Source organism: Ambystoma mexicanum, chromosome 9 (genome assembly GCF_040938575.1).
Source record: "Ambystoma mexicanum isolate Mex_15411 chromosome 9, UKY_AmexF1_1, whole genome shotgun sequence".
Taxonomy (NCBI): domain Eukaryota; kingdom Metazoa; phylum Chordata; class Amphibia; order Caudata; family Ambystomatidae; genus Ambystoma; species Ambystoma mexicanum.
The window spans coordinates 628,226,021-628,298,109 of NC_090931.1; the positions used below are offsets into that span (position 1 = coordinate 628,226,021).

At 47.3% G+C, this 72,089-nt stretch overlaps 1 long non-coding RNA gene and 3 other non-coding genes across 6 annotated transcripts; all 4 read right to left on the minus strand.

Moving 5' to 3' along the window:
- Positions 1 to 40,019: 40,019 nt before the first annotated feature.
- On the minus strand, positions 40,020 to 49,026 carry LOC138488383 (uncharacterized). Of its 3 annotated transcripts, none has more exons than XR_011274651.1 (5): positions 49,004 to 49,026; positions 42,721 to 42,855; positions 42,261 to 42,354; positions 41,883 to 41,945; positions 40,020 to 40,290 (listed from the first exon to the last, which is right to left on the minus strand). It is a non-coding gene; the product is annotated as an uncharacterized lncRNA (long non-coding RNA). The 3 variants fall into 3 exon arrangements; XR_011274650.1 differs by lacking the exon at positions 49,004 to 49,026 and adding an exon at positions 46,261 to 46,284; XR_011274649.1 differs by lacking the exon at positions 49,004 to 49,026 and adding an exon at positions 43,518 to 43,624.
- LOC138490584 (small nucleolar RNA SNORD42) lies at positions 42,016 to 42,081 on the minus strand. The gene has a single exon (XR_011275527.1). It is a non-coding gene; the product is annotated as a small nucleolar RNA SNORD42 (small nucleolar RNA).
- On the minus strand, positions 42,435 to 42,504 carry LOC138490586 (small nucleolar RNA Z17). Its single transcript, XR_011275529.1, has one exon. It is a non-coding gene; the product is annotated as a small nucleolar RNA Z17 (small nucleolar RNA).
- Positions 42,963 to 43,136, minus strand: LOC138490601 (small Cajal body-specific RNA 16). The gene has a single exon (XR_011275542.1). It is a non-coding gene; the product is annotated as a small Cajal body-specific RNA 16 (non-coding RNA).
- Positions 49,027 to 72,089: the final 23,063 nt, after the last annotated feature.

Sequence of the window (72,089 nt, forward strand, 5' to 3'; positions counted from 1 at the left end):
TGAAACCAAAGAAGGATGATTCTATCAAGGGCAGTGGGGCCTTGGTGTGGGGGCTGGCTAAAGCCTGCCGGTACCCAGTTGGATGAGAACAGGCACACAGGAACCAATCACAGTGAAGGGGAGAAGAAAGCAGCTCTAACATACTGCCTTGAGCACAAGAAGAACAGGGCAGCCATCTTCAAATTGCCACAAGTATAACAAACAAAGCAGGCACAAAGTGAACCACGAAGACTTCCGGGCAAAGACAGCTTAGATTAAATCAGGAAGGACTCCAGGCTGCGCATTGGCGATGCATGGCAATTACTTTTAATGTACAAAGATGTAAAATTATTTTTTTCCAAACTTACGATTTTTAAAGAAAATTCTTATTTAAGCCCCTGAAGGTACAGCAGGTCGCCAAGTGCTCCTACCTCAAGGAGGGGTGGGGCAGCAGCAGCCCGGCACAGCCACAGATAAGGGTAGGTCAGATGTTTCAGTACCTTGTGCTCCAAGGATGATTCTATCAAAGGCAGTGAGGCCTTGGTGAGGGGGCCGGCTAAAGCCTGCCGGTCCCCACTTGGATAAGAAGAGGCACACAGGAACCAATCACAGTGACGGGGGGAAGAAGGCAGCTCTAACATGCTGCCTTGAGAACAACAAGAACAGGGTGGCCATCTTCAAAGTGCCGCAAGTATAACAAACAAAGCAGGCACAAAGTGAACCACGAGGACTTCCAGGCAAAGACAGCTTAGATTAAATCAGGAGACTCCAGCAAGCGTGTTGGCAATGCGTGGCAAGTACTGTTATTGAACAATGATTTTAAACGCTTTATTCCCAGATTTACAATTTTTGCAGAAAATTATTTTTTAAGCCCATGGAAGTACAGCAGGTCACCACAGTGCACCTATATCAAGGGGCCGGGCGCGGGGGGGGGTGGGGACAGCAGCAGCCCGGCACGGCCACAGATAAGGGAAGGTCAGATGTTGCAGGACCATGTGCTCCGTGATACCGAAGAAGGATGATTCTATCAAAGGCAGTGGGGCCTTGGTGAGGGAGCCGGCTAAAGCCTGCCGGTCCCCACTTGGATGAGAAGAGGCACACAGGAACCAATCATAGTGAAGGGGGGAAGAAGGCAGCTCTAACATGCTGCTTTGAGCACAACAAGAACAGGGTGGCCATCTTCAAAGTCCCGCAAGTATAACAAACAAAGCAGGCACAAAGTGAACCACGAGAACTTCCAGGCAAAGACAGCTTAGATTAAATCAGGAAAGACTCCAGCCAGCGTGTTGGCATTGCGTGGCAAGTACTGTTATTGAACAATGATTTTAAACGCTTTTTTCCCAGATTTACAATTTTTGCAGAAAATTCTTTTTTAAGCTCCTGGAAGTACAGCAGGTCACCACAGTGCACCTACCTCAAGAGGGCGCCAGCAGCAGCCCAGCACGGCCACAGATTATAAGGGAAGATGGCAAGGTCAGATGTTGCAGGACCTCTTGGTGCATGATACCAGAGAATAATGATTCTATCAAGGCAGTGGAGCATGGATAAGGGGGCCAGTTGAAGCCTGCCGGTCCCCAGTTGGATGAGAAGAGGTACACGGGAACCAATCACAGTGAAGGGGAGAAGAAGGCCGCTCAAACATAATGCCTTGAGCACAACAAGAACAGGGTGGCCATCTTCAAAGTTCCGCAAGTATAACAAACAAAGCAGGCACAAAGCGAACCACGAGGACTTCCAGGCAAAGGCAGCTTAGATTAAATCAGGAAAGACTCCAATCAGCGCGTTGGCAATTCACGGAAATTACTCTTATTGAACAATGATTTGGTATGCTTTTTCTCTCCAAATTTACGATTTTTGCAGAAAATTCTTCTTTAAGCCCCTGGAGGTACAGCAGGTCACCACAGTGCACCTACCTCAAGAGGGCGCCAGCAGCAGCCCAGCACGGCCACAGATTATAAGGGAAGATGACAAGGTCAGATGTTGCAGGACCTTGTGCTACGTGATACTGAAGAAGAATTATTCTATCAAAGGGATTGGGGTCTTGGTGAGGGGGGCCTGCTAAAGCCTGTCGGTCCCCAGTTGGATGAGAAGAGGCACACAGGAACCAATCACAGTAAAGGGGAGTGTCATGGCCACAGGACAAGGGCCACTATTTTTGTCATCTCAAGGGTCCAAATGGACCAGTCCTGGCGCCTTTGGTGCCAGGCTCATGAGAAAGTGTGCTCTGCAAACTTTGTGTCTGGGGCATGTGCGTCCAGGCCGGGCGTGGCCATTAGGAATCATTGGGGAGCACGTGCAGCAGTCTCTGGGAGTGGAAACGTGGAGCCACAAGGCAGGGCCAAAGGAGAGTGGCTGGGACCAGGCTATTTAAGCCAGCCCCACCCGCATGCAAGCGATTTGCGTTAGTCTGCCTTCTGCAGCGTAACGCTTACTGCCGCCTGAAGCACTGTTACCTGTTTCCAGCTCATCATCTTAACGCGCATCTCGCCAGGTTCCCGTACATCTTCTTCAGCGGGCACCTTACCTGACTCCAGCCACACCATCGCTTGAAGCGCAGCTTACCTGACTCTAACACTTCATCTTAGCGCGCACCTTACCTGCTTCTAGCAATACCATCGCCGGACGTGCATCTTACCTGTCTCCTGCAATCCCATCGCCTGCAGCGCATCGCATCTTACCTGATTCCCATTGTCATTGGAGTCGGGCCGCATCCTCACCTGTTCCGGACGTCTAGCTACGCGGGAGTCTTCTTCTCGCTCAGCATCCTCACGGATCCATCCATCCAGTAATCGCTGGCAGGTCTTCGGATAGCCGCTTTCCGTCTGACGCCGCCAGGCCATCTCTGCAAGAGAAAAGAACACATAAGGTTAGAAACTACATAAATTTCTCACGCTTGGCTGCGCAACATATAAGCCTTGCGTTCGACTCTGAAAACCAACTTATCTTCTAATTGGGAGTTTCACAATCCCCTCTGGCACCATTTGGACTCGCTCCCAACACGGCAACTCTGCGCAGCCAGCTGCACACCTGTTGGGGAGAGAAAAGACATTACAAGGGTTACGGACAATAATCACTGGAAAAAGACATTGCAAAAAAAGAATACGGACAATAATCATTGTTAAGAACACTTACCTTCAAAGTGGTAAGGTTCCAGCCGGTCTGGGCCGCCACACACACGGACCAGTGAAGCAACTAGGTCCATCTAAGTTGCCCCTGCTGATGAAAAGCAGGACGGAGAGCTCATCCTCACAAGAAAACAGGTGACACTATATGGGTAAACACATGCTTACCTCATTCTGGAACGAAGGGTTCGAGGGGAATCACAATCCAACCACAGCATTTTCACTGCTTCTCGTATTCTCTCAGGGGAAGTGACAGCCACTAGAGAAGCCCACACAACAGCAGCTGGGGAAGGAGTCTGATCCAGGGGACCCAAGAGGGCTCCAACCATAACCCAACGTCCCCGCAGAGACCAGATGAGCGTAACAGGGAGATGAAGGTAGCTCTAACATACTGCCTTGAGCACAACAAGAACAGGGCGAAGAACAGGGAGGCCATCTTCAAAGTGCCACAAGTATAACAAACAAAGCAGGCACAAAGTGAACCACGAGGACTTCCAGGCAGACAGCTTAGAATAAATCAGGAAAGACTCCAGCCAGCGCGTTGGCAGTTACTGTTATTGAACCATGATTTTATTTGCTTTTCTCTCCAAATTTACGATTTTTGCAGAAAATTCTTCTTTAAGCCCATGCAGGTACAGCAGGTCACCGCAGTGCACCTACCTCAATGGGGGGCTAGGGGGCAGAAGCAGCCCGGAACTGCCACAGATAAGGGAAGACGGCAAGGTCAGATGTTGCAGGACGTGGTACTCCATGATACTGACGAAGGATGATTCTATCAAAGGCAGTGGGACCTTGGTGAGGGGGCCGGCTAAAGCCTGCCGGTCCACAGTTGGATGAGAAAGGCACACGGGAACCAATCACAGTGAAGAAGAGAAGAAGGCAGCTCTAACATACAGCCTTGAGCACAAGAAGAAGATGGCAGCCATCTTCAAAGTGCCGCAAGTATAACAAACAAATCAGGCACCAAGTGAACCACAAGGACTTCCAGGCAAAGACAGCTTAGATTAAAATCAGGAAAGACTCCAGCCAGCGGGTTGGCAATGCGTGGCAATTACTGTTATTGAACAATGATTTTAAAAGTTTTTTTTCAAAATGTACGATTTTTGCAGAACATTCTTCTTTAAGCCCATGAAGGTACAGCAGGCCAACACAGTGCACCAACTTCAGGGGGGTGGGGGGCAGCAGTAGCCCGGCACAACCACAGATGCTAAGGAAATATGGCATGGTCAGATGTTGCCGGACCTCGTGTTCAGTTATAACGAAGAAGGATGATTCTATCAAACGCAGTGGGGCCTTGGTGAAGTGGCCGTCTACAGCCTCCCACCAGTTGGATGAGAAGAGGGACACAGGAACCAATCACAGTGAAGGGGAGAAGAATGCAGTTCTAACATACTGCTTTGACCACAACAAGAACAGGGTGGCCATCTTCAAAGTGCCGCAAGTATAACAAACAAAGCAGGCACAAAGTGAACCACGAGAACTTCCAGGCAAAGACAGCTTAGATTAAATCAGGAAAGACTCCAGCCAGCGTGTTGGCATTGCGTGGCAGGTACTGTTATTGAACAATGATTTTAAACGCTTTTTTCCCAGATTTGCAATTTTTGCAGAAAATTCTTTTTTAAGCCCCTGGAAGTACAGCAGGTCACCGCAGTGCACCTACTTCAAAAGGGCGGGGGGGAACAGCAGCAGACCAGCATGGCCACAGATAAGGGAAGATGGCAAGGTCAGATGTTGCAGGACCTCGTGGTGCATGATACCAGAGAAGAATGATTCTATCAAGGCAGTGGAGCCTGGGTAAGGGGGCCAGTTGAAGCCTGCCGGTCCCCAGTTGGATGAGAAGAGGTACACGGGAACCAATCACAGTGAAGGGGAGAAGAAGGCAGCTCAAACATAATGCCTTGAGCACAACAAGAACAGGGTGGCCATCTTCAAAGTTCCACAAGTATAACAAACAAAGCAGGCACAAAGCGAACCACGAGGACTTCCAGGCAAAGGCAGCTTAGATTAAATCAGGAAAGACTCCAATCAGCGCGTTGGCAATGCACGGAAATTACTCTTATTGAACAATGATTTGGTATGCTTTTTCTCTCCAAATTTACGATTTTTGCAGAAAATTCTTCTTTAAGCCCCTGGAGGTACAGCAGGTCACCACAGTGCACCTACCTCAAGAGGGCGCCAGCAGCAGCCCAGCACGGCCACAGATTATAAGGGAAGATGACAAGGTCAGATGTTGCAGGACCTCGTGCTACGTGATACTGAAGAAGAATGATTCTATCAAAGGGAGTGGGGTCTTGGTGAGGGGGGCCTGCTAAAGCCTGTCGGTCCCCAGTTGGATGAGAAGAGGCACACAGGAACCAATCACAGTAAAGGGGAGTGTCATGGCCACAGGACAAGGGCCACTATTTTTGTCATCTCAAGGGTCCAAATGGACCCAGTTTTGGCGCCTTTGGTGCCAGGCTCATGAGAAAGTGTGCTCTGCAAACTTTGTGTCTGGGGCATGTGCGTCCAGGCCGGGCGTGGCCATTAGGAATCATTGGGGAGCACGTGCAGCAGTCTCTGGGAGTGGAAAGGTGGAGCCACAAGGCGGGGCCAAAGGAGAGTGGCTGGGACCAGGCTATTTAAGCCAGCCCCACCCGCATGCAAGCGCTTTGCGTTAGTCTGCCTTCTGCAGCGTAACGCTTACTGCCGCCTGAAACACTGTTACCTGTTTCCAGCTCATCATCTTAACGCGCATCACGCCAGGTTCCCGTACATCTTCTTCAGCGGGCACCTTACCTGACTCCAGCCACACCATCGCTTGAAGCGCAGCTTACCTGACTCCAACACTTCATTTTAGCGCGCACCTTACCTGCTTCTAGCAATACCATCGTCGGACGTGCATCTTACCTGTCTCCTGCAATCCCATCGCCTGCAGCGCATCGCATCTTACCTGATTCCCATTGTCATTGGAGTCGGGACGCATCCTCACCTGTTCCGGACGTCTAGCTACGCAGGAGTCTTCTTCTCGCTCAGCATCCTCACGGATCCATCCATCCATCCATCCAGTAATCGCTGGCAGGTCTTCGGATAACCGCTTTCCGCCTGACGCCGCCAGGCCATCCGTGCAAGAGAAAAGAACACATAAGGTTAGAAACTACATAAATGTCTCACGCTTGGCCGCGCAACATATAAGCCCTTGCGTTCGACTCTGAAAACCAACTTATCTTCTAATTGGGAGTTTCACAATCCCCTTTCGCACCATTTGGACTTGCTCCCAACACCGCAACTCTGCGCGGCCATCTTCACACCTGTTGGGGAGAGAAAAGACATTACAAGGGTTACGGACAATAATCACTGGAAAAAGACATTGCAAAAAGAATACGGACAATAATCATTGTTAAGAACACTTACCTTCAAAGTGGTAAGATCCCAGCCGGTCTGGGCCGCCACACACACGGACCAGTGAAGCCACTAGGTCCATCTAAGTTGCCCCTGCTGATGAAAAGCAGGACGGAGAGCTCATCCTCACAAGAAAACAGGTGACACTATATGGGTAAACACATGCTCACCTCATTCTGGAACGAAGGGTTCGAGGGGAATCACAATCCAACCACAGCATTTTCACTGCTTCTCATATTCTCTCAGGGGCAGTGACAGCAACCAGACAAGCCCACACAACAGCAGCTGGGGAAGGAGTCTGATCCAGGGGACCCAAGTCCAGGGAGGGCTCCAACCATGACCCAACGTCCCCGCAGAGACCAGATGAGCGTAACAGGGAGATGAAGGTAGCTCTAACATACTGCATTGAGCACAACAAGAACAGGGCGAAGAACAGGGAGGCCATCTTCAAAGTGCCGCAAGTATAACAAACAAAGCAGGCACAAAGTGAACCATGAGGACTTCCAGGCAGACAGCTTAGAATAAATCAGGAAAGACTCCAGCCAGCGCGTTGGCCATGTGTGGCAATTACTGTTATTGAACAATGATTTTAAACACGTTTTTCCCAAATGTACAATTTTTGCAGAAAATTCTTCTTTAAGCCCCTGGAGGTACAGCAGGTCGCCACAGTGCACCTACCTCGGGCGGGCGGGGGGGGCGGTGGCAGCAGCCTGGCACAGCCACAGATGATAAGGGAAGATGGCAAAGTCAGATGTTGCAGGACCTTGTGCTGCCTAATACCAGAGAAGGATGATTCTATCAAGGCAGTGGAGCCTGGGTAAGGGGGACAGTTGAAGCCTGCCAGTCCCCAGTTGGATGAGAAGAGGCACATGGGAACCAATCACAGTGAAGGGGAGAAGAGGGCAGCTCAAACATAGTGCCTTGTGCACAACAAGAACAGGGTGGCCATTTGTATTTGTATTTTATTTATTTGTATAGCGCACTAGGCCCAAGGGCAACCAGGCGCATATCTTAAAGCACAGGTACAAAAAGTGGCATTGATACAGTTACAGGCAAGGATAAATTCACAGGTGAATATCTTAGGCACAACAGTGCAAAAGTGGCATAGATGCAGGTATAGTCAAAACATTTTAAATTCTCGAGCAAAGGAGCCACAAAGGCACAAGGTACAATGGCATTGATACAGTTACAGGCATAGATAAATTCACAGGTGCATATTTTAGGCACAGCGGTACAGAAGTGGCAAAGATACAGGTATAGTCAAAAAATTTTAAATTCTCGAGCAAAGGAGCCAGTAGTACGGGAGTGGAACAGGTGGCGTAGGCTGGTAGTGGGTAGGGTGTAGAGGATAGCCAAAGCTTAGCTTTGTGTTTGAAGAGCATGGCGGAAGGGAGGGTTCTAATGGCCAGTGGCAAGGAGTTCCAGAGCTTGGACGCGAGGACTGGGAAGCTGACGCCTCCGGCAGTCTGCAGGTTGTATTTCAGTATGGTAAGTGATTGAGCTTGGGCAGATCTTAGAGTCCGGGAGGGAATGTATTGAGAGAAGCGGGAAGTTAAGTAGGTGGGGGCCTGGTTGTTGACACATTTGTGAGTAAGTGTCAGTGATTTGAGCAAAATTCTTTGGGCCACATAGAGCCAGTGTATGCTCTTCCTGGTGTCAGAGATGTGCACCGACCTAGGAATGAAGAGGGCTGCTCTGATGGCATTGTTTTGGGCGACCTGTAGTTTGTTGAGGTTGCATTGGTTAGTGCCTTGATACAGTACGTTGCAATAATCAAGTTTGGACATAACCAACGTCCTGGCGAGAGTAATGCAGTTCTGGGTAGAGAGGAATGGGCGGAAGGCTGTAATCAGCTTACAAGTGTAGGCCGAGGCAGCAGCGACTGCATTCGTTTGTCGGTTGAGGGACAGTGTGGTATCAAGGTAAATACCTAAGGTTTTGGTCTCTTTAGCCACTTTGATGGGGTTACCATCAATGTTGAAGGTGCTGAAGGACGGGTCATGCTTGCTGAGTCTTTGTTGGATGCCAAGGATGAGGAGCTCTGTCTTGTCATCATTGAGACAGAGCTCGTGATGTGCCATCCATGCTTGGACGACTTAGTATACATTGTTCCAAGCTTTGGCGTCTGCGGGGTAATCACCAGTGATGGGGATGAGTATCTGGGTGTCATCCACGTAGTTGGTGTAGGTGACACGCAGATAGTCAAGCAAATCAAACAATGGTTTGGTGAAAACATTGTAGAGCGTAGGAGATATGCACGACCCTTGTGGAACCCCGCATGGGACCGGAGATGGGTCAGCAGTGAGTGAGAATACTCTCATGAGTCTATTGTCCAGGAAGGTCCTGATCCAGTTAGTGGCATTTTCGGAAAAGTGGGCAGCAGATTTCACGTGTTGGCATAGGATTTGGTGATTGAACAGATCGAACGCCGCCGAGAGGTCCAGCAGTAGCAGTAGAGCTAGTTTGCCATTTTCTTTTAAGTCTTCTATTTGAGTTTTCATGTCTAATAAGGCTGTTTCTGTCCCATGTTCAAAGTGCCGCAAGTATAACAAACAAAGCAGGCACAAAGTGAACTTCCAGGCAAAGACAGCTTAGATTATATCAGGAAAGACTCCAGCAAGCGTGTTGGCAATGCGTGGCAAGTACTGTTATTAAACAATGATTTTAAACGCTTTTTTCCCAGATTTACAATTTTTGCAGAAAATTATTTTTTAAGCCCCTGGAAGTACAGCAGGTCACCACAGTGCACCTACATCAAAGGGGCCGGGGGGGGGGAACAGCAGCAGCCCGGCACGGCCACAGATAAGGGAAGGTCAGATGTTGCAGGACCATGTGCTCCGTGATACCGAAGAAGGATGATTCTATCAAAGGCAGTGGGGCCTTGGTGAGGGGGCCGGCTAAAGCCTGCCGGTCCCCACTTAGATGAGAACAGGCACACAGGAACGAATCACAGTGAAGGGGAGAAGAAGGCAGCTCTAACATACTGCCTTGAGCACAAGAAGAACAGGGCAAAGAACAGGGCAGCCATCTCAAATTGCCACAAGTATAACAAACAAAGCAGGCACAAAGTGAACCACGAAGACTTCCGGGCAAAGACAGCTTAGATTAAATCAGGAAGGACTCCAGGCTGCGCATTGGCGATGCATGGCAATTACTTTTAATGTACAAAGATTTTAAAATGATTTTTTTCCAAACTTATGATTTTTAAAGAAAACTCTTATTTAAGCCCCTGGAGGTACAGCAGGTCGCCAAGTGCTTCTACCTCAAGGAGGGGTGGGGCAGCAGCAGCCCGGCACAGCCACAGATAAGGGTAGGTCAGATGTTGCAGGACCTTGTGCTCCGTGATAACAAAGAAGGATGATTCTATCAAAGGCAGTGAGGCCTTGGTGAGGGGGCCGGCTAAAGCCTGCCGGTCCCCACTTGGATGAGAAGAGGCACACAGGAACCAATCACAGTGAAGGGGGAAGAAGGCAGCTCTAACATGCTGCCTTGAGAACAACAAGAACAGGGTGGCCATCTTCAAAGTGCCGCAAGTATCACAAACAAAGCAGGCACAAAGTGAACCACGAGGACTTCCAGGCAAAGACAGCTTAGATTAAATCAGGAAAGACTCCAGCAAGCGTGTTGGCAATGCGTGCAAGTACTGTTATTGAACAATGATTTTAAACGCTTTTTTCCCAGATTTACAATTTGTGCAGAAAATTATTTTTTAAGCCCCTGGAAGTACAGCAGGTCACCGCAGTGCACCTACTTGAAAAGGGTGGGGGTGGCAGCAGCAGACCAGCATGGCCACAGATAAGGGAAGATGGCAAGGTCAGATGTTGCAGGACCTCGTGGTGCATGATACCAGAGAAGAATGATTCCATCAAGGCAGTGGAGCCTGGGTAAGGGGGCCAGTTGAAGCCTGCCAGTCCCCAGTTGGATGAGAAGAGGCACACAGGAACCAATCACAGTGAAGGGGAGAAGAAGGCAGCTCAAACATAATGCCTTGAGCACAACAAGAACAGGATGGCCATCTTCAAAGTTCCGCAAGTATAACAAACAAAGCAGGCACAAAGCGAACCACAAGGACTCCAGGCTGCGCATTGGCGATGCATGGCAATTACTTTTAATGTACAAAGATTTAAAATTATTTTTTCCAAACTTACGATTTTTAAAGAAAATTCTTATTTAATCCCCTGGAGGTACAGCAGGTCGCCAAGTGCTTCTACCTCAAGGAGGGGTGGGGCAGCAGCAGCCCGGCACAGCCACAGATAAGGGTAGGTCAGATGTTGCAGGACCTTGTGCTCCGTGATAACAAAGGATGATGATTCTATCAAAGGCAGTGAGGCCTTGGTGAGGGGGCCGGCTAAAGCCTGCCGGTCCCCACTTGGATGAGAAGAGGCACACAGGAACCAATCACAGTGAAGGGGGGAAGAAGGCAGCTCTAACATGCTGCCTTGAGAACAACAAGAACAGGGTGGCCATCTTCAAAGTGCCCCAAGTGAACAAACAAAGCAGGCACAAAGTGAACCACGAGGACTTCCAGGCAAAGACAGCTTAGATTAAATCAGGAAAGACTCCAGCAAGCGTGTTGGCAATGCGTGGCAAGTACGGTTATTGAACAATCATTTTAAAAGCTTTTTTTCCCAGATTTACAATTTTTGCAGAAAATTATTTTTTAAGCCCCTGGAAGTACAGCAGGTCACCACAGTGCACCTATATCAAAGGGGCCGGGGGGGACAGCAGCAGCCCGGCACGGTCACAGATAAGGGAAGGTCAGATGTTCCAGGACCATGTGCTACGTGATACGGAAGAAGGATGATTCTATCAAAGGCAGTGGGGCCTTGGTGAGGGAGCCGGCTAAAGCCTGCCGGTCCCCAGTTGGATGAGAAGAGGTACACGGGAACCAATCACAGTGAAGGGGAGAAGAAGGCAGCTCAAACATAATGCCTTGAGCACAACAAGAACAGCGTGGCCATCTTCAAAGTTCCGCAAGTATAACAAACAAAGCAGGCACAAAGTGAACCACGAGGACTTCCAGGCAAAATCAGCTTAGATTAAATCAGGAAAGACTCCAATCAGCGCATTGGCAATGCACGGAAATTACTCTTATTGAACAATGATTTGGTATGCTTTTTCTCTCCAAATTTACGATTTTTGCAGAAAATTCTTCTTTAAGCCCCTGGAGGTACAGCAGGTCACCACAGTGCACCTACCTCAAGTGGGCACCAGCAGCACCCCAGCACGGCCACAGTTTATAAGAGAAGATGACAAGGTCAGATGTTGCAGGACCTCGTGCTACGTGATACTGAAGAAGAATGATTCTATCAAAGGGAGTGGGGTCTTGGTGAGGGGGGCCTGCTAAAGCCTGTCGTTCCCCAGTTGGATGAGAAGAGGCACACAGGAACCAATCACAGTAAAGGGGAGTGTCATGGCCACAGGACAAGGGCCACTATTTTTGTCATCTCAAGGGTCCAAATGGACCCAGTCCTGGCGCCTTTGGTGCCAGGCTCATGAGAAAGTGTGCTCTGCAAACTTTGTGTCTCGGGCATGTGCGTCCAGGCCGGGCATGGCCATTAGAAATCATTGGGGAGCATGTGCAGCAGTCTCTGGGAGTGGAAAGGTGGAGCCACAAGGCGGGGCCAAAGGAGAGTGGCTGGGACCAGGCTATTTAAGCCAGCCCCACCCGCATGCAAGCGCTTTGCGTTAGTCTGCATTCTGCAGCGTAACGCTTACTGCCGCCTGAAGCACTGTTACCTGTTTCCAGCTCATCATCTTAACGCGCATCTCGCCAGGTTCCCGTACATCTTCTTCAGCGGGCACCTTACCTGACTCCAGCCACACCATCGCTTGAAGCGCAGTTTACCTGACTCCAATACTTCATCTTAGCGCGCACCTTACCTGCTTCTAGCAATACCATCGCCGGATGTGCATCTTACCTGTCTCCTGCAATCCCATCGCCTGCAGCGCATCGCATCTTACCTGATTCCCATGGTCATTGGAGTCGGGACGCATCCTCACCTGTTCCGGACGTCTAGCTACGCAGGAGTCTTCTTCTCGCTCAGCATCCTCACGGATCCATCCATCCAGTAATTGCTGGCAGGTCTTCGGATAGCCGCTTTCCGTCTGACGCCGCCAGGCCATCCCTGCAAGAGAAAAGAACACATAAGGTTAGAAACTACATAAATTTCTCGCGCTTGGCCGCGCAACATATAAGCCCTTGCGTTCGACTCTGAAAACCAACGTATCTTCTAATTGGGAGTTTCACAATCCCCTTTGGCACCATTTGGACTCGCTCCCAACACCGCAATTCTGCGCGGCCATCTTCACACCTGTTGGGGAGAGAAAAGACATTACAAGGGTTATGGACAATAATCACTGGAAAAAGATATTGCAAAAAGAATACGGACAATAATCATTGTTAAGAACACTTACCTTCAAAGTGGTAAGGTCCCAGCCGGTCTGGGCCGCCACACACACGGACCAGTGAAGCAACTAGGTCCATCTAAGTTGCCCCTGCTGATGAAAAGCAGGACGGAGAGCTCATCCTCACAAGAAATCAGGTGACACTATATGGGTAAACACTTGCTCACCTCATTCTGGAACGAAGGGTTCGAGGGGAATCACAATCCAACCACAGCATTTTCACTGCTTCTCGTATTCTCTCAGGGGCAGTGACAGCAACCAGACAAGCCCACACAACAGCAGCTGGGGAAGGAGTCTGATCCAGGGGATCCAAGTCCAGGGAGGGCTCCGACCATGACCCAACGTCCCCGCAGAGACCAGATGAGCGTAACAGGGAGATGAAGGTAGCTCTATCATACTGCCTTGAGCACAACAAGAACAGGGGGAAGAACAGGGAGGCCATCTTCAAAGTGCCGCAAGTATAACAAACAAAGCAGGCACAAAGTGAACCATGAGGACTTCCAGGCAGACAGCTTAGAATAAATCAGGAAAGACTCCAGCCAGCGCGTTGGCCATGTGTGGCAATTACTGTTATTGAACAATGATTTTAAACACGTTTTTCCCAAATGTACAATTTTTGCAGAAAATTCTTCTTTAAGCCCCTGGATGTACAGCAGGTCGCCACAGTGCACCTACCACGGGGGGGGTGGCAGCAGCCTGGCACAGCCACAGATGATAAGGGAAGATGCCAAAGTCAGATGTTGCAGGACCTCGTGCTGCCTGATACCAGAGAAGGAGGATTCTATCAAGGCAGTGGAGCCTGGGTAAGGGGGCCAGTTGAAGCCTGCCGGTCCCCAGTTGGATGAGAAGAGGCACACGGGAACCAATCAGAGTGAAGGGGAGAAGAAGGCAGCTCAAACATAGTGCCTTGTGCACAACAAGAACAGTGTGGCCATTTGTATTTGTATTTTATTTATTTGTATAGCGCACTAGGCCCAAGGGCAACCAGGCGCATATCTTAAAGCACAGGTCCAAAAAGTGGCATTGGTACAGTTACAGGCAAGGATAAATTCACAGGTGAATATCTTTGGCACAACAGTGCAAAAGTCGCATAGATGCAGGTATAGTCAAAACATTTTAAATTCTCGAGCAAAGGAGTCACAAAGGCACAAGGTACAATGGCAGTGATACAGTTACAGGCATAGATAAATTCACAGGTGCATATCTTAGGCACAGCGGTAAAGAAGTGGCAAAGATACAGGTATAGCCAAAACATTTTAAATTCTCGAGCAAAGGAGCCAGTAGTACGGGAGTGGAACATGTGGCGTAGGCTGGTAGTGAGTAGGGTGTAGAGGATAGCCAAAGCTTAGCTTTGTGTTTGAAGAGCATGGCGGAAGGGAGGGTTCTAATGGCCAGTGGCAAGGAGTTCCAGAGCTTGGACGCGAGGACTGGGAAGCTGACGCCTCCGGCAGTCTGCAGGTTGTATTTCAGTATGGTAAGTGATTGAGCTTGGGCAGATCTTAGAGTCCGGGAGGGAATGTATTGAGAGAAGCGGGAAGTTAAGTAGGTGGGGGCCTGGTTGTTGACACATTGCTGAGTAAGTGTCAGTGATTTGAGCAAAATTCTTTGGGCCACATAGAGCCAGTGTATGCTCTTCCTGGTGTCAGAGATGTGCACCGACCTAGAAATAAAGAGGGCTGCTCTGATGGCATTGTTTTGGGCGACCTGTAGTTTGTTGAGGTTGCATTGGTTAGTGCCTTGATACAGTACGTTGCAATAATCAAGTTTGGACATAACCAACGTCCTGGCGAGAGTAATGCAGTTCTGGGTAGAGAGGAATGGGCGGAAGGCTGTAATCAGCTTACAAGTGTAGGCCGAGGCAGCGGCGACTGCATTCGTTTGTCGGTGGAGGGACAGTGTGGTATCAAGGTAAATACCTAAGGTTTTGGTCTCTTTAGCCACTTTGATGGGGTTACCATCAATGTTGAAGGTGATGAAGGACGGGTCATGCTTGCTGAGTCTTTGTTGGATGCCAAGGATGAGGAGCTCTGTCTTGTCATCATTGAGACAGAGCTCGTGATGTGCCATCCATGCTTGGACGACTTAGTATACATTGTTCCAAGCTTTGGCGTCTGCGGGGTAATCACCAGTGATGGGGATGAGTATCTGGGTGTCATCCACGTAGTTGGTGTAGGTGACACGCAGATAGTCAAGCACATCAAACAATGATTTGGTGAAAACATTGTAGAGCGTAGGAGATATGCACAACCCTTGTGGAACCCCGCATGGGACCGGAGATGGGTCAGCAGTGAGTGAGAATACTCTCATGAGTCTATTGTCCAGGAAGGTCCTGATCCAGTTAGTGGCATTTTCGGAAAAGTGGGCAGCAGATTTCAAGTGTTGGCATAGGATTTGGTGATTGAACAGATCGAACGCCACCGAGAGGTCCAGGAGTAGCAGTAGAGCTAGTTTGCCATTTTCTTTTAAGTCTTCTATTTGAGTTTTCATGTCTAATAAGGCTGTTTCTGTCCCATGTTCAAAGTGCCGCAAGTATAACAAAAAAAGCAGGCACAAAGTGAACTTCCAGGCAAAGACAGCTTAGATTATATCAGGAAAGACTCCAGCAAGCGTGTTGGCAATGCGTGGCAAGTACTGTTATTAAACAATGATTTTAAACGCTTTTTTCCCAGATTTACAATTTTTGCAGAAAATTATTTTTTAAGCTCCTGGAAGTACAGCAGGTCACCACAGTGCACCTAGATCAAAGGGGCCGGGGGGGGGCAGCAGCAGCCCGGCACGGCCACAGATAAGGGAAGGTCAGATGTTGCAGGACCATGTGCTCCGTGATACCGAAGAAGGATGATTCTATCAAAGGCAGTGGGGCCTTGGTGAGGGGGCTGGCTAAAGCCTGCCGGTCCCCAGTTGGATGAGAACAGGCACACAGGAACGAATCACAGTGAAGGGGAGAAGAAGGCAGCTCTTACATACTGTCTTGAGCATAAGAAGAACAGGTTGGCCATCTTCAAAATGCTGCAAGTATAACAAACAAAGCAGCCACAAAGTGAATCACAGGACTTCCAGGCAAAGACAGCTTAGATTAAATCAGGAAAGACTCCAGCCAGCACGTTGGCAATGCGTGGCAATTACTATTATTGAACAATGATTTTAAAAGCTTTTTTTCAAAATGTATGATTTTTGCAGAACATTCTTCTTTAAGCCCATGGAGGTACAGCAGGTCAACACAGTACACCAACCTCAAGGGTGTGGGGGGCAGCAGCAGCCTGGCATGGCCACGGATGCTAAGGAAAGATGGCAAGGTCAGATGTTGCCGGACCGCGTGTTCAGTTATAACGAAGAAAGATGATTCTATTAAATGCAGTGGAGCCTTGGTGAAGTGGCCGTCTAAAGCCTCCCACCAGTTGGATGAGAAGAGGGACACAGGAACCAATCACAGTGAAGGGGAGAAGAAGGCAGCTGTAACATACTGCCTTGAGCACAACAAGAACAGGGCAGCCATCTTTAAAATGCTGCTAGTTTAACAAACAAAGCAGGCACAAAGTGAACCACGAGGACTTCCAGGCAAAGACAGCTTAGATTAAATCAGGAAAGACCCCAGCCTGCACGTTGGCAATGCGCGGCAATTACTCTTATTGAACAATGATTTTTACCACTTTTTTCCCCAAAATTACAATATTTGCAGAAAATTCTCCTTTAAGCCCATGGAGGTACAGCAGGTCACCACAGTGCACCTACCTCAATGAGAAGGGGGGGCAGCGGCAGCAGCAGCCCGGCACTGCCACAGATAAGGGAAGATGGCAAGGTCAGATGTTGCAGGGCCTCATGCTCCGTGATACCGAAGAAGGATGATTCTATCAAAGGCAGTGGGGCCTTGGTGAGAGGGCTGGCAAAAGCCTGTGGGTCCCAAGTGGGATGAGAAGAGGCAAACGGGAACCAATCACAGTGAACAGGAGAAAAAGGCAGCTCTAATATCATGCTTTGAGCAGAACAAGAACAGGTCAAAGAACAGGGCAGCCATCTTCAAAGTACCGCAAGTATAACAAACAAAGGAGGCACAAAAGGAACCACAAGGACTTCCAGGCAAAGACACTTTAGATTAAATTAGGAAAGACTCCAGTCACCGCGTTGGCAATTCACTACAATTACTGTTATTGAACAATTATTTAAATTGCTTTTTTTCCCACATTTATAATTTTTGTGGAAAATTCTCCTTTTAGCCCCTGGAGGAACAGCAGGTCCCACAGTGCACGTACCTCAAGGGGTGGGTGCGGGGGATCAGCAGTAGCCCGGCACGGCCACAGATGATAAGGAAAGATGGCAAAGTCAGATGTTGCAGGACCCCTGCTTCGTGATACCAAAGAAGGATGATTCTATCAAGGGCAGTGGAGCCTTGGTGTGGGGGCCGACTAAAGCCTGCCGGTACCCAGTTGGATGAGAACAGGCACACAGGAACCAATCACAGTGAAGGGGAGAAGAAAGCATCTCTAACATACTGCCTTGAGCCCAAGAAGAAGATGGCAGCCATCTTCAAAGTGCCGCAAGTATAACAAACAAATCAGGCACCAAGTGAACCACAAGGACTTCCAGGCAAAGACAGCTTAGATTAAAATCAGGAAAGACTCCAGCCAGCGGGTTGGCAATGCATGGCAATTACTTTTAATGTACAAAGATTTAAAATGCTTTTTTTCCAAACTTACGATTTTTGAAGAAAATTCTTATTTAAGCCCCTGGAGGTACAGCAGGTCGCCAAGTGCTCCTACCTCAAGGAGGGGTGGGGCAGCAGCAGCCCGGCACAGCCACATATAAGGGTAGGTCAGATGTTGCATGACCTTGTGCTCCGTGATACCAAAGAAGGATAATTCTATCAAAGGAAGTGGGGCCTTATTGAGGGGGGGGCGGCTAAAGCCTGCCGGTCCCCAGTTGGATGATAAGAGGCACAAGGGAACCAATCACAGTGAAGGGGAGAAAACGGCAGCTCAACATACTGCCTTCAGCACAAGAACAGGACCGGCATCTTCAAAGTGCTGCAAATATAACAAAAAAAGCAGGCACAAAGTGAATCACAATGACTTCCAGGCAAAGACAGATTAGATTAAATCAGGAAAGACTCCCTCCAGCGCATTGGCAATGCGCAGCAAGTACAGTTATTGAACAACGATTTTAAATGCTTTTTCCCCCAAATTTACTGTTTTTGCAGAAAATTCTTCTTTAAGTCCATGGAGGTACAGCAGGTCACCACATTGCACCTACCTCAAGGGGGGACCAGCAGCAAACTGGCACGGCCACAGATGAGGGAAGATGGCAAGGTCAGATGTTGCAGGACCTCGTGCTTCGTGATACCGAAAAAGGATGCTTCTATCAAAAGCAGTGGGACCTTGGTGAGAGGGGCGGCTAAAGCCTGCCAGTCCTCAGTTGGATGAGAAAAGGGAATGGGAACCAATCACAGTGGAGGGGGAAGAAGGCAACGCTAACATACTGCCATGAGCACAACACAAACAGGACAAAGAACAGGGCAGCGATCTTCAAATTGCCGCAAGTATAACAAACAAAGCAGGCACAAAGTGAACCACGAGGACTTCCAGGCAAAGACAGCTTAGATTAAATCAGGAAAGACTCCAGTCAGCGCGTTGGCAATGCACGGAAATTACTCTTATTGAACAATGATTTGGTATGCTTTTTCTCTCCAAATTTACGATTTTTGCAGAAAATACTTCTTTAAGCCCCTAGAGGTACAGCAGGTCACCACAGTGCACCTACCTGAAGAGGGGGGCCAGCAGCAGCCCAGCACGGCCACAGATAAGGGAAGATGGCAAGGTCAAATGTTGCATGACCTCGTGCTCCGTGATACCGAAGAAGGATCATTCTATCAAAGAAAGTGGGGCCTTATTGAGGGGGGCCGGCTAAAGCTACTGGACAAGGGCCACTATTTTGTCATCTCAAGGGTCCAAATGGACCCAGTCCTGGCGCCTTTGGTGCCAGGCTCATGAGAAAGTGTTCTCTGCAAACTTTGTGTCTGGGGCATGTGCATCCAGGCCGGGCGTGGCCATTAGGAATCATTGGGGAGCACGTGCAGCAGTCTCTGGGAGTGGAAAGGTGGAGCCACAAGGCGGGGCCAAAGGAGAGTGGCTGGGACCAGGCTATAAAAGCCAGCCCCACCCGCATGCAAGCGCTTTGCGTTAGTCTGCCTTCTGCAGCGTAACGCTTACCGCCGCCTGAAGCACTGTTACCTGTTTCCAGCTCATCATCTTAACGCGCATCTCGCCAGGTTCCCGTACATCTTCTTCAGCGGGCACCTTACCTGACTCCAGCCACACCATCGCTTGAAGCGCAGCTTACCTGACTCCAACACTTCATCTTAGCACGCACCTTACCTGCTTCTAGCAACACAATCGCCGGACGCGCATCTTACCTGTCTCCTGCAATCCCATCGCCTGCAGCGCATCTCATCGCATCTTACCTGATTCCCATTGTCATCGGAGTCGGGATACTTCCTCACCTGTACCGGACGTCTAGCTACACGGGAGTCTTCTCGCTCAGCATCCTCACGGATCCATCCATCCTGTAATCGCTGGCAGGTCTTTGGATAGCCGCTTTCCGTCTGACGCCGCCAGGCCATCCCTGCAAGAGAAAAGAACACATAAGGTTAGAAACTACATACATTTCTCACGCTTGGCCACGCAACATATAAGCCTTGCGTTCGACTCTGAAAACCAACTTTCCTTCTAATTGGGAGTTTCACAATCCCCTTTGGCACCATTTGGACTCGCTCCCAACACCGCAACTCTGCGCGGCCATCTTCACACCTGTTGGGGAGAGAAAAGACATTACAAGGGTTACGGACAATAATCACTGGAAAAAGACATTGCAAAAAGAATACGGACAATAATCATTGTTAAGAACACTTACCTTCAAAGTGGTAAGGTCCCAGCCGGTCTGGGCCGCCACACACACGGACCAGTGAAGCAACTAGGTCCATCTAAGTTGCCCCTGCTGATGAAAAGCAGGACGGAGAGCTCATCCTCACAAGAAAACAGGTGAGACTATATGGGTAAATGCATGCTCACCTCATTCTGGAACGAAGGGTTCAAGGGGAATCACAATCCAACCACAGCATTTTCACTGCTTCTCGTATTCTCTCAGGGGCAGTGACAGCAACCAGAGAAGCCCACACAACAGCAGCTGGGGAAGGAGTCTGATCCAGGGGACCCAAGTCCAGGGAGGGCTCCAGCCATGGCCCAACGTCCCCACAGAGACCAGATGAGCGTAACAGGGAGATGAAGGTAGCTCTAACATACTGCCTTGAGCACAACAAGAACAGGGCGAAGAACAGGGAGGCCATCTTCAAAGTGACGCAAGTATAACAAACAAGGCAGGCACAAAGTGAACCATGAGGACTTCCAGGCAAATACAGATTAGATTAAATCAGGAAAGACTCCATCCAGTGCATTGGCAATGCGCGGCAAGCACAGTTATTGAACAATGATTTTAAATTCTTTTTTCCCCAAATTTACATTTTTTACAGAAAATTCTTCTTTAAGCCCCTGGAGGTACAGCAGGTCACCACAGTGCACCTACCTCAAGGGGGGGACCTGCAGCAGCCTGGCACGACCACAGATGATGAGGGAAGATGGCATGCTCAGATGTTGCAGGACCTCGTGATACCGAAGAAGGATGATTCTATCAAATGCAGTGGGACCTTGGTGAGAGGGGTGGCTAAAGCCTGCCAGTCCTCAGTTGGATGAGAAAAGGGACATGGGAAACAATCACAGTGGAGGGAGAAGAAGGCAACGCTAACATACTGCCATGAGCACAACAGAAACAGGACAAAGAACAGGGCAGCCATCTTCAAATTGCCGCAAGTGTAACAAACAAAGCAGGCACAAAGTGAACCACGAGGACTTCCAGGCAAAGACAGCTTAGATTAAATCAGAAAAGACTCCAGCCAGTGCATTGGCAATGCGTGGCAATTACTGTTATTGCACAATTATTTTTAATGCTTTTTTTCCAAACTTACGATTTTCGCAGAAAATTCTTATTTAAGCCCCTGGAGGTACAACAGGTCGCCACAGTGCACCTACCACAGAGGGGGTGGCAGCAGCAGCCCGGCATATCCACAGATGATAAGGGATGATGGTAAGGTCCGATGTTACAGGACCTCGTGCTCCGTGATACCGAAGGATGATGATGATTCTATCAAAGGCAGTGGGGCCTTGGTGAGGGGGCCGGCTAAAGCCTGCCGGGCCCCTGTTGGATGAGAACAGGCACACAGGAACGAATCACAGTGAAGGGGAGAAGGCGGCAGCTCTAACATACTGCCTTGAGCACAAGAAGAACAGGGTGGCCATCTTCAAAGTGCTGCAAGTATAACAAACAAAGCAGGCACAAAGTGGATCACAGGACTTCCAGGCAAAGACAGTTTAGATTAAATGAGGAAAGACTCCAGCCAGCATGTTGGCAATATGCAGCAATTACTGCTATTGAACAATTTTAAATGCTTTTTCCCCCCAAATGTACGTTTTTTGCAGAAAAATCTTCTTTAAGCCCATGGAGGTACAGCAGGTCACGACAGTGCACCTACCTCAAGGGGGGACCAGCAGCAGCCTGGCATGGCCACAGATGAGGGAAGATGGCACGGTCCGATATTGAAGGTCCTCGTGCTTCGTGATACCGAAGAAGGATGATTCTATCAAAGGCAGTGGGACCTTGGTGAGAGGGGCGGCTAAAGCCTGCCAGTCTTCACTTGAATGAGAAAAGGGACATGGGAACCAATCACAGTGGAGGGGGAAGAAGGCAACTCTAGCATACTGCCATGAGCACAACAGAAACAGGACAAAGAACAGGGCAGCCATCTTCAAATTGCCGCAAGTATAACAAACAAAGCAGGCACAAAGTGAATCACAGGACTTCCAGGCAAAGACAGTTTAGATTAAATCAGGAAAGACTCCAGCCAGCACGTTGGCAATACGCGGCTATTACTGCTATTGAACAATGATTTTAAATGCTTTTTTCCCAAATGTACAATTTTTTCAGAAAATTCTTCTTTAAGCCACTGGAGGTACAGCAGGTCGCCACAGTGCCCCTAGCTCAAGGGGGGACGGCCACAGATGAGGGAAGATGGCAAGGACAGATGCTGCAGGACATTGTACTTCTTGAAACCAAAGAAGGATGATTCTATCAAGGGCAGTGGGGCCTTGGTGTGGGGCCGGTTAAACCCTGCCGGTACCCAGTTGGATGAGAACAGGCACTCAGGAACGAATCACAGTGAAGGGGAGAAGAAGGCAGCTCTAACATACTGCCTGAGCACAAGAAGAACAGGGCAAAGAACAGGGCAGCCATCTTCACATTGCCACAAGTATAACAAACAAAGCAGGCACAAAGTGAACCACGAAGACTTCCAGGCAAAGACAGCTTAGATTAAATCAGGAAAGACTCCAGCCAGCGCATTGGCAATGCATGGCAATTACTTTTATTGCACTACGATTTTAAATGCTTTTTTTCCAAACTTATGATTTTTGAAGAACATTCTTATTTAAGACCCTGGAGGTACAGCAGGTCGCCAAGAGATCCTACCTCACGGAGAGGTGGGGCAGCAGTAGCCCGGCACAGCCACAGATAAGGGAAGGTCAGATGTTGCAGGACCTTGTGCTCAGTGATACCGAAGAAGGATGATTCTATCAAAGGCAGTGGGGCCTTGCTGAGTGGGCCGGCTAAAGCCTACCGGTCCCCACTTAGATGAGAACAGGCACACAGGAACGAATCACAGTCAAGGGGAGAGGAAGGCAGCTCTAACATACTGCCTTGAGCACAAGAAGAACAGGGTGGCCATCTGCAAAGTGCTGCAAGTATAACAAACAAAGCAGCCACAAAGTGAATCACAGGACTTCCAGGTAAAGACAGCTTAGATTAAATCAGGAAAGACTCCAGCCAGTGCATTGGCAATGCGCAGCAAGTACGGTTATTGAACAATGATTTTAAATCCTTTTTCCCCCCCAAATGTACGTTTTTTGCAGAAAATTCTTCTTTAAGCCCATGGAGGTACAGCAGGTCACCACAGTGCACCTACCTCAAGGGGGGACCAGCAGCAGCCTGGCACAGCCACAGATAAGGGAAGATGCCAAAGTCAGATGTTGCAGGACCTCGTGGTGCATGATACCAGAGAAGAATGATTCTATCAAGGCAGTGGAGCCTGGGTAAGGGGGACAGTTGAAGCCTGCCAGTCCCCAGTTGGATGAGAAGAGGCACATGGGAACCAATCACAGTGAAGGGGAGAAGAAGGCAGCTCAAACATAGTGCCTTGTGCACAACAAGAACAGGGTGGCCATTTGTATTTTATTTATTTGTATAGCGCACTAGGCCCAAGGGCAACCAGGCGCATATCTTAAAGCACAGGTACAAAAAGTGGCATTGATACAGTTACAGGCAAGGATAAATTCAAAGGTGAATATCTTAGGCACAACAGTGCAAAAGTGGCATAGATGCAGGTATAGTCAAAACATTTTAAATTCGAGCAAAGGAGTCACAAAGGCACAAGGTACAATGGCATTGATACAGTTACAGGCATAGATAAATTCACAGGTGCATATTTTAGGCACAGCGGTACAGAAGTGGCAAAGATACAGGTATAGTCAAAACATTTTAAATTTTCGAGCAAAGAAGCCAGTAGTACGGGAGTGGAACAGGTGGCGTAGGCTGGTAGTGGGTAGGGTGTAGAGGATAGCCAAAGCTTAGCTTTGTGTTTGAAGAGCATGGCGGAAGGGAGGGTTCTAATGGCCAGTGGCAAGGAGTTCCAGAGCTTGGTAGCGAGGACTGGGAAGCTGACGCCTCCGGCAGTCTGGAGGTTGTATTTCGGTATGGTAAGTGATTGAGCTTGGGCAGATCTTAGAGTCCGGGAGGGAATGTATTGAGAGAAGCGGGAAGTTAAGTAGGTGGGGGCCTGGTTGTTGACACATTGCTGAGTAAGTGTCAGTGATTTGAGCAAAATTCTTTGGGCCAGAGAGAGCCAGTGTATGCTCTTCCTGGTGTCAGAGATGTGCGCCGACCTAGGAATAAAGAGGGCTGCTCTGATGGCATTGTTTTGGGCGACCTCTAGTTTGTTGAGGTTGCATTGGTTAGTGCCTTGATACAGTACGTTGCAATAATCAAGTTTGGACATGACCAACGTCCTGGCGAGAGTAATGCAGTTCTGGGTAGAGAGGAATGGGCGGCAGGCTGTAATCAGCTTACAAGTGTAGGCCGTGGCAGCGGCGACTGCATTCGTTTGTCGGTTGAGGGACAGTGTGGTATCAAGGTAAATACCCAAGGTTTTGGTCTCTTTAGCCACTTTGATGGGGTTACCATCAATGTTGAAGGTGCTGAAGGACGGGTCATGCTTGCTGAGTCTTTGTTGGATGCCAAGGATGAGGAGCTCTGTCTTGTCATCATTGAGACAGAGCTCGTTATGTGCCATCCATGCTTGGACGACTTAGTATACATCGTTCCAAGCTTTGGCGTCTGCAGGGTAATCACCAGTGATGGGGATGAGTATCTGGGTGTCATCCACGTAGTTGGTGTAAGTGACACGCAGATAGTCAAGCACATCAAACAATGGTTTGGTGAAAATATTGTAGAGTGTAGGAGATGCGCACGACCCTTGTGGAAATCCGCATGGGACCGGAGATGGGTCAGCAGATGCAGTGAGTTGCAAGTACTGTTATTGAACAATGATTTTAAACGCTTTTTTCCCAGATTTACAATTTTTGCAGAAAATTATTTTTTAAGCTCCTGGAAGTACAGCAGGTCACCACAGTGCACCTACATCAAAGGGGGTCAGGGGGGGACAGCAGCAGCCCGGCACGGCCACAGATAAGGGAAGGTCAGATGTTGAAGGACCATGTGCTCCGTGATACCGAAAAAGGATGATTCTATCAAAGGCAGAGGGGCCTTGGTGAGGGGGGCGGCTAAAGCCTGCCGGTCCCCACTTACATGAGAACAGGCACACAGGAACGAATCACAGTGAAGGGGAGAAGAAGGCAGCTCTAACATACTGCCTTTAGCACAAGAAAAACAGGGTGGCCATCTTCAAAGTGCTGCAAGTATAACAAACAAAGCAGCCACAAAGTGAATCACAGGACTTCCAGGCAAAGACAGTTTAGATTAAATCAGGAAAGACTCCAGCCAGCACGTTGGCAATACGCAGCAATTACTGCTATTGAACAATGATTTTAAATGCTTTTTTCCCAAATGTACAATTTTTTCTGAAAATTCTTCTTTAAGCCACTGGAGGTACAGCAGGTCGCCACAGTGCCCCTACCTCAAGGGGGGACGGCCACAGATGAGGGAAGATGGCAAGGACAGATGCTGCAGGACCTCGTGCTTCTTGAAACCAAAGAAGGAGGATTCTATCAAGGGCAGTGGGGCCTTGGTGTGGGGGCCGGCTAATGCCTGCCGGTACCCAGTTGGATGAGAACAGGCACACAGGAACCAATCACAGTGAAGGGGAGAAGAAAGCAGCTCTAACATACTGCCTTGAGCACAAAATGAACAAGGCAAAGAACAGGGCAGCCATCTTCAAATTGCCACAAGTATAACAAACAAAGCAGGCACAAAGTGAACCACGAAGACTTCTCGGCAAAGACAGCTTAGATTAAATCAGGAAGGACTCCAGGCTGCGCATTGGCGATGCATGGCAATTACTTTTAATGTACAAAGATTTAAAATGATTTTTTTCCAAACTTACGATTTTTAAAGAAAATTCTTATTTAAGCCCCTGGAGGTACAGCAGGTCGCCAAGTGCTCCTTCCCCAAGGAGGGGTGGGGCAGCAGCAGCCCGGCACTGCCACAGATAAGGGTAGGTAGCTGTTGCAGTACCTTGTGCTCCGAGATACCAAAGAAGGATGATTCTATCAAAGGCAGTGAGGCCTTGGTGAGGGGGCCGGCTAAAGCCTGCCGGTCCCCACTTGGATGAGAAGAGGCACACAGAAACCAATCACAGTGAAGGGGGGGAAGCAGGCAGCTCTAACATGCTGCTTTGAGCACAACAAGAACAGGGTGGCCATCTCCAAAGTGCCGCAAGTATAACAAACAAAGCAGGCACAAAGTGAACCACGAGGACTTCCATGCAAAGACAGCTTAGATTAAATCAGGAAAGACTCCAGCAAGCGTGTTGGCAATGCGTGGCAAGTACTGTTATTGAACAATGATTTTAAACGCTTTTTTCCCAGATTTACAATTTTTGCAGAAAATTATTTTTTAAGCTCCTGGAAGTACAGCAGGTCACCACAGTGCACCTACCTCAAGAGGGCACCAGCAGCACCCCAGCACGGCCACAGTTTATAAGAGAAGATGACAAGGTCAGATGTTGCAGGACCTCGTGCTATGTGATACTGTAGAAGAATGATTCTATCAAAGGGAGTGGGGTCTTGGTGAGGGGGGCCTGCTAAAGCCTGTCGTTCCCCAGTTGGTTGAGAAGAGGCACACAGGAACCAATCACAGTAAAGGGGAGTGTCATGGCCACAGGACAAGGGCCACTATTTTTGTCATCTCAAGGGTCCAAATGGACCCAGTCCTGGCGCCTTTGGTGCCAGGCTCATGAGAAAGTGTGCTCTGCAAACTTTGTGTCTCGGGCATGTGCGTCCAGGCCATTAGGAATCATTGGGGAGCATGTGCAGCAGTCTCTGGGAGTGGAAAGGCAGAGCCACAAGGCGGGGCCAAAGGAGAGTGGCTGGGACCAGGCTATTTAAGCCAGCCCCACCCACATGCAAGCGCTTTGCGTTAGTCTGCATTTTGCAGCGTAACGCTTACTGCCGCCTGAAGCACTGTTACCTGTTTCCAGCTCATCTTAATGCGCATCTCGCCAGGTTCCCGTACATCTTCTTCAGCGGGCACCTTACCTGACTCCAGCCACACCATCGCTTGAAGCGCAGCTTACCTGACTCCAATACTTCATCTTAGCGCGCACCTTACCTGCTTCTAGCAATACCATCGCCGGATGTGCATCTTACCTGTCTCCTGCAATCCCATCGCCTGCAGCGCATCGCATCTTACCTGATTCCCATGGTCATTGGAGTCGGGACGCATCCTCACCTGTTCCGGACGTCTAGCTACGCAGGAGTCTTCTTCTCGCTCAGCATCCTCACGGATCCATCCATCCAGTAATTGCTGGCAGGTCTTCGGATAGCCGCTTTCCGTCTGACGCCGCCAGGCCATCCCTGCAAGAGAAAAGAACACATAAGGTTAGAAACTACATAAATTTCTCGCGCTTGGCCACGCAACATATAAGCCCTTGCGTTCGACTCTGAAAACCAACTTATCTTCTAATTGGGAGTTTCACAATCCCCTTTGGCACCATTTGGACTCGCTCCCAACACCGCAACTCTGCGCGCCCATCTTCACACCTGTTGGGGAGAGAAAAGACATTACAAGGGTTATGGACAATAATCACTGGAAAAAGACATTGCAAAAAGAATACGGACAATAATCATTGTTAAGAACACTTACCTTCAAAGTGGTAAGGTCCCAGCCGGTCTGGGCCGCCACACACACGGACCAGTGAAGCAACTAGGTCCATCTAAGTTGCCCCTGCTGATGAAAAGCAGGACTGAGAGCTCATCCTCACAAGAAATCAGGTGACACTATATGGGTAAACACTTGCTCACCTCATTCTGGAACGAAGGGTTCGAGGGGAATCACAATCCAACCACAGCATTTTCACTGCTTCTCGTATTCTCTCAGGGGCAGTGACAGCAACCAGACAAGCCCACACAACAGCAGCTGGGGAAGGAGTCTGATCCAGGGGACCCAAGTCCAGGGAGGGCTCCGACCATGACCCAACGTCCCCGCAGAGACCAGATGAGCGTAACAGGGAGATGAAGGTAGCTCTAACATACTGCCTTGAGCACAACAAGAACAGGGCGAAGAACAGGGAGGCCATCTTCAAAGTGCCGCAAGTATAACAAACAAAGCAGGCACAAAGTGAACCATGAGGACTTCCAGGCAGACAGCTTAGAATAAATTAGGAAAGACTCCAGCCAGCGCGTTGGCCATGTGTGGCAATTACTGTTATTGAACAATGATTTTAAACACGTTTTTCCCAAATGTACAATTTTTGCAGAAAATTCTTCTTTAAGCCCCTGGATGTACAGCAGGTCGCCACAGTGCACCTACCACAGGGGGGGGTGGCAGCAGCCTGGCACAGCCACAGATAAGGGAAGATGCCAAAGTCAGATGTTGCAGGACCTCGTGCTGCCCGATACCAGAGAAGGATGATTCTATCAAGGCAGTGGAGCCTGGGTAAGGGGGCCAGTTGAAGCCTGCCGGTCCCCAGTTGGATGAGAAGAGGCACACGGGAACCAATCACAGTGAAGGGGAGAAGAAGGCAGCTCAAACATAGTGCCTTGTGCACAACAAGAACAGTGTGGCCCTTTGTATTTGTATTTTATTTATTTGTATAGCGCACTAGGCCCAAGGGCAACCAGGCGCATATCTTAAAGCACAGGTCCAAAAAGTGGCATTGGTCAGTTACAGGCATAGATAAATTCACAGGTGAATATCTTAGGCACAACAGTGCAAAAGTGGCATAGATGCAGGTATAGTCAAAATATTTTAAATTCTCGAGCAAAGGAGCCAGTAGTACGGGAGTGGAACATGTGGCATAGGCTGGTAGTGAGTAGGGTGTAGAGGATAGCCAAAGCTTAGCTTTGTGTTTGAAGAGCATGGCGGAAGGGAGGGTTCTAATGGCCAGTGGCAAGGAGTTCCAGAGCTTGGACGCGAGGACTGGGAAGCTGACGCCTCCGGCAGTCTGCAGGTTGTATTTCAGTATGGTAAGTGATTGAGCTTGGGCAGATCTTAGAGTCCGGGAGGGAATGTATTGAGAGAAGCGGGAAGTTAAGTAGGTGGGGGCCTGGTTGTTGACACATTGCTGAGTAAGTGTCAGTGATTTGAGCAAAATTCTTTGGGCCACATAGAGCCAGTGTATGCTCTTCCTGGTGTCAGAGATGTGCACCGGCCTAGAAATAAAGAGGGCTGCTCTGATGGCATTGTTTTGGGCGACCTGTAGTTTGTTGAGGTTGCATTGGTTAGTGCCTTGATACAGTACGTTGCAATAATCAAGTTTGGACATAACCAACGTCCTGGCGAGAGTAATGCAGTTCTGGGTAGAGAGGAATGGGCGGAAGGCTGTAATCAGCTTACAAGTGTAGGCCGAGGCAGCGGCGACTGCATTCGTTTGTCGGTTGAGGGACAGTGTGGTATCAAGGTAAATACCTAAGGTTTTGGTCTCTTTAGCCACTTTGATGGGGTTACCATCAATGTTGAAGGTGCTGAAGGACGGGTCATGCTTGCTGAGTCTTTGTTGGATGCCAAGGATGAGGAGCTCTGTCTTGTCATCATTGAGACAGAGCTCGTGATGTGCCATCCATGCTTGGACGACTTAGTATACATTGTTCCAAGCTTTGGCGTCTGCGGGGTAATCACCAGTGATGGGGATGAGTATCTGGGTGTCATCCACGTAGCTGGTGTAGGTGACACGCAGATAGTCAAGCACATCAAACAATGATTTGGTGAAAACATTGTAGAGCGTAGGAGATATGCACGACCCTTGTGGAACCCCGCATGGGACCGGAGATGGGTCAGCAGTGAGTGAGAATACTCTCACGAGTCTATTGTCCAGGAAGGTCCTGATCCAGTTAGTGGCATTTTGGAAAAGTGGGCAGCAGATTTCAAGTGTTGGCATAGGATTTGGTGATTGAACAGATCGAACGCCGCCGAGAGGTCCAGGAGTAGCAGTAGAGCTAGTTTGCCATTTTCTTTTAAGTCTTCTATTTGAGTTTTCATGTCTAATAAGGCTGTTTCTGTCCCACGTTCAAAGTGCCGCAAGTATAACAAACAAAGCAGGCACAAAGTGAACTTCCAGGCAAAGACAGCTTAGATTATATCAGGAAAGACTCCAGCAAGCGTGTTGGCAATGCGTGGCAAGTACTGTTATTAAACAATGATTTTTTTTCCCAGATTTACAATTTTTGCAGAAAATTCTTCTTTAAGCCACTGGAGGTACAGCAGGTCGCCACAGTGCACCTACATCAAAGGGGGCCAGGGGGGGACAGCAGCAGCCCGGCACGGCCACAGATAAGGGAAGGTCAGATGTTGCAGGACCATGTGCTCCGTGATACCGAAAAAGGATGATTCTATCAAAGGCAGAGGGGCCTTGGTGAGGGGGCCGGCTAAAGCCTGCCGGTCCCCACTTAGATGAGAACAGGCACACAGGAACGAATCACAGTGAAGGGGAGAAGAAGGCAGCTCTAACATACTGCCTTGAGCACAAGAAAAACAGGGTGGCCATCTTCAAAGTGCTGCAAGTATAACAAACAAAGCAGCCACAAAGTGAATCCCAGGACTTCCAGGCAAAGACAGTTTAGATTAAATCAGGAAAGACTCCAGCCAGCACGTTGGCAATACGCAGCAATTACTGCTATTGAACAATGATTTTAAATGCTTTTTTCCCCAAATATACAATTTTTTCTGAAAATTCTTCTTTAAGCCACTGGAGGTACAGCAGGTCGCCACAGTGCCCCTACCTCAAGGGGGGGCGGCCACAGATGAGGGAAGATGGCAAGGACAGATGCTGCAGGACCTCGTGCTTCTTGAAACCAAAGAAGGAGGATTCTATCAAGGGCAGTGGGGCCTTGGTGTGGGGGCCGGCTAATGCCTGCCGGTACCCAGTTGGATGAGAACAGGCACACAGGAACCAATCACAGTGAAGGGGAGAAGAAAGCAGCTCTAACATACTGCCTTGAGCACAAAAAGAACAGGGTGGCCATCTTCAAAGTGCCGCAAGTATCACAAACAAAGCAGGCACAAAGTGAACCACAAAGACTTCCGGGCAAAGACAGCTTAGATTAAATCAGGAAGGACTCCAGGCTGCGCATTGGCGATGCATGGCAATTACTTTTAATGTACAAAGATTTAAAATGATTTTTTTCCAAACTTACGATTTTTAAAGAAAATTCTTATTTAACCCCCTGGAGGTACAGCAGGTCGCCAAGTGCTCCTACCTCAAGGAGGGGTGGGGCAGCAGCAGCCCGGCACAGCCACAGATAAGGGTAGGTCAGATGTTGCAGGACCTTGTGCTCCGTGATAACAAAGAAGGATGATTCTATCAAAGGCAGTGAGGCCTTGGTGAGGGGGCCGGCTAAAGCCTGCCGGTCCCCACTTGGATGAGAAGAGGCACACAGGAGCCAATCACAGTGAAGGGGGGAAGAAGGCAGCTCTAACATGCTGCCTTGAGAACAACAAGAACAGGGTGGCCATCTTCAAAGTGCTCCAAGTATAACAAACAAAGCAGGCACAAAGTGAACCACGAGGACTTCCAGGCAAAGACAGCTTAGATTAAATCAGGAAAGACTCCAGCAAGCGTGTTGGCAATGCGTGGCAAGTACTGTTATTGAACAAGGATTTGGTATATCTCCAAATTTACGATTTTTGCAGAAAATTCTTCTTTAAGCCCCTGGAGGTACAGCAGGTCACCACAGTGCACCTACCTCAAGAGGGCACCAGCAGCACCCCAGCACGGCCACAGTTTATAAGAGAAGATGACAAGGTCAGATGTTGCAGGACCTCGTAATACTGTAGAAGAATGATTCTATCAAAGGGAGTGGGGTCTTGGTGAGGGGGGCCTGCTAAAGCCGGTCGTTCCCCAGTTGGTTGAGAAGAGGCACACAGGAACCAATCACAGTAAAGGGGAGTGTCATGGCCACAGGACAAGGGCCACTATTTTTGTCATCTCAAGGGTCCAAATGGACCCAGTCCTGGCGCCTTTGGTGCCAGGCTCATGAGAAAGTGTGCTCTGCAAACTTTGTGTCTCGGGCATGTGCGTCCAGGCCGGGCATGGCCATTAGGAATCATTGGGGAGCATGTGCAGCAGTCTCTGGGAGTGGAAAGGTGGAGCCACAAGGCGGGGCCAAAGGAGAGTGGCTGGGACCAGGCTATTTAAGCCAGCCCCACCCGCATGCAAGCGCTTTGCATTAGTCTGCATTCTGCAGCGTAACGCTTACTGCCGCCTGAAGCACTGTTACCCGTTTCCAGCTCATCATCTTAATGCGCATCTCGCCAGGTTCCCGTACATCTTCTTCAGCGGGCACCTTACCTGACTCCAGCCACACCATCGCTTGAAGCGCAGCTTACCTGACTCCAATACTTCATCTTAGCGCGCACCTTACCTGCTTCTAGCAATACCATCGCCGGATGTGCATCTTACCTGTCTCCTGCAATCCCATCGCCTGCAGCGCATCGCATCTTACCTGATTCCCATGGTCATTGGAGTCGGGACGCATCCTCACCTGTTCCGGACGTCTAGCTACGCAGGAGTCTTCTTCTCGCTCAGCATCCTCACGGATCCATCCATCCAGTAATTGCTGGCAGGTCTTCGGATAGCCGCTTTCCGTCTGACGCCGCCAGGCCATCCCTGCAAGAGAAAAGAACACAAGGTTAGAAACTACATAAATTTCTCGCGCTTGGCCGCGCAACATATAAGCCCTTGCGTTCGACTCTGAAAACCAACTTATCTTCTAATTGGGAGTTTCACAATCCCCTTTGGCACCATTTGGACTCGCTCCCAACACCGCAACTCTGCGCGGCCATCTTCACACCTGTTGGGGAGAGAAAAGACATTACAAGGGTTATGGACAATAATCACTGGAAAAAGACATTGCAAAAAGAATACGGACAATAATCATTGTTAAGAACACTTACCTTCAAAGTGGTAAGGTCCCAGCCGGTCTGGGCCGCCACACACACGGACCAGTGAAGCAACTAGGTCCATCTAAGTTGCCCCTGCTGATGAAAAGCAGGACTGAGCTCATCCTCACAAGAAATCAGGTGACACTATATGGGTAAACACTTGCTCACCTCATTCTGGAACGAAGGGTTCGAGGGGAATCACAATCCAACCACAGCATTTTCACTGCTTCTCGTATTCTCTCAGGGGCAGTGACAGCAACCAGACAAGCCCACACAACAGCAGCTGGGGAAGGAGTCTGATCCAGGGGACCCAAGTCCAGGGAGGGCTCCGACCATGACCCAACGTCCCCGCAGAGACCAGATGAGCGTAACAGGGAGATGAAGGTAGCTCTAACATACTGCCTTGAGCACAAGAACAGGGCGAAGAACAGGGAGGCCATCTTCAAAGTGCCGCAAGTATAACAAACAAAGCAGGCACAAAGTGAACCATGAGGACTTCCAGGCAGACAGCTTAGAATAAATCAGGAAAGACTCCAGCCAGCGCGTTGGCCATGTGTGGCAATTACTGTTATTGAACAATGATTTTAAACACGTTTTTCCCAAATGTACAATTTTTGCAGAAAATTCTTCTTTAAGCCCCTGGATGTACAGCAGGTCGCCACAGTGCACCTACCACAGGGGGGGGGTGGCAGCAGCCTGGTGTCTTGATATGGGCAAAATCTTCCTCGGGGCCAGCCCTTTGAGAGCAAAAATACCCAATTCAGCCCAAAATACAGGTTCTATTGTGCTGAGCAGTGATCTCATGCTAGTGACAAATGACACCCTCAAAGTTTTAGCATATTTATTCTAAGCAGTGAATTTCATATACATTTGGGATTCAAGTAAGAGAATATTACAAAGCATAAAACAAAGAGCAATGCAAAATATAGTGAACTTAGAAATATAGAGAAATATAGAGAAGCATAGAGAAACACAGTCTTACGTCCCTTTAATCAGCACTGGGAGACCATGGTTTTTCATAGAAAAACAATGCTGGAGGACACCGTGAGAGCCAATTCCGGGCACCTGACTACACGAATCAAGTCCACAGACGATCTCCCCCTGATCCCATGTGTGCATGGATATTTTATAATCTCTTGCTGTCAGTCACCATGACGCATAGTTCCAGAACTTTCCCTGTGAGGCTGGTTCATGGAAAAAACCCAGCTCTCTCTGAGATGCTCCCTGCTCGCTCCTACCCCCTCCCTTGGTTCCCATCTGCGCTGGCTGAGGAATGTCTTATCAGTACCTTCCCAGAGAAAAGGAAGATCAGCTTGGAGCCAGGGCTACCGTTAGTGAGGCTGAATATTCTAAGGGAAGCAGGGATGTATTAACCCCATCTGCAAGCTCTAAAAGGCATGCACTCATAGCTTAGTGTTTATAGCGCTTAAGACTGGCTATCTAAGCGCTATATAGGTGCCATAATGTTCCAAACACTCCAAAAATACCTATTAGGTACAGAGCTAGGGGCCCTCCCTGCCTGTCTATCAACAATGCTTAATGTGACCTATTTCATACTAGGCCTGCATATTCCTTGTAGCTCACTACTGCATAATGGAAGTGCTACAACAGACTACTGTCAGCATTTTTAGCACATACTTTGAATACACTATTGGCTTTCAGCGGCTAATGCTGTCATCTAAAGCCCTGATTGGCAAGGTTGCAATTTCGTGTATCACTACACCTGGCACAGCCACAGATAAGGGAAGATGCCAAAGTCAGATGTTGCAGGACCTCGTGCTGCCTGATACCAGAGAAGGATGATTCTATCAAGGCAGTGGAGCCTGGGTAAGGGGGCCAGTTGAAGCCTGCCAGTCCCCAGTTGGATGAGAAGAGGCACACGGGAACCAATCACAGTGAAGGGGAGAAGAAGGCAGCTCAAACATAGTGCCTTGTGCACAACAAGAACAGTGTGGCCATTTGTATTTGTATTTTATTTATTTGTATAGCGCACTAGGCCCAAGGGCAACCAGGCGCATATCTTAAAGCACAGGTCCAAAAAGTGGCATTGGTACAGTTACAGGCAAGGATAAATTCACAGGTGAATCTTAGGCACAACAGTGCAAAAGTGGCATAGATGCAGGTATAGTCAAAACATTTTAAATTCTCGAGCAAAGGAGCCACAAAGGCACAAGGTACAATGGCATTGATACAGTTACAGGCATAGATAAATTCACAGGTGCATATCTTAGGCACAGCGGTACAGAAGTGGCAAAGATACAGGTATAGTCAAAACATTTTAAATTCTCGAGCAAAGGAGCCAGTAGTACGGGAGTGGAACATGTGGCGTAGGCTGGTAGTGAGTAGGGTGTAGAGGATAGCCAAAGCTTAGCTTTGTGTTTGAAGAGCATGGCGGAAGGGAGGGTTCTAATGGCCAGTGGCAAGGAGTTCCAGAGCTTGGTAGCGAGGACTGGGAAGCTGACGCCTCCGGCAGTCTGCAGGTTGTATTTCGGTATGGTAAGTGATTGAGCTTGGGCAGATCTTAGAGTCCGGGAGGGAATGTATTGAGAGAAGCGGGAAGTTAAGTAGGTGGGGGCCTGGTTGTTGACACATTGCTGAGTAAGTGTCAGTGATTTGAGCAAAATTCTTTGGGCCACATAGAGCCAGTGTATGCTCTTCCTGGTGTCAGAGATGTGCGCCGACCTAGGAATAAAGAGGGCTGCTCTGATGGCATTGTTTTGGGCGACCTGTAGTTTGTTGAGGTTGCATTGGTTAGTGCCTTGATACAGTACGTTGCAATAATCAAGTTTGGACATAACCAACGTCCTGGCGAGAGTAATGCAGTTCTGGGTAGAGAGGAATGGGCGGAAGGCTGTAATCAGCTTACAAGTGTAGGCCGAGGCAGCGGCGACTGCATTCGTTTGTCGGTTGAGGGACAGTGTGGTATCAAGGTAAATACCTAAGGTTTTGGTCTCTTTAGCCACTTTGATGGGGTTACCATCAATGTTGAAGGTGCTGAAGGACGGGTCATGCTTGCTGAGTCTTTGTTGGATGCCAAGGATGAGGAGCTCTGTCTTGTCATCATTGAGACAGAGCTCGTGATGTGCCATCCATGCTTGGACGACTTAGTATACATCGTTCCAAGCTTTGGCGTCTGCGGGGTAATCACCAGTGATGGGGATGAGTATCTGGGTGTCATCCACGTAGTTGGTGTAGGTGACACAGATAGTCAAGCACATCAAACAATGGTTTGGTGAAAACATTGTAGAGCGTAGGAGATACGCACGACCCTTGTGGAACTCCGCAAGGGACCGGAGATGGGTCAGCAGATGCAGTGAGTGAGAATACTCTCATGAGTCTGTTGTCCAGGAAGGTCCTGATCCAGTTAGTGGCATTTTCGGAAAAGTGGGCAGCAGATTTTGTGATTGACCAGATCTAAGGCCGCCAAGAGGTCCAGGAGTAGCAGTAGAGCTAGTTTGCCATTAGCTTTTAAGTCTTCCATTTGAGTTTTCAGGTCTAATAAGGCTGTTTCTGTCCCATGTTCAAAGTGCCGCAAGTATAACAAACAAAGCAGGCACAAAGTGAACCACAAGGACTTCCAGGCAAAGACAGTTTAGATTAAAATCAGGAAAGACTCCAGCCAGCGGGTTAGGACAGGTAAATGAAAGCATAATAGACCTGAAATGCATTTTATTGCATAATTTGTTGAACTAGCAAGTTTTATTTTTGACTGGGGAAAACTGCCTCCAGCACACTGATACAAGGCGTTACATTTAACTGCAGATATTTAGATTAAGCCATTTGCTTTTGAGTATTAGAGCAATAATTAAGTTTTGATATAAATTAGTATAACTTTTAGAAACCTAGTGCCCATTTGTTAATCTTACTCATGAGATTAGATAGTTCCTGGTGGGTTCCACAAATATGGAGTGTCTGGACGGCCAAAATTACACAACCCATGGTTACACTTGTATGCCTTACAATCAGGGGTGGGCAGGTGTGCCCTCAGACTGGAAGGGTACCAGGCCTAGAGCTGGTGACTGTATATGGTTGCAATATGACATTTACATTGACCAACACCAGATTGCCTCGTTATAAAGCACATACTGCTTATTAACAATGATCAGTTCGAAGGTAATGTGTAGGTATTTTGCCTAGAACAGGGTGTGGCCATTTTAAATGCCACTATCCACATTTTATACATTTTTGATTAGGTGGTTTTACATTAACCTTGCATGCAGAGCTGACTAACATGCTTCACTGGACCCTATCTTTTGAGATAATTACCTCCCAGCTTCAAGCTATAAGACAGGTGCTCAAACGTGTTGAAAAGCGGTTAGGTCTTTAACTACCTTGGTTATCCATGCAGAGTGCAAAATGACAAGATATAAACCAGCATTTTCGGCCACACTTCGAAAAGGGGTGGAATGTAGTGTAAAGTGTAGGGGCATTAACACAGGCGCATTGACTCACTGAGCTAACCATATTGCATATTAGCTCCATAGATTGCTGCATTAACAGCTAAGACTAATAGCTTATTCAAAGAATGTGCTAAATGCTCAACAGAACTTATAGATGACTTAGTAATGCTTTAGTAGCACCTAACCATCAAGCATGGTGCGCTACATTGAAGGTGCAGGCCTCCAAGGGGTGGAATGTTACATTGTGAACAATTGTATAGACCCGATCACTACTGATAAGACATACCAGAGATTTTCAAAGTCGGGCTCTGAGTTTGGGAGAGGAGCACTTGAGTGTTACCGAGTGGGGCTCTCCCACCAGCAAAATAACATGTTTGCTCTGAAGAAAGGTCTACACTATTGTGTCACACCCATTGACAAAACAAGCTTACAAGGGGGGGCGGGGGGCAATCCTTCCACGGACTCACACCGAGCAAGTGCCCAGAGCTTGATTTGCCCCTGCGGCACTCCTTGCCATGCTCTCACTTCTGAGCTAGTGAGAATCCAGGCATTTATGAGCAGGGTCCCCAGCGCTGGCTTAAAGGGACGAGACTGTTCTAAATATCTGATTTATAACTTGCATTTCCTTCCCATCTTACTGAAATTGATGCATCTTTATTTCTGTTCGTCAAATAAATGCTAAGTTTGAAGCTTAAAGTGTTCTCTCCGGCATGAGAACATGGCAGTCGCGCAAAGTCGAACCTGGGAACGCGAGTGTGTTTATGTAAGTGGGCTGGTCCCAAAATTGTGCTTGCACCCCCATCCTAAAACAAACTGTTAAAACTCGGATGCCAAGATTTATATGGGGTGTTGGCTGAGCGTTTGGCACCCCCCTTACCAAGGCTAGTGAGAATGGACTAAAACCAGCGTTATAAGAGGGAGGCACACATGGGAAAACCCCAAAAAGGTGCTCCACCTGAATAATATTTTAACCTAAGGGACAAGACAGGTGACCCTTGTCACCCCTATTATATGGTATGCACCTGGAGCCATTCCTCGGGCCCATTAGACAAACCCCAGCTATACAGATGAGGCAGGCAACACAGCTCAGCGTTTGAAAAATGCATACACGCGGGTGACAATGGTATCAAACTATACGCAATTTTATACGGGGTGGGTCCAGACCATATTTGGCCATACATGTTGAAATGGCAGAGCACATTCGGTGAAGATATGCCGATGCAGCAATGGGGATTTCTATGGGCACAGACCCCCAAACGTACTCCAACCATACAAACTAGGGTGCCATGGAGTGGATCACTTACAAAATACAGGGCGAGGGAGACAAATGCCACTGAATGGGGGTTACTAGACTGAGGGGATATCATATGATGCAATGGTGTCCCCAGAATCAGAAAATACTAGACAATACATACTAGTAAGCGCTATATACCTGTTGCTTACGTGAAGGAAGATTGCAAAATGGCCAGGCACAAATGTATTGCAGCTTATGAAGTGGGGGTTAAAGTTGAAGGAAAATTGCTATTACAATCTGCTGGTTTACGATTATATCAAAATGCCAATAAAGAAATTAAAACAAAAATGCCTCTCAGCTAGCAATTGAATAGTCAGCAAATTTGTATTACTAGCTGCATGCATGGTTAATGCTCTTTATTTCCATGTTGATTCTACGGTCTTCCATGGGCCTTCACCCACCACAGCATGCCAAAGCCATAACAATGGCAGTAAGATCAATGTTTTACTAACAGAACATTCTTGCTGTACCCCAAATGGATTTGGTGGATTTAAAAACAGCAGCGGTGGAGGCGAGAAAAAAATTCCCAGTTCATGCTGGTTCCTTAATCCAGGTAATCTCAAATTGAGCGATCTCGTCATAATAGCTGGCAAACAACAAATCTACTACGTTAGCAACCCCGCGCTACAATCACCCGCCATGATAAGGAAGGCATTTAACAATTTTCAGTGCTGTCTTGCATTAAAAGTAAATTCACATAAACTAACAATGGGTTAGCCCGGTCCAAGAAGTAAAAACGTGTGGATAGATGGCAATCTTGAGGTTGTTACATGCAGCCAGCCCTGGCTGCCAATATTTCCAAGAGGTTTGTGCATGCAAGACTTGGAAAGTCTGTGATGCAAACAGGTGAAGTGTACGATAAGAGCTGCTGAAGAGGAGAGCAGTGACATTTTGAATGAGTATCTGTATGCAATTTGCACGGATTGACTCATTACAAGATGGCAACGTACATTTAAGTAGGAGGTGGAGGGCTCACCTGTGACTGAAAGCCATCCTCATTCCTACATGTGCCCATAGATTCCAGAGTTGAGTTCCAGTATCTTGTTTATCTTGCATGGCTATTCTCAACAGGTTGTTCCACTGAAGCTCACCAAGCCATGCAAGGGATGGGGGCGTTTTGCTTTACCAGCCTTTATGTATGTGCAGGGGGAGCTGCTGCGCCTCCTTGCACAGACAAGCCTGGAGCAGGTTTCAGCACACAGGCCACCACAAAGTATTTGGCCATTTACCCAGTTCCCCTGGACACATTCCAAACAAAATTCATGAGGGACCTCCCAGAAACACCCCTCGATTGGTTCGGCCTCCCTCGCCATGGCATTTTTTGGGGCCCCAGCCTGCCCACATTTTGCACAGGGGGACCAGACAAAGTGAAGAACACTGGCACAGCGAGTAGCGCGCTCGTTTGCTAGGGGAATCCAACAACTAGTACCCACGTGAAAATTAATTGCACTATACAGGCATGGCACAATGAAGTAATGCAGTGTGGAGTAGTCATTAAGGACCGACCTACATCCATGTCACTGGATGATTCTCCCATTCAGTACGGGAGCCATCTTTTCCGCTGGCATTTGGAAGAGAACTCGACAAAATGGCCACGCTGTTTTAAAATGCTCCTAAACAGGCACCTAAAAAGTTTTTTCAAATTATATTCACAGTATAAGCGTAAATATCCATGGCAAGTCTTAACCATGTCAGTCCATGGCTCCGCAGTACAGTAAAAACGCCACAAAATGAGTGATAATGGTTTATTGTAAAGCAGCAGGTTAGAGCAGTCTTTCGCAATTTACTTTAGAGGCATTTACTCTAAAGTTAAACATCTGGACCACTTCTTGCCAGCGTGTGTCTACGAAGGTGGTACCACACCCGTCACATAATCTCCCGGCATCCTCTCCACACAAGCTTCAGCAACTGACACGGAAGTTAAAGCACAGAAGCCACTGTCAAGCACTGCCCAGTTGTGACAGACTGGCGAGGTGACCAGGTTCATTTAAATTGGAGCAATCTGAAAGAAAAGAAAATGCTTAGAATCACTTGAGCCATGAATGTGCCACAAAATACGTTGTGAATGCAGTGTGGAAGTTTGCCATCACAAAAGTATCAAACATCCCCTTAACCTTTTCTAGAGGTTGCTCCACCACATTTATTGGGTCCAATACAAAGCCCATAACCTGGTCTTCAAATTGGTCCCTACGCCTTTTGCGCCAATGAACCGCTATACACCGTCAGAGCATATTTGTTATGGTAGCACCCATGACCTTTCTGGGCAGCCGCACAACTATGACACCCATCAAGTCATCCAGGAGCAGGCACCAAGACGAGTTCCATAGATGCATCCATGTATTCCTCACTGGTAAACTGCCAAAATATCTTTGCCTAACTAAGAGGGCATGAGAATATTCCAAACATTAATAGACCCTGGAGAGAGAGAGATGGCATTCATGGAATCCATTCATAAGTACTATGCATTTTGAAAGCTCGCCAGGTAAAGGTTCCAGTCAGCAAGATTGAGACCATTAGACAATTACATGGCTTGATGTGAGGGCATGGCACAGGTCCATGTGACAATATGAGGGTACAAATGCTTGTCTTACTATACGTTTGCGCTTCAAAAGGGCCAATTGAATCAAGCTCAGCAAAACAGTTAGCTCACTATCCAACACATTACCTCCACATCCCACTTACTCGACCCAGTACAGGAGGTCCCAACCTCCATCTCAGGAATCCATTTAACCTTTTTACTAGAACACATGTCCCACCTCTCCCAGAGGTTAGCATTTCCAGCCCCACACAACATCAGAATCCAGGTGGTTCCGCACAGCTGGCCTCAAAGTGGACAGGGGGAGCTATAGTGGTTTCTCCTTCCCTGTGGTGGCTGGTTTTCCGCGATGGACAGGGAGGCCTTCTAACAATGGAAATGTACCCCAAGCTAATCCAGGGTGACCCCAGGTTCTTTCAGAATACGTGTATTTTCCATTGAAAGCAACTCTATTTCCATTTAAAGGAACCAACTTTAGAGTTCGCTCTACATGCATACTTCGGCCCACCCCAGGACACCAGTTTTATGACCATGTTGTAAGCCGTGCATTTCAGCCAGTATTAAGGACAGTCATTTTTATATTGGGTGTCAAAATCAGGGCATGGAGACGTTAATTAGCCAGTGGATTCGGCAGGTAAATTACTTGGTCAGTTAAGTGGTGCAGGTTTCGTTCATGGCCGTTCAACTAGAGGCATGGTGGCCGAACGTTTGCGGCCGGTAATAGTTTAAACTTACCCACGGGTGGTCTTATTCATAGACCTGTTTTTTCACAGCTTTAATATACCTCTCACCACCCTCCCTAGCTGCCATGGTGCGTTATAGGAGCCATTGAACTGGACGTTGTGGGGGACTGGGACGTTTACCCAGGGGCACATGTTCTAGTTAAGGGTGAAAAGAGTTCTCGGGGTGGAGGTTGGGATTTTAACTTCCTGAGGAGCAAGAGGAACGTTTTAACGGGATCATGAACACCTGAGCGTAGGAGGCGCTCTTGTAGAAGAACCACACTGCAAATTAAACCAGCACATTTTCCAATTAAAAATTGGAACAAAAATACATACCATGTACCTTGCATCGAACACATTATTGCAGGAGCTAAACACATGGACGTCTCACCACGGGCTCTAAAAAATCACAAAGAAAAACGCAATTAGCACTTTCACTTTGTCAACTTCCCCATAAACATAGGCTCGCGTGCATCAGTGGTTCCTTTGAAACATCAGCGTCATCAGCTTTAATTTAGTTTTCCATCATGTGCACGATTGACCGAGTAAACGCAATGTAACTATATACAAAGCATACTACAGCTTACACCATGAGTATGGCTGCCATTTATCAGCCGAGATCACCTTTACTGTAAAAGAAAATTACAGCGCATCGATGCGCTCGGGTTGTTGCGAGTTTTATATATAATAAATAAACCAAAATGTGTCCGATACCTTAGCCACGACTTGCGTTATCGGGTGCTTGTTTGCCGCAATCTTCATGTCAGATTCGGCAAGTAGGAACGTTACCACGGCATAGTGGCCAAGCCTAGAAGGTGGAAAAATATTTTAGTAAAAAAGTACATTTGACAACGTTGTTTCTACATAGTAAAGTGGTTCGATTAGTGGAGTGCATCAGTAAGGAAAGTTGAAATCAAGGGGTTTCAGGCTTTGATCGCTATGAATAATCATCTGCACTCCAAAATACTGCACAAGAGCAGCGCCAAGTTGCTGCAATGTTAGATATGCCCAATCTGCTTGTGAACTCCGAGATACTCGGGACAAAGGGCGGCCATGTATTCTAAGCAACAATGTTGGTATCCAGTATAGCAGTATCAACAATTTAGTAGCCAACCGTTGGGAAGAACACCTTTTAAAGGTAGGGAAAGAGATGCGCAGAACCACCCATACATACTTGCTACTGAGGCAAACAGCTTTCCTGGGATGCTTTGGTTCCCTTATCCACCCTTTCTTCTCGCAACTGTGCATCCATCAAGGAAAGCATTCCCTTTCCGAGCCTTACACCTGGCATCAGCGTTTAACGGGACAGCTACAAAAAAAGAAATTCGGGGTTAAAAAAGGCACTCTGGCACAAATGAAACTGACCATATAATCTAGCCGAGCCAACATTGAATAACCCCCCTTTTGTTAATTTACAAGTGTCCGCAGTATCATACATGATCATCAAATTTCTGCTAGGATGTTCACACCTGGTACTGCAAGGGCCATTCTTGGGAGAATAGCCTCTTACTCTAGGTCTTGGGCCCGGCATCTTGGTACAGACATGACCCCGATGGGCCTAGTCACACAAGAGCCATCCACCCTGACCCAAGTGGGATGTGCCAATGAAAATCGACATACCCCGACGAGAAAAAATGTAACAACCGCGTGCTATTCAAGAGCATTCAATACTTTCTTAAACAGAAAGTTGCCAATAAAATAAAAAAAGTAAAACTGAGGCATCGAGCAGAGGCGTCTAGCGTGCGACATAAAGTATACATCATTCTAAGGAACCTTCGCGAGACACCGATTTCAAAGAACACTCCTTTGCTTGCACGCGGTCTGTGTACCCGCAAGCGGGCGTACATGCAATCCAAAAACGAAATAATTAACTTCAGAGACTAATCTCTAATCGGCCGCTACACAGCCACTCAGTTCTACTTTTGAAGACCCATTCATGAAACCAGTGGTCCAGTGCATTCGTTGCCTTACCTTCACACATCTCATCAGCAACCAGAACCCTCATGGACGTAAAAGAAAGCAAAGAGCTAGAGCTCTGTCTAATATAGCTCCAAGAACTCGCTTGCGCTCTCGCGAGAAGACGTAGGGAGCAGTAGGCCAATGAAACATCACGCTATCATGACGAGGGGCTCGACGTTAACCTCTAGTGCGACGTAAAACCCACGTGGTGACTTTGTGGCCCAATGGTAGTGTTTAGTTCACATCCGAGAAAAGGACCATCGCACCGGCCCGCCTACTCTTCTTCACTTGACTTCCACGTCATCATTGTGTTTTTTCCAGAGCAATTTCAGTGAGCGGGATTCAGACAGCGGGAAGGCACTGGCTGGATGGCTGTTGTAAATGCATCCAGAATCTGCGTGCCTTTCTTTGACTCGAGTTGGAACTCCGGAAGGCTCTGACTGCCGGTGTAACGGCTATGTGTAAAAAAAATCCTATCATGCTTAGGGATAGGATTTTTTGTCACCGTGAATGTGATGTGCCTGTCTTTCTGGGGATGCGGGGATACAGTTTGTTTAACTTTATGAGAGCCAGAATACCCGAACAGAGTGAAGCTGTGTCGAGCGACTCCAGCAGGGATGGAAAGTGCATGAACCCAGCGGACACTAGTATTCTGTGGCGCTTGCCCCATTTCGCTGCTTTTTATTACACAGGAGTTTTTCCTTGAATTTATCATGAATATTTGAGGCTCCGGTTTCCCGAAAATCACACGGTTTGGTCAAGTGGTGCCGTTGAACTCGGAACAGAGCTCTCCACAAAACAAGGATGGAAAGCTGAGACACGAATTAAAATAACAGTTTAAACCCCCGGTCAAACCGGTTTGTGAACACCATGCAACTAAGGAACACATTGCAGTTTATCAGGTAGAGAACGACGCTCATTAAAGACGTCAGAGCGCCGGGGGACCATTAACACGTCTGTAAGGCAGGTAGGCTGCTAGAAGGCGTAATGTAAGTGCTAGGAAAACACCATAACAAACAGGAAGGAGCTTTATAGCTAGATTGGCAGTGAATATATATCTCCACAAATGGAAACGTCAAACAATGCCCGCATTAAATAACCCGGCACGATTAGGCTACGAGGGTAGAACACGTATGTGGTTTTTACGCAGACACAATAACAAGAAGAATACCAGCAGACTTGTATGCAAGTTTCCACTGGACAGTGCTGCTGTGCCTTCACTGGGTAATGGAGAACCAACAATCCTATAAGTAATCCTCCAACCGTTCGGCATTACATGCCACCCTAACAACTGGTTGGACAATCAAAGAACTCTAAAACAACCCCTTTTTCCAAGGTGGAGTGCGTTCTCTCATGAGGTCGGAGTTTCCTGCTGATAAAGGAGACTGGTGTTAAGTCCTCTTCCGTGCCCTGTGATAACACAGCCCCCAATCCTGTTCCAGAAGCATCAGTCTGCACAAAAAACAGTTTTCCGAAGTCTGGACATTTCAAAACTGGCATAGTAGAAAGGATAGTTTTAAGAGACTGAAACGCAGCTTTGGCTGCGTCGTCTTGTAACACATTTCCCTTGTAGGTGGACTTAAGGGCATCCGTCAAGGGACCGGCAATGGTTGAGAACATGGGTATGAACCTTCTATAATAGCCTACGAATCCCTGGAACACTCTTATTTGTTTCTGGTTACTAGGAATGGTCAGCTTTGTAATAGCCTCGACTTTGTCCACCTGGAGTTTAATAACATGTTCCCTAGCACCCTGATACAAGTATAGTGTGGTCCAGTTGGTTGCACGAACATGTTCCATAGCACCCTGATACAAGGAGGCAGCATATAAATGAAAGAGGTCAGGTAAGCGGGCGTAGTTCGAGGAAGAGAAGAGCAGGGGTGAGAACTGGCAGGAAGTTTATACAGCAACCGGGTGGAGAAGGGGGAGAACAACTTACAACGGGCGACCATGAGGGGGGTAGAGGGGAAGTACGACACGACAAGCGACCAAGAAGGGGCAGGGGGGGAGAACAACACAATCCACCACAAGGGGTTTGGGGGGAGTACAACACAACAAGCGACCAAGAGGGGGGCGGGGGGGAGTACAACACAACAAGCGACCAGGAGGGGGCTGGGGGAGGAGTACAACACAGCAAGCAACCATGAGGGGGGTGGGGGGAGTATACCGTAAAGCATATAAGCGCATATATGATGGGTGTCCCTGATGGTGCTGGGTGGTTGAAAGGCAAGTTGTTCCTGGGAGAAGGCAATCTCCCCCGTGTCGGCCATTTTAGGGTGCAAGAGGCAGCATTCCATGCAAATGCGCACATAGCACTCTGGTGGGGGAAACAAAGGATGACTGCTCTCCTGAGCAGGGAACGTTGAGTGGGGCCAAGAAAGGCAGTAGCCTTATGCCATTTGGCTTTCTTATGGCAACTTATTCTAAAGTCACTTCCATGGTGCCTCAAAGTATGAAAGACTGATGATGCTCCTTGCGATGCCCTTTTCTGTGAAGTCTCTTCCGTTGGTGCAATCCATATGCACATTTTGAGGTTTTCATGTATCTTGCCCCAGAGTCCCTGGACAGAGTTCTAATAGAGGAGTTTCCTGCATCTGTAATGGTCCTGAGGTTTTATTATTTTCGTTATGTTGCCAAAAAAGTTGATTTGGGCGGGGGTGGGCGGTTTGGGGGCGTGAATGAAATCGTATGGAATTGCTCCTTCACACCAGACGTGCCTGAGACATACAGTGGTCCAGTGCATTCGTTGCCTTACCTTCACACATCTCATCAGCAACCAGAACCCTCATGGACGTAAAAGAAAGCAAAGAGCTAGAGCTCTGTCTAATATAGCTCCAAGAACTCGCTTGCGCTCTCGCGAGAAGACGTAGGGAGCAGTAGGCCAATGAAACATCACGCTATCATGACGAGGGGCTCGACGTTAACCTCTAGTGCGACGTAAAACCCACGTGGTGACTTTGTGGCCCAATGGTAGTGTCTAGTTCACATCCGAGAAAAGGACCATCGCACCGGCCCGCCTACTCTTCTTCACTTGACTTCCACGTCATCATTGTGTTTTTTCCAGAGCAATTTCAGTGAGCGGGATTCAGACAGCGGGAAGGCACTGGCTGGATGGCTGTTGTAAATGCATCCAGAATCTGCGTGCCTTTCTTTGACTCGAGTTGGAACTCCGGAAGGCTCTGACTGCCGGTGTAACGGCTATGTGTAAAAAAAATCCTATCATGCTTAGGGATAGGATTTTTTGTCACCGTGAATGTGATGTGCCTGTCTTTCTGGGGATGCGGGGATACAGTTTGTTTAACTTTATGAGAGCCAGAATACCCGAACAGAGTGAAGCTGTGTCGAGCGACTCCAGCAGGGATGGAAAGTGCATGAACCCAGCGGACACTAGTATTCTGTGGCGCTTGCCCCATTTCGCTGCTTTTTATTACACAGGAGTTTTTCCTTGAATTTATCATGAATATTTGAGGCTCCGGTTTCCCGAAAATCACACGGTTTGGTCAAGTGGTGCCGTTGAACTCGGAACAGAGCTCTCCACAAAACAAGGATGGAAAGCTGAGACACGAATTAAAATAACAGTTTAAACCCCCGGTCAAACCGGTTTGTGAACACCATGCAACTAAGGAACACATTGCAGTTTATCAGGTAGAGAACGACGCTCATTAAAGACGTCAGAGCGCCGGGGGACCATTAACACGTCTGTAAGGCAGGTAGGCTGCTAGAAGGCGTAATGTAAGTGCTAGGAAAACACCATAACAAACAGGAAGGAGCTTTATAGCTAGATTGGCAGTGAATATATATCTCCACAAATGGAAACGTCAAACAATGCCCGCATTAAATAACCCGGCACGATTAGGCTACGAGGGTAGAACACGTATGTGGTTTTTACGCAGACACAATAACAAGAAGAATACCAGCAGACTTGTATGCAAGTTTCCACTGGACAGTGCTGCTGTGCCTTCACTGGGTAATGGAGAACCAACAATCCTATAAGTAATCCTCCAACCGTTCGGCATTACATGCCACCCTAACAACTGGTTGGACAATCAAAGAACTCTAAAACAACCCCTTTTTCCAAGGTGGAGTGCGTTCTCTCATGAGGTCGGAGTTTCCTGCTGATAAAGGAGACTGGTGTTAAGTCCTCTTCCGTGCCCTGTGATAACACAGCCCCCAATCCTGTTCCAGAAGCATCAGTCTGCACAAAAAACAGTTTTCCGAAGTCTGGACATTTCAAAACTGGCATAGTAGAAAGGATAGTTTTAAGAGACTGAAACGCAGCTTTGGCTGCGTCGTCTTGTAACACATTTCCCTTGTAGGTGGACTTAAGGGCATCCGTCAAGGGACCGGCAATGGTTGAGAACATGGGTATGAACCTTCTATAATAGCCTACGAATCCCTGGAACACTCTTATTTGTTTCTGGTTACTAGGAATGGTCAGCTTTGTAATAGCCTCGACTTTGTCCACCTGGAGTTTAATAACATGTTCCCTAGCACCCTGATACAAGTATAGTGTGGTCCAGTTGGTTGCACGAACATGTTCCATAGCACCCTGATACAAGGAGGCAGCATATAAATGAAAGAGGTCAGGTAAGCGGGCGTAGTTCGAGGAAGAGAAGAGCAGGGGTGAGAACTGGCAGGAAGTTTATACAGCAACCGGGTGGAGAAGGGGGAGAACAACTTACAACGGGCGACCATGAGGGGGGTAGAGGGGAAGTACGACACGACAAGCGACCAAGAAGGGGCAGGGGGGGAGAACAACACAATCCACCACAAGGGGTTTGGGGGGAGTACAACACAACAAGCGACCAAGAGGGGGGCGGGGGGGAGTACAACACAACAAGCGACCAGGAGGGGGCTGGGGGAGGAGTACAACACAGCAAGCAACCATGAGGGGGGTGGGGGGAGTATACCGTAAAGCATATAAGCGCATATATGATGGGTGTCCCTGATGGTGCTGGGTGGTTGAAAGGCAAGTTGTTCCTGGGAGAAGGCAATCTCCCCCGTGTCGGCCATTTTAGGGTGCAAGAGGCAGCATTCCATGCAAATGCGCACATAGCACTCTGGTGGGGGAAACAAAGGATGACTGCTCTCCTGAGCAGGGAACGTTGAGTGGGGCCAAGAAAGGCAGTAGCCTTATGCCATTTGGCTTTCTTATGGCAACTTATTCTAAAGTCACTTCCATGGTGCCTCAAAGTATGAAAGACTGATGATGCTCCTTGCGATGCCCTTTTCTGTGAAGTCTCTTCCGTTGGTGCAATCCATATGCACATTTTGAGGTTTTCATGTATCTTGCCCCAGAGTCCCTGGACAGAGTTCTAATAGAGGAGTTTCCTGCATCTGTAATGGTCCTGAGGTTTTATTATTTTCGTTATGTTGCCAAAAAAGTTGATTTGGGCGGGGGTGGGCGGTTTGGGGGCGTGAATGAAATCGTATGGAATTGCTCCTTCACACCAGACGTGCCTGAGACATACAGTGGTCCAGTGCATTCGTTGCCTTACCTTCACACATCTCATCAGCAACCAGAACCCTCATGGACGTAAAAGAAAGCAAAGAGCTAGAGCTCTGTCTAATATAGCTCCAAGAACTCGCTTGCGCTCTCGCGAGAAGACGTAGGGAGCAGTAGGCCAATGAAACATCACGCTATCATGACGAGGGGCTCGACGTTAACCTCTAGTGCGACGTAAAACCCACGTGGTGACTTTGTGGCCCAATGGTAGTGTCTAGTTCACATCCGAGAAAAGGACCATCGCACCGGCCCGCCTACTCTTCTTCACTTGACTTCCACGTCATCATTGTGTTTTTTCCAGAGCAATTTCAGTGAGCGGGATTCAGACAGCGGGAAGGCACTGGCTGGATGGCTGTTGTAAATGCATCCAGAATCTGCGTGCCTTTCTTTGACTCGAGTTGGAACTCCGGAAGGCTCTGACTGCCGGTGTAACGGCTATGTGTAAAAAAAATCCTATCATGCTTAGGGATAGGATTTTTTGTCACCGTGAATGTGATGTGCCTGTCTTTCTGGGGATGCGGGGATACAGTTTGTTTAACTTTATGAGAGCCAGAATACCCGAACAGAGTGAAGCTGTGTCGAGCGACTCCAGCAGGGATGGAAAGTGCATGAACCCAGCGGACACTAGTATTCTGTGGCGCTTGCCCCATTTCGCTGCTTTTTATTACACAGGAGTTTTTCCTTGAATTTATCATGAATATTTGAGGCTCCGGTTTCCCGAAAATCACACGGTTTGGTCAAGTGGTGCCGTTGAACTCGGAACAGAGCTCTCCACAAAACAAGGATGGAAAGCTGAGACACGAATTAAAATAACAGTTTAAACCCCCGGTCAAACCGGTTTGTGAACACCATGCAACTAAGGAACACATTGCAGTTTATCAGGTAGAGAACGACGCTCATTAAAGACGTCAGAGCGCCGGGGGACCATTAACACGTCTGTAAGGCAGGTAGGCTGCTAGAAGGCGTAATGTAAGTGCTAGGAAAACACCATAACAAACAGGAAGGAGCTTTATAGCTAGATTGGCAGTGAATATATATCTCCACAAATGGAAACGTCAAACAATGCCCGCATTAAATAACCCGGCACGATTAGGCTACGAGGGTAGAACACGTATGTGGTTTTTACGCAGACACAATAACAAGAAGAATACCAGCAGACTTGTATGCAAGTTTCCACTGGACAGTGCTGCTGTGCCTTCACTGGGTAATGGAGAACCAACAATCCTATAAGTAATCCTCCAACCGTTCGGCATTACATGCCACCCTAACAACTGGTTGGACAATCAAAGAACTCTAAAACAACCCCTTTTTCCAAGGTGGAGTGCGTTCTCTCATGAGGTCGGAGTTTCCTGCTGATAAAGGAGACTGGTGTTAAGTCCTCTTCCGTGCCCTGTGATAACACAGCCCCCAATCCTGTTCCAGAAGCATCAGTCTGCACAAAAAACAGTTTTCCGAAGTCTGGACATTTCAAAACTGGCATAGTAGAAAGGATAGTTTTAAGAGACTGAAACGCAGCTTTGGCTGCGTCGTCTTGTAACACATTTCCCTTGTAGGTGGACTTAAGGGCATCCGTCAAGGGACCGGCAATGGTTGAGAACATGGGTATGAACCTTCTATAATAGCCTACGAATCCCTGGAACACTCTTATTTGTTTCTGGTTACTAGGAATGGTCAGCTTTGTAATAGCCTCGACTTTGTCCACCTGGAGTTTAATAACATGTTCCCTAGCACCCTGATACAAGTATAGTGTGGTCCAGTTGGTTGCACGAACATGTTCCATAGCACCCTGATACAAGGAGGCAGCATATAAATGAAAGAGGTCAGGTAAGCGGGCGTAGTTCGAGGAAGAGAAGAGCAGGGGTGAGAACTGGCAGGAAGTTTATACAGCAACCGGGTGGAGAAGGGGGAGAACAACTTACAACGGGCGACCATGAGGGGGGTAGAGGGGAAGTACGACACGACAAGCGACCAAGAAGGGGCAGGGGGGGAGAACAACACAATCCACCACAAGGGGTTTGGGGGGAGTACAACACAACAAGCGACCAAGAGGGGGGCGGGGGGGAGTACAACACAACAAGCGACCAGGAGGGGGCTGGGGGAGGAGTACAACACAGCAAGCAACCATGAGGGGGGTGGGGGGAGTATACCGTAAAGCATATAAGCGCATATATGATGGGTGTCCCTGATGGTGCTGGGTGGTTGAAAGGCAAGTTGTTCCTGGGAGAAGGCAATCTCCCCCGTGTCGGCCATTTTAGGGTGCAAGAGGCAGCATTCCATGCAAATGCGCACATAGCACTCTGGTGGGGGAAACAAAGGATGACTGCTCTCCTGAGCAGGGAACGTTGAGTGGGGCCAAGAAAGGCAGTAGCCTTATGCCATTTGGCTTTCTTATGGCAACTTATTCTAAAGTCACTTCCATGGTGCCTCAAAGTATGAAAGACTGATGATGCTCCTTGCGATGCCCTTTTCTGTGAAGTCTCTTCCGTTGGTGCAATCCATATGCACATTTTGAGGTTTTCATGTATCTTGCCCCAGAGTCCCTGGACAGAGTTCTAATAGAGGAGTTTCCTGCATCTGTAATGGTCCTGAGGTTTTATTATTTTCGTTATGTTGCCAAAAAAGTTGATTTGGGCGGGGGTGGGCGGTTTGGGGGCGTGAATGAAATCGTATGGAATTGCTCCTTCACACCAGACGTGCCTGAGACATACAAACACTTCAAGATCTGTCGGTGCTGCGCCCATTCGACTCCCTGCCCTAAGGACTCACATAGTTACATGTGTATTTCTCCCTGTGTACAAAATCTCCAAATGCAGGTTATGCCATGAACGCAGAACAAATATCTGGTCATTCTACTGCTTATGCACACAGAGATCCAGTGCATTACGTCTTTCCAAGGAAACCTAGGACGAGCGATTTAAATGTACCCTTTAGAATCAAAACATGGACAAATGAATGTCCATCCAACCAAATCTCTGTGTCAAAACAGATTTCTTCGTAAACCCTCTCCAGCGACACACACCATACTGCTGCAATCTGCTCTCAGTCTGCTTGTATAAAAGCATCCAAATGCACCACAGCCCGCATCAACACGATACGCAGTGAGTCAGTAGCCATGCATGGCCGATCACATCACGTTCTGCCTATATACACATATGACCTAACTAGGCCTCTCAATGAGTTGGGCACGTCTCTCCTAGACAGTGTAATCATAGGGGCGATTAATGCCCCGTCCGTCTGGAGAGGGCAACTTGTGTGCCAATGACATGGGTGGAAATAGCACTTCATAAAGTGGGTCGTTGCATGTTTTATTATTATTACTATTAGTCGCGTTCTTGATTATTTGACCCACGAACAGGAGGCCCAGGTTTTACGCCGAAGCGGGTTGAGGGGCGCCTCAGACCGCCTCTGCACTACGAATGAAACGCAGGCAGAGCAGCAAGGCTATGGGTACTTCAAGGTCAGCCTGTTATGGGCTCCTGAGTTCCCTTTCCATTAAATAACGGTTGATGGTGTATAAAAAGGTTAGCACAGCCAAGAAGTGGAACGTGTATGTTTTTTTTGGAGAAAATCCTTGGTGGGAAGGAAAGGAAACATGTATATGAGGTAGTATGTACAAATGTTGATGAGTTTTACAAGATTGGGTACTCCCTATTTATTGTTTTCGGGGGGTTAATCTTGAGTGAGAAATGGAGAATTTTAGTACAGTAGAACAAGGGTCTCAAGATTAACTACCCCTCTCTACCGTCCCCAAGTGTGCAACAGGACAGAGACACATGTATCTACTTTATAATTCTGTAGATTGAACAACTCTCATCAATAGCTTTTTTTGTATAGCATTCTTCCCAATTTTATTAAATCTAACTTTCTAAAAGCATATATAAAAAACATGTGATCACTTATGTTATACACATAAAACAGAACCCAAATGGTTCTTACACACTTCAATCATTATGCATACATTCAAAAGAACGTCTTAAAAGGAAAAATTCAAATAAACTTATTCAGGGGTACACAATGTGACAATTCAAGTAGGCCGCTATTTTCTAAGTTGACTTAATGCGAAGGGAGTAGCATAGATTACAAGCATTTCTATCCTAACTCTACTTGATGCTCTATTAATTGGTAATAGTCACCTAAATTACAAAAGTGGAAACCAATATTGCGGTATTCCGCATGAGAAATAGGAAACTTGATGTTAGATGCTTCCTTTAAAGTCGACATATGTTTCGGCCATTTTGGGATGTACTGCACCGTCTCGAGTACTGTCAAACTAATGATTTATCAGGCCATCTTCAGGACAAACAGTTTTTCTATAAGAGTTCACTTCTCCCATTTAGTACCTCTTCAATTTTGATCTACAACAAAAATACATAATTCCCTATTACTACATTAGCATGGTTAGAAACAAAATATACAAGTTTTATGAGATGATGTCTATGGTATCTACAACCACACCAACATGTTCACTGACCTGATGCTCAAACCGCTGAATTGGTGTTGAGAACATCATTGGAATTGAAACCACTATATTGGTGGGTGTGCCAAAAAAAGGGAGATTATACACCACTGTCAGGTGGACACATCTGTAGGATTTGGGAGAATGCGTTTTAGAGGGGCACCGCTGTGGGAAGGAACCATATGAAGAAGTCCAGTCGTAGTGGCATGATTTATTTTTTTGTGGTGTAAGGTTGTGCAGCAATGACTATGCACAGCTATTAAGGTGTTCAGTATTATCAAACAAGCTGACCTAGAATGAAAGTTGTTAAACATCATCACAGGTCGTTTTTTGCCTTGTGTCAACCCACACAAAGTTGTCAAACTGTAGGTTCCTCCTGCCCTTCCTCCTTACATTGATCTTCAGTGGAGCTTTCCTGGGGGTCTGTCTTCTTTCTCCTACGGGTTTCCTTCTTTTCTCCTGTCTTCTTCTTGGTCTTCTTTTCGTGTAAGTAAAGACGAGCTCTGCTGGAGGCCACGTCTGGATGTCAATGCACCCGACCACAGGGTATCCTGGGAGCAAGCCCTGCGCAGGGAAAAAGCCTCCTTGCTGAAAAAACCCTGGTAGAATCTTGACTTGCGAGGGCTTGATGGTAAGAAATGTATTCGATAAATATCCTAGAACACGACGAACCGTGGCTCAAAGGAGGACAAAACTAGCGTTAGCCTGTAGGTAGAAAAACCGAGGTGCAACGCACCAAACTGCTGCAGTGGTAATCAGTTTAGAGGGCAGCGACCATCTTTTTTTCAACAACTAGACCGTTCAAATGGCACGGAAAGAAACGTAATGGAAAGATCAATGGAGTCTCCATGAATGCCATAACTTCCATGAGGGGCGCATGACAAAAGTATAAAACGGAAGAAAATAATTACACGGGCAAAAGTGCAGTCGTATGTTAGGAACAATTGGAAGGTAGAGGGCGAACAACCATTTCAACCCTGGTTTGCATACCATTCAAACACTATTGGTTCCTTGCATTAACCTTCTAGCATGGTTGGGTGTGGCAGGACCCTTCACCACCACGCACTCTGACATTGGAATCCATTTGTCTGAATCATGCCCTCCTTCCTTCTCTCTTAATGGCTGATTCTCGAACCTGACTTACACTATTCAATGTGGTCTCCTCTGGTGTGATCTGTACATGGTTGCTCCTTTGCTGTCATCTGTAGGGTACTGTAGTGATAAACAGTACCCGCACCTCCCTGGGATCCAGCCCTTTGTGCAAAGTAAATCACTCCTAATTACCTTCCCACACAAATAAGGTTTAAGACGCACAATGAACTCAGTCTGGAAAAAAGCCAATCACACAGAATATATGATGCTTGCATTTATTATCTACAGTGTCTAATGAGAACTAAACAGCAATTTACAATAATGTGGAAATAGAAAAGTGCAAGCTATATACTGCCAATTATCAATCACAGATGAATATGCAATTATTTGGTCTTACGTTCCTAATGAAATGTAGATGAAGGTACGATCTGATCACACCCAGGACCCTCGCCGCTACAGGTGCCCGGCACTCCTCGGAAGAGGAGGGGAGGACTGGCCAAGCCCCCACAGTCCTACACCAGAGCGGGGATGTGATGCTAGGAGTCTCGGCCCAGATAGTGCACAGCTGGTCGTCCAGGCACTGTTCTTCTTGATACGCGCGTCTTTCCAACAGCCCAGGTTGAGTCCTCCCTTCCCTGGTCCAAGTATAGTTCTCTTATTAGGAGCTGCACGTCAATCATCATGACGTGTCAGCTCTTCGAGAAGCTTCTAGGCTCACCCTTCCGGGCAGTAAACATGTTTTCGCTTGGAAAGTTACAAGACTGGAAACAGCCAGTCTTGGCTCCCAGGCTTCGGGCACTGTGTTTTGAGAAGATCTGACATTCTTGCTTATCAGTGCACCTGACTCGCAGAGCGAAGACGAGCAAAGCTGTGCCTGGCTCCCAAGGGCTGCATAGAGCTAGATGCTAGATGTTTTATGTCTTCAGAAAAGGCCTTCGCAATTAACCCCTTGCAAGCATGCAGGCTCACCGAGTTCGAGAGGCCGGGTTGATGTCAGCATTTTCCTCCACGCTTCGAATAGGCTCTAATACACACAAGATAGCTCAGTGGGTTAGTGCAAATGCAGGTTACTGCAAGCGCCTAGCAGCTTATCACAACAGGTACTCCCCTGAATATTAACACATTTCCTTGGTAACCCATCAATCCCTTTCTAGGAGTGTAATTAAACTATACTGGCCGGTTAGTGTAAATCTAAGCATATTCCGACCTCTGGTAATGTTTTGATTCTTTCTACTCCCTCTATGTACTATATTAAATATATAGTCTACATGCGTAGTAATCATTTGACTAGGTGCTAAAGTTTGCGTAGATTAGTGACTTCATGTGTTTGCAGTCCTGAAAAGGACTATAAATGCTGTTTTAACTGTTGTCTGGGGCAGAAGTTCCAAGCTACTACCCAGTAATAAAAAAGTTTGATTGGCCACCTTACTTCTATCACCAAGAATCAAATATCACTAGCTAGTGGCAAGTGCACAATTGCACCCTTGTCTAGGGTTCCCTTTTTCTCCTCACCCCTTATCCTGATAGGTGCAGAGTTTACCATCGGGTAATAGTGTCCCCCCCAATTTAGGAGCTTGAAGGGTATACCTTTGATAATTTACTTTCCTTTACATACACCTTGTATGTTTATTTGATCTATAAATTACTATGTGTAATTTTAAACAGTGTATTTTTCTTTCGTTAATGTGTAGTATATTCTTTTGGGGTATATATATTTGCGATGAACTGTACCTATTCACCAGGATTCCTACCTCCCTTGAGGGAAGCCTGGTCGTTCTGCCATAGACGAAACTCTCTTTACTGCCGGCTGGCTTTTGATTGGTACCCTGTGAAACCCCTGGGATAGTTTCACGTTCCCCATCCTAAAGTTGTTAAAAAACGTCCCTAACCGTGGGTCAAGTGTCTTGCTCGTGATCAAGGCCTGACATAACCAGAATGTAGAGTAGCAGGGATTCTTTGTAACTTTTTTGGGGCTAAATGATTACACTTTCATTGTTGAACTGGCCGAGTTTTAGCAAACTATCAAACTTGTTTTGTTTTGTGTTTGTCTTTACATAGCATTGATGATTTATAGTATCAAATGTATGGCACACATCCAGACGAGATGTGCATGTGGGGCCTCTCACATTTGCATACCCTTCATTGAACGTGATTGGCTCAATAGAAGAGAAAACTAGTGCAGAATCCTGCTTGAATATCTGGTATTTTTGTTCTCATCCACTCAGCCCTAAAATGGATCTGCAGCAAATAGCATCTGTAGTTGAGCTTTTTACGAATCTGCACAATGTTATGTGGGCTGTTTTTGACTACAGTAATTGGGCCTCATTACAAGCATGCCAGTCCAGAAACATCGGTGTAAGCTTAAAGGCACCGTTATTTCCGGACAGGCATACTACAGGTCTGCTTGCCGGAGCTGCCGTGCCCGGCAGGTTGGACCCTGCCGGGCACAGCGGCAACAGTAAGCCGACCGTCACGGAAGCACCGGCACCGTTAACAATGGTGCCGGTGCTTCTGTGTTCCACATTCCCATAGAGTCCTCCTGGACTCTATGGGAATGGGGAATTACTATTTACCCGCGCCTGACTTTACGGACCGCCAGGCTTGTAATACCCTGGTGTTACTGGCAAGTCAGGCGCCGGTAAATATTTACGGGTCCGGCGACAACCCACCGGTAATATCGGCACGGTTACCGCCAGACCCGTAATGAGGCCCATTGTCTTGATAACATCAGCCAAAATACCCTTCCAGTATGCTGGTAAATTCACCAAAATATCAGTCGAAACAGTCTAATCCAAAAACTCCCCAGGTTTCGTGATTAATATCACTATAACGGGACGGACTGATCTCTGAGGCAGACATGGATCGATAGCACGTTGTCTCATTTAAACTGTACCAATTGCTTACCCGTTACAGACCATTGTGGTAACCAATCCTTCATTTACAACTCATAATTAAATGTGTCAGGTCAAAGATGCACCAGAGTTTATTCCATCGCAATTCAATTTTTCTAGAGATTAGGAATGACTGTGATCACAAGTCTACTTAGTGCCAGATTATAAAACAAAACACAATGTTTGTAGATCAGATAAACTGAAGTTTATACAATAGCGAAAATGGGTTTGGGGGTTTCGGGGGGGATTCTTACCCCACCCCATAGACATTTTTTTGAATAATGGTTTAAAATGATGTATTACACAGCACACTTTCAGTGAACATTTGGGTAAAAGGCCAACGATTTGGGTAAAAGGCCAACAATCGGTTTTGTAGAGTGTAGGGTAAATCATGAAAAAAGTACAATAGATGCAAGTCACCAAAAGTGCACAGGGCATTTCCCAGTGCATTATCATGCCTGTCCCTGCATTATATGCCAGTATAAAAAACATGTTCATGCTGGCTGCGCCCATACTTCTCCATGCTGGCTGCACCAACATATGCTAGCATTCCCATATCAGACCATACTCATGTTCGCTTTAATATTTTATAGTATCATTACTGGCACTCGGCACAAAACTACATATGGCAGTACTCCTATGTAAGAACATACTCCTGTTGGTTTGGCCATTAAAAGTGACATGTCACAATATAAAAACCTGTCCAGACTGGTTCCAATGTAAGCCATTCCAGACCCATAAGAACACTTATCTTGCTTGATTCATCATAGATGCTCAGTTAATAAAATGTCATGCTACAGCAAAAGATATACAGGCCGCTACAACAAAACATCAGTCTAGTGAGGTAACACTACTTATCATGCTTGCTTTTTTAAAGATGCAGAGTAGTAAATGTCATGCCACAGTAAGCAATGGCTAGACTGACTGCACCAAAATGCCATTCGAGCCTGTCACTCACTCATACAACTTTTTTCCTACATCCCCCCATTGGAATCTCTACACAGGCATACCCCCACCCACCTGGAACATTCACAAACACACCATCACATTCATACTCATTCACCCACCAGTCACTCAATCATACACCTTTTCTTATCTCCACCCTTTGCATTCTCTACACTGTGGAAATCGATATAATATTATGACCCCAATCGCATCGTTTAAATGTATGTTGGTATACGCCAAGCTGTCTAAAGGATACTATGTACATAGGTTCCGCGGCAAGGTCTTGACCTTAATGTATTGTGTAAGCCGCCATCTTGAATCTAGCCGCCATTTTAGGTACTCTTGCAGTGTGGAAGTCACCCTGAATCACAAAATGGAGGCCGAATGACATTTCGAGTAAGACTTCGGCCATGGTGACCTCCGCACACGTGAATGAATAATATGTCTGCAGGCTACTTGTTAGGGTCATGAACTAAGACCCTGTCCTCTGTTTAACCTATGTGTAAATATGTAACCATATCAGCGGAACTGATCTAATATATGGAAATTGTGTCTTTGACCTGGCTACGAACCCTAGCCATGGTTCCAGAAATGGTTAACTTGTAAGAGGGCTGGCCAATGCAGTACTAAATGTATAAAAACCCAAGCATCCCGATGATCGGTCTCTCCCACTTTCAGTGCGAACCTAACGTTGAAGGTTCGTGTGTTAGTCAGAGGGCCGAATAGCTATTCGCTTGTCAATTGACTTTGGTAACTTTGTAACTTTGAAATAAAGCGCTTTGTATGTCCTTTGTAACCTGTGTTGGTGTGTTTCCTTTTGGGCTTCCCGGCCTCATGTCAATTTCTTTGTTTCCACAGTTGGCGCCCGAATAGGGACCCTCAAGATTGATGCCGGATCATTGAAGGTTGACGCAGACTATCGAATCGGGATCGGACGGTGTGATTCTGCGGGCCCGACCGATCGAGACGCGATACCTCGGCAGCGCTGCACGATCCGATCCTTGGGCGATAGTCGTGCGGTCTGACACGGCATCTTGACGAGGGTCCAATTCCGAGGCGGGCAGATTTGCCGAAACCACCGAACGCAGGTAAAATTTGTTAGTTGAAGTCCTTTGTAAACCGTACGGTCCTCCTTAGGTTTGGTCAGGTGCAGCCGTGACCCGGCTCTTAATTTAACCCTGACAATTTGAATTTGGCGTATTGTATCTGCAGACACAATTATTGGACCAGGTAACACCAATTTTTTGAGAAATGCCTGGGAAATTGTCTAGCTGCTTTAGGGTTCTGTTCCGCAGCGATCGACAATCTTTGGAATTTAGCCGTCCGGCACCACAGGAGGGGTCGCCGGCGTGTACTATGTACTGTAAGCATGGCATTGGTAGTATTGTATTTAATGACATTTGGCACAGACAGACCAGAAATGCCTCCGAATTTCAGTGGCCAATCAATGGTAGCTTTGAGATCCCCCGTATTGAATACTTAGAGTCGATCTTGCTTAAAAAGAAGGCTAGGCCAGCAGCCTTTGATGTGTTACAAAATTGGAAAAAGGAAGCATTACAGCAGCTTAAAAGTAGGGATAAACATGCACGACGTCATAAAACGAATGCCGAAAAGGCATTGTTGTATGACAAGGAAAAACGATTAGATGAAACCCAGAAGATGGATAGAGCTTTCTCGCTTGGAGTCCAGAAAATTTACCCTTCTAAAGATTTTCATGTTTCTGAGGAGTTTATTGAGAAAATATTAAACGAACGGAGGCCTGATTCTTCAGCGCCACCTCCGTATGCTCCCGTTGTGGGCACCTTGCCCGTTCCTGCTATTGCTCCTATCGTTATTCCTACTCCTCCTGCGCAGCCTACTGCCCCTAGTTCTTTGGTTGTCGCTCCTCTGTCTATTTCATCTATTACATTACCTCTTTCCCCTGCACCCGTGTTAGGTTCACCTACACCTCCGATTCTGGGGAGTCCCGTGTTCACTAAATCAGATCCCGGTGCAGGGTCGAAAATTGTGACTCGTAGTACTGTTCCTGCGGGCAGGAAACAGGAACTATTTGCTTGGGCTAAACATTGCATGGAAAAAGGTGATCAAACTGATGTACTTTCAACATTATCTAATTTGCACGATTTTCCAGAGAAAAACGTTTTTATTGAAGGACTGGGGATTCATTTAGGTGTAATGTGGGGTAGATTGCAGACTTCGGATCTCCCACAAGGGGTGAGAGATCTGAATGCCTTGGCACTTTCGAGGGATACAGAGCAGAAAGTATATGGACATGTTGACAGATTGTTTGAGTTTAGGAGGGATTTTGAAAGGTTACAAAACGAGGATGATGAGGACGATAGGATATATATGCAGAAACGGTTCCTTTCGTGCCAAAGATCAGCACCTGAGGAAGTACGGATTTGTACTAGAGATGCGATTCGATGGATCTCGGATTCATCGATACCGCCAGATGAGGTGTATGACACATATAGTCAATACACGGTAGAGATGCAAAGGAAGGTAATCCAAGTGATGGTACAGCACTTACAGGAGGAATGTATAAGGAAGAAGGTTGGTTGCCCCATAGAGTTATTGGGTATTTGTAAAAGAGCCTTTTCGCCCGACACTTCTACAGCTGCTTTAGCGCTCGATTTGGCCCTATTGCTCAGTAAGCGGTCGGAGGTCCCTATATCTCAGTTGCCTATGAGAGAGGTCCCTCCGACCTTTGTCCCAAAAGTAGAAATCCCCGCCAACGCGGCGACTGGTGCTGCCGCGGTGGATATCCCTGCACATTACGTATCGCAGTTTGTTCACGTCCCGTTCTCTCGACAGGAAGTGAACACGATTAGACAATCAGTCCCTGATATCAGGAAGAACCCGACAGGGTTTTACAAAGAAATAGAATCCGTTTTGCAATCTTCTGTGTTCACCTTAAGTGACATGGATTTATTGTTTCCAGTGCTTTTACCTGTTGATGTATGGAAACAGGTACGAACAATAGATGATGTGCCGGGGTTAGGGGATACATGGGTAAACTTAACTAGAATAGATGGGGAACGACTAGCTGGTGAGAAACCACCCCAGGTAATACTTACCTTACCCGATAGAATAGTTGCTAAATTAAAAACTATAATCCCAGAAAAAAGGATTATTTGGGACAAGCTTACGGCCTGCGTCCAAGGGAAAACTGAAGGTACTACTGAATTCTTTAATAGATTCGAACAGGTGTTCTCCGACTTCAGTGGACAGGATTTAGGTACAGAGTCGGGGAAGAGGTTGTTTGTGGACAAATTTGTGCGTGGATTGTTGCCCGACATCCAGTCACAAATTATGTCCTCAGAGAGCGCTTGGCAGGCAAAATCTCAGTCAGAGGTCTTGCATATGGCTCAGTATTATGAGAATCGGGTTAATAATGAAAAAGAGAAAATCGAAAAAAGAAGGGGTGACCTAAAGACTAAGGTATTGTTGCAGCAAATTGTCAGAAACCCCAGAGGAGGTATGACGCAGACTAGAGGTCAGTATATTCCAAGAGGAAATACTCCTCCAAATTCTATAAATATTAATCAGTGTGCTTATTGCCGCCAGGAAGGTCACTGGCGAGCACAGTGCCCTGCCCTTCGTCAGAGGTCAGGAGGCACATTTGGAGGTATGGGTAGGCGACCAAGGGGCCGCCCCGGAGCAGGGGGCCCTGATAGGGGTCAGCTTCTACAAGATCCACAGCAACCTTTTTCACGGGAAAATCAGACTCCGAGTATGGACTCGAGAAATATATTTGATCACCCTTCCACCACCTATCTTTCTGAGGAACTTCCCTTTGATGAAGTTCTGCCTTACTAGGATTGCCCGAAGCAGCGTTTGGAACCTTTACCTATTCCCGTTATTCAGAAGGGCCCCTATGTTGAATTATTGGTGGGGAATAGGAAACATCAGTTCTTGATCGACACTGGAGCACAAAAGTGCTCCATCGACCATTCGAGGGTTCCAAACATCCCACTGTCAGGGCAAACAAACGTCTCTATAGGGTTCTCTGGCATACCAACTGTTTGTCCGGTTTCTGCGCCGGTATCCATTTCTTTGGGTCCTTTTACAGACCAGTGCCCTTTTCTTCTTACTTCAAACTGTGGAGAAAATTTGCTGGGGTTGAATTTGTTGAAGAAACTGAATGCAGTGATTCATTGTTCCCCTGACGGAATAAGATTAACAGTTTCACCACAGCAACCCTTTAACTCCCAATACTTGACCCGACCTCTACCTCCCGAATTTGACATTGTCCCAGAATGTTTGTGGGCAATAGACGATAATGATGTCGGGATATTGCACATCGATCCTGTTAAGATAATATTGAAACATGGGGTTAAGCTACCGCGCATTCCGCAATATAAAATTTCAATTGAAGGAGAGCGCGCTCTGAAATGCATTGTCTCCGATTTTGTACATCGTGGAGTGATCGAAGAGATTACAGGTAGCTTATGTAATAGCCCGATCTTGCCAGTATATAAGAAAGGCGACAATGCAATTCCGTACCGGTTTATAATAGATCTTCGTGCTATTAACCGGGTGGTAGCCCCACAATTTCCAATCGTGCCTGATGTAACAACGATCTTAACAATGATCCCTGCTACGGCTACACACTTTAGTGTCGTAGATTTAAAAAACGCCTTCTTTAGTATTCCGATACATGAGGAGAGCAGGTATTTGTTTGCGTTCACCTTGGGGGGACGCTCGTTTACATTCACAAGGGCACCTCAAGGGTATACTGAAAGTCCTAGTATCTATAGTAGAGCCTTAAAAGAGCAGCTCGACACCCTTGAATTACCACCTACTTGCACGCTGCTTCAATATGTAGACGATTTGCTCCTGGCTGCAGACTCTGAGAAAGCTTGTAAAAAGGGCACTATATTGTTGCTTGTTCATTTAGCTGAAAATGGTCACAAAGCTTCACTTAAGAAATTTCAATATTGTTGTCAGGAGGTTGCCTATCTAGGCTACCTCCTGTCAAAGGAGGGGCGAAGATTGACACCTGAACGAATAAAACACATTTCTGGCATGTCTGTCCCAAAAACACAGAAGGAAGTCAGAGCCCTGATAGGGATGGCGTCCTACTGTAGACTGTGGATCCCGAACTTTGCCCTAGTGGTAAAACCGATGTTGGCTTTGACGAAGAAGGGCATTTCTCTGCCATTGCCATGGGAATCGGAACATCAACGATCATTTGAGCTTCTCAAAGCCGCGCTGTGTTCAGCACCGGTTCTGGGTACACCAAATTACGATAAGGCCTTTGTGTTGTTTGTGCATGAATGTAATGGATGTGCTTTGTCTGTGTTAACACAGGAACATGGAGGGAAGAATAGGCCGTGCGGCTATTATTCCTCCGCCCTCGATCCTGTTGCATGCGCTTTGCCGCGATGTCTGCGCGCTGTTGCGCTGCGTCTGTAAAACAGAGTGAGGGGATGGTCCTAGGCCACGATTTAATTTTGATGGTACCTCACTCTGTCGATATTCTATTGAATAAAACTCAAACACAACACCTTACTTCTGCCCGGTTGACCAGGTACGAATTAGTTCTATTTGCTCCTCATATCCAAATTAAAAGGTGTTGTGTTCTCAATCCGGCTGAACTTTTGCCTCTCCCGCAAACTACTGCTTGCGGCGATGACGGATCACATGACTGCTGGTATGCCACCGAACAAGAAACAAAGGGCAGAATAGACCTCTCAGATACTCCTTTGGAGAATGCGGAAGGGGAGCTGTTTTGTGATGGCTCCTGTTTTAAACTTCCGAATGGCACATCTACAGCTGCTTATGCAGTTACTACTTTGAACAAGATCGTAGAAACTAAAAGGATTCCGCATAACTCCGCGCAGGCCGCAGAGATTATAGCGTTGACCCGCGCTTGTGAGCTCTCCCAAGGGCATAGAGTTAACATTTATACGGATAGTCAGTACGCCTTTGGGGTGGCTCACAATTTTGGAAAACTATGGTCGGAAAGAGGGTTTCTGACCTCACACGGGACCAAGATTCAGCATGGTCCCTTAATAGTACAACTACTTTTAGCGCTCTCACTCCCTGAACAATTAGCAATCATGAAATGTGCAGCACATCGCAAGGTCATAGACAATGTGGGAAGAGGAAATGCTTTTGCAGATTTGATAGCTAGACAAACAGCTACAGACCTTAGCACAGACATGTACACCTCGAGGGAAGTGAGAGAGGGTTGTATAATAGATGAAGGCATTGGGTCTGTGCGAGATATTCAGACTGATGCCTCTGTTGAAGAATCTAGGAAATGGGCTGAAGGCATGGGGAAATTGGATGACGAAGGGTGTTGGGTGGACGCATCTGACGGGAAATGGTTGCTTCCTGATTCTTATGTATTAGCAATGGTCACGATGGCACACGGTCCAACACATGTGTGTGCCCAGCAAATTGCGAAGATATTACAGCAGGTTTGGGTGAATGATAAAATTTTGGAAACTGCAAAACGACACGTCCAGAACTGCATGATTTGCCTGCAGCACAATGTGGGTAAAGGGACAGTGACTCCAAGGGGAAGTTTCGGGCCCCCCTCTGTCCCCTTTGAAACCATTCACCTTGATTTTATTGAAATGGAGCGATGTAATAACTTGAAATATGTTCTTGTTATCATTTGTGCTTTTAGCAAATGGGTCGAGGCTTTCCCCGTCAAAGATGCTACCGCCATGACCACCGCAAAGATCTTGGTAAAAGACTATTTTCCTCGATTTGGGCTCCCGAGGATAATTTGGTCGGACAACGGCCCCCACTTCATCGCAGCCGTAATGTTGCAAATATGTGTTGCCTTAGGGATAGAGAAACGTTTTCATTCAGCTAGGCACCCTCAAAGTGCGGGGTTGGTAGAAAGACACAATGGTATTTTGAAAAACAAACTTGCAAAAACATGTGCCGACACTAAATTAAAATGGCCAGATGCTTTACCTATTGTGTTGTTAGCTATGCGCACCACACCCCAGACTAGAACTGGGCTCTCTCCATTCGAGGTAGTAATGGGAAGGCCTGCTAATATTTGGGGTCTCCCTAAACCTAAAGCCCTGAGGGATGTGGAGAATGTATTGCTCATAGACTATTGTAATCAATTGACTAAAAATCTGTATTTCATTTACCACCAGGTGAATGCTGCCTTACCTGTACGGTTTACGGGCCCAGGACACGATATATTGCCCGGCAGCTGGGTCCTGGTGAAGGCCTACGAAAGGTCTTCCTGTCTCGCGCCTCGCTGGCGGGGACCCTACCAGGTTTTATTGGTCACCAGGACGGCAGTGCGGGTGGCAGGAAAGAAGAACTGGATACATGCAACACATATCAAGAAGATCCCTCACCCGACGCCACACGTTACAGAAGAAACAGAACCCCTCGCCGGTGCTACACTCTCTGATCTCGGAGTAGCAGGCAGCGTTGTGAGTGCGTCGGAGAAGTTCTCTGAGCCTGAGGAGCTCGGGGAGCCGTCCATTTTGTCTCCGCACTCCCGTGATCAATCACTTCCGGAAAACCTTGTTTCGAGCTCTGCGACTTCCGTCGCTACTGATACGACGCTCCCCTCAGGGAGCGACGATACTTTGCTTTTGGATTCAACAAACTTGGGTACCATCCGGTACAACCTTCGACCACGCAAATAAAATCGCCGCACGAGTATCGTGCATCTGGAAGAAAAAAAAAGGAGTGATTGAAATACTATTGTTTTCCCTTTTTTTGGAACAAAGAAAAGGGGGGGGGTTCTGTTGGCCAGGGTTGGGAAGGACTAAGAAGTTGCGCGGCCGAAGTGCCGCCAGCAACGAACATTGGGGTCGTCGATCGGGATAACCATGATGCCTGCCGCCTTCACCGCTGCTCCTCGTATTGAACTATTAGATGAGGAGGTGACCAATTCGAACAATGGACAATGTGCCTGGGCCCCGAAAACGTACTGCTGTGTTCTCGTTTTGATTACTGTTAGTTTTGCAACTGCTGCTGTGGGACTTTGGTACTTCGAAGAAATTTATCCTTTGAAGCCTCTGTTACCGACCAAAATTGTACCAACTGTTTTGACTCCCTCTGTACACCTTCACACTCTGTCCCCTAGGGACTCTCGGCATAGACAGAAATATTATAATAACACTTTGATGATAGTGATGAATGCTACGCATGCTATTTTTAATAGGAGTAATTGTTGGGTCTGCACTCACTTACCACAACATGGGAACAAGGGACTGGGATGGTATATACATCCCTTACCTCTAACAACCTCTTGCTATGCCTCTCTTAGAGCACTCTTTTTTGGCCGATGGAATGATAGCATCTCAGGGAACTTCGATGGGACTAATTTGAATGAATTTGAAAAACGTGAATTGACTCCCCTGGGATGCTCGCTTTTCGCAAATAGGAGTAGACCTAATATCGCCTCTATTAGGCCGTCTGATAAACTTTCTTTACCTTTTCAAAATCTAGTTTCTTTCAAGATGGCTCCAATAGGCAATAAGGATGCCATGCCTCCTTCTTATTCTGTAAATCATAGTCCTGATTCTGTCCCTTTCTGTGTACAAAGAAACGGCACTAGGCCAATGGGAGATTTCGAGCCTTGTATAAATATTGTAAATTTGACTGGGGAAAATAGGCCTTTGTATGTAGGGGGACCGGTTTATTTTGTGTGTGGTAGTTTAGCTTTTCCCTGGTTGCCCAAGGATTGGCAGGGGACTTGTTATTTAGGGATATTGTTACCAGGTGTATTTATAGCCAGTACCTTAGAGGTATCTAAGGCTCGCCCGCGACGGGATAATGATGGAGATACCCCTGGACAAGTGTTCGGGGATATAGCCAAATCAGTAGTTCCCTTCTGGGGACAAATAGCAAATTCAGAAAACATCAGGGGATTAGCGAGGGTGTTGGAGAAAACAATCAACCGGACCACGGACATACTTTACAATATGACCTTAGAGCAAAAGGCGATAAGATTGTTAGCACTTCAAAATCGAATGGCATTAGATGTCATTTTAGCTGAACGAGGTGGAGTATGTAAATTAGTGGGGTCCGCTTGCTGTGTTTTCGTACCAGATTCTTCACCAACAATATTCAAAGCAATTCAGAATTTACACACTCTTAGTTCTGAAGTCCATATCCCTGTAGGAGACTGGAGCCTTAGTACTTGGTTTTGGGATTCTCTACGATCTTGGGGGTGGAAGGTGCTTTCTGTTATTTTAGGTATTTTAGGGACTCTGTTATTCCTTTGTTGCTGTTTTCAATGCCTCCCGAGTATATGCGGAATGATAGGGGGATGTTGTGCCCAAGTTATGAGCGCAATAGGGCGTAGAATATATACCCCGAAGACAGCATCTAAAGAATTCATGTTGCAAGAAGTTCTTATGAACAACTTTATGGCTATTGACATTTCAGACAATGATGCGGAACCTATGGATGCTAATGCCTTCAAGTATTTTCAAAAGTATTAGGAAATAATGTTTTAGCACTTGGCATAGGCCAAAAGGAGGGTCTGTGGAAATCGATATAATATTATGACCCCAATCGCATCGTTTAAATGTATGTTGGCCTACGCCAAGCTGTCTAAAGGATACTATGTACATAGGTTCCGCGGCAAGGTCTTGACCTTAATGTATTGTGTAAGCCGCCATCTTGAATCTAGCCGCCATTTTAGGTACTCTTGCAGTGTGGAAGTCACCCTGAATCACAAAATGGAGGCCGAATGACATTTCGAGTAAGACTTCGGCCATGGTGACCTCCGCACACGTGAATGAATAATATGTCTGCAGGCTACTTGTTAGGGTCATGAACTAAGACCCTGTCCTCTGTTTAACCTATGTGTAAATATGTAACCATATCAGCGGAACTGATCTAATATATGGAAATTGTGTGTTCGACCTGGCTACGAACCCTAGCCATGGTTCCAGAAATGGTTAACTTGTAAGAGGGCTGGCCAATGCAGTACTAAATGTATAAAAACCCAAGCATCCCGATGATCGGTCTCTCCCACTTTCAGTGCGAACCTAACGTTGAAGGTTCGTGTGTTAGTCAGAGGGCCGAATAGCTATTCGCTTGTCAATTGACTTTGGTAACTTTGTAACTTTGAAATAAAGCGCTTTGTATGTCCTTTGTAACCTGTGTTGGTGTGTTTCCTTTTGGGCTTCCCGGCCTCATGTCAATTTCTTTGTTTCCACAACACAGGCACACACCCACCCACCTAGAACATTAAAAGACACACCATCACTTTCATACTCATTCACCCATCAGTCACTCACTCACACCTTCTCTTACATCCACTCATTGCATTCTCTACACAGGCACACACCCACCCACCCAGAACATTCAAAATCACACATCACATCATATTACTTCTCATTCACCCACTATTCACATACATACATCTGACAAGTAAAACAGAGGGGGGGGTCTAGGAAACTCTCCACCAGCACGAACACAGCCCATTGACTTGTTCTTGGGTGGATGGCCCCTGGGAGAGTCTCAACCAAGTCTTTAGCTCACTGTTCTTTTCACAGAGAAGACATTTCCCCACATATCAGTCTTTGTTTTGCCCAGTGGCAGTCCAGAACCGAAATGCCAGGCAATTCTCCTCTGAACAAGAGTACCACAGCAACCCCATACACGTGTTTCAGCCTAGTTGAGCATCATCAGTGAGGTGAAGCTGTGTCTCTCTAAGAGCAGTGAGCAACGGGTCCACGTCTGGAGTCCCCTGGTAACTTAGGGTGAGACCCAAAGTTACTTGGTATGCAAAACAGGGGGTGAGGGGGGTCTGGGAAACTCTCGACCAGCACGAACACAGCCCATTGACTTGTTCTTGGGTGGATGGCCCTTGGGAGAGTCTCAGCCAAGTCTTTAGCTCACTGTTCCTTTCACAGAGAAGAAAAACTTCACACATGCATTGCAACATACACATCACATTTTTTAAAAAAATATTACCTTTTTCTTGCGAGGAAGTCAAGGGAGAAGGGGTTGAATCTGAACATGGCATGTGACATGTGCCACATGTCATGGTCAGCTCCAACGCCAACCTCTACTGAGCCCTTCTCCAGCCCAGCCTTCACCCTGATGGGTGTGGACTGGGCCGGCGACCCCCCAGACCTTGTATAGCAGGTGCCCCACACCACAGTGGCTGTAGGGGCCCCCACTACACCAGGAGCTTCCATTAAAAAAACATTTTTATTGTTTTAAATAATTGGGGTAGCGAGGGAGTTCCCAGGGATTGCAAACTGCGACCCCCAAATGACGTCCCTGAAATTGTTAAATCTTTGCCCAATGGAAACACTATTAAGTTTGTTTCAATTTGAGTCAGTTACCATTGAGGTGACCCAGACTGCTCTACTTAAACTTAGATCTGCATCTCCTGCTGACTCGATTCCTTTGCAGGTCCTCCACACGCTCCCTTTAAAGACCGTCACTCTGTTTATTCCGGCTTTGCACCATTCTTTTTTCGCCTGGGACGATCCCTTAGTCCTTAAAGCATGTATTGGTCTCTCCACTGTTAAAGAAGGCCCATCTTGACCCCTCTATGGCGGAGAACTAATGTCCCATTTCTCTTTTACTCATGAAGTTGATGGAGGCCATTGTTACCCTGCAACCGTCACAATTTCTTGAATCTCACTGTACCCTGCACCCATTTCAGTCTGGCTTTAGACCTCTTATGGTCACTGATTCAGTGTTCATTTCCATTCTTGACGATTTTGCCCTGCTTCAGGACCGCGTGAAGGTCAGAGTTTTGATTCTCCTGCACCTCTCTGCAACCTTTGACACTGTTGATCATGGAATTCTGCTACAGAGGCTGGAGGGGGCAGGCATTTCAGGCTACCCGCTTCTTTGGTTCTCTTCCTTTCTGTCTGACCATTTTCAAACAGTGTTTCTCCCTCCTTTGAAATCTCTCCCAGTGGCATTGACATGTGGCATCCCGCAAGTCTCTGCTCTTTCTCCTCTTCTGTTCAATTTATACATGTGTCCGCTAACAGATCTTATTGCTAGTCACAGGGTGCAATTGTATATATTTGCAGACGACACACAGGTGTTCTTCTGCCTTCCTTCTTCTGGAGTTAGACACCCCTTCCAAACTTCGGAATTGCTTGTCTTCTATCAGGGATTGGATGACTTCCAATTTGTTAAAACTGAATGGAGAAAAAACAGAGGTTCTAGTAATTGGTGCAAACAAAGGGGGGTCTGGGAATCTCTCTACCAGCACGAACACAGCCCTAATGACCTGTTCTTGGGTGAATAACCCCTGGGAGAGACTCTACCAAGTCTTTAGCTCACTGTCCTTTTCACAGAGAAGAAATTTCCCCGCATATCAGCCTTTGTCCTGCCCAGGGGCAGTCCAGCGCCGAAATGCTAGGCAATTCTCCTCTGAACAAGAGTACCATCAGTAACCCCATACACGTGTTTCAGCCTTGTTGGGCATCATCAGTGAGGTGAAACTGTTGCCTCTCTAAGAACAGTGAGCAAGGGGTCCACGTCTGGATTGCCCTGTTAACTTAGGGTGAAACCCAAAGTTAATGTATGCAAACAAAGGGGGGTCTGGGAATCTCTCTACCAGCACGAACACAGCCCTAATGACCTGTTCTTGGGTGAATAACCCCTGGGAGAGACTCTACCAAGTCTTTAGCTCACTGTCCTTTTCACAGAGAAGAAATTTCCCCGCATATCAGCCTTTGTCCTGCCCAGGGGCAGTCCAGCGCCGAAATGCTAGGCAATTCTCCTCTGAACAAGAGTACCATCAGTAACCCCATACACGTGTTTCAGCCTTGTTGGGCATCATCAGTGAGGTGAAACTGTTGCCTCTCTAAGAACAGTGAGCAAGGGGTCCACGTCTGGATTGCCCTGTTAACTTAGGGTGAAACCCAAAGTTAATGTATGCAAACAAAGGGGGGTCTGGGAATCTCTCTACCAGCACGAACACAGCCCTAATGACCTGTTCTTGGGTGAATAACCCCTGGGAGAGACTCTACCAAGTCTTTAGCTCACTGTCCTTTTCACAGAGAAGAAATTTCCCCGCATATCAGCCTTTGTCCTGCCCAGGGGCAGTCCAGCGCCGAAATGCTAGGCAATTCTCCTCTGAACAAGAGTACCATCAGTAACCCCATACACGTGTTTCAGCCTTGTTGGGCATCATCAGTGAGGTGAAACTGTTGCCTCTCTAAGAACAGTGAGCAAGGGGTCCACGTCTGGATTGCCCTGTTAATTTAGGGTGAAACCCAAAGTTAATGTATGCAAAGAAAGGGGGGTCTGGGAATCTCTCTACCAGCACGAACACAGCCCTAATGACCTGTTCTTGGGTGAATAACCCCTGGGAGAGACTCTACCAAGTCTTTAGCTCACTGTCCTTTTCACAGAGAAGAAATTTCCCCGCATATCAGCCTTTGTCCTGCCCAGGGGCAGTCCAGCGCCGAAATGCTAGGCAATTCTCCTCTGAACAAGAGTACCATCAGTAACCCCATACACGTGTTTCAGCCTTGTTGGGCATCATCAGTGAGGTGAAACTGTTGCCTCTCTAAGAACAGTGAGCAAGGGGTCCACGTCTGGATTGCCCTGTTAACTTAGGGTGAAACCCAAAGTTAATGTATGCAAACAAAGGGGGGTCTGGGAATCTCTCTACCAGCACGAACACAGCCCTAATGACCTGTTCTTGGGTGAATAACCCCTGGGAGAGACTCTACCAAGTCTTTAGCTCACTGTCCTTTTCACAGAGA